Below are 72,089 nucleotides of genomic sequence, written 5' to 3'. Positions count from 1 at the left end.
GAAAACATGTTATGACATTGCATCCTAATATAGATTTTGCACATAATAGAGTAGAGCTGGAGGATTCACTGTCATCCATCAAAAAACATCTCAGAACCTTGAGTTTCAGAATAATTACATTGTTTTGTGGAGAATTTTTGTACATATTGATACATCTTGATTTACTCACATTGAGGTATTTTCTGACATGTTGGACATGGTAAACACTGCACATATTTTGTTCTGATTAGAAGCTGAGAATGGAAACATCCAAGTTAAATCATGTAATTGTTTATGTGAATTTGGTTTTGTAGCCACTAAATTGCCTCATTCTTTTTCATTCTTTTACGACAATTTGGACTTGGTGTGTTTTATGCACATCTTTTGTATATAATGGCTGTATGATGTAAACTTGATGTTAATATTTTAATTGTAATATTTATCGGATTCTCTCATTCCATGGATATTTTACTTACTGGTTAAATTGTACATATTCTTTAAATTTCAAGCCAAAAGAGTTGAAACATGATATATAGCTTGCAACGTTTGGTAAAAAGATTATTTTTGCAGTTATTCAGATTTGATGAAAATTCTGTCTTTCATTGGATATATTTACGTTGTTCATGTTGAAATTATTCTGCAAAATGTCAGAGCCAGAATATGGAAACTTGAATACTTCATAACAATATGGATTTGTATCCTCTGAAATTGGTTGAATGTTGTAGTTCTTAAAATAAATTTGTAGCTTATACATACTGTACATACTCTTTAAATATTTAGAAATTTAAAACTTGAAGATTAATATTTCATGACAAATTATTAACCGTCTAAAATGGCTAAATTTTGTCATTCTTCAAAGATTTTGTACTCTTTATATTTAGTGCATAATCTGCATATATTGGGGCTAGAGATGGACAGCCTAAGGCAAATTGCTTCATGTTTTGTTAGAAAGTGATACTATGAGAAGTTGGACGGATTTGAACATTTTAGGACTTTGTACATGTTGTGTATGTTCTGCACAAATTGGAAATGAAATGGAAACTTTTGGTTTAAATTATTGGAATGTTTCAAGAAAATGTATGGTAACCATTCAAGTTGCATGGTGTTATTTTTAGGTCAGTATATAGGACTTCATATGTATTTTCTGTAAATATTGGTGCCAAAGATTTCTAACTTGAGATATATTATTTTGTAAGAAGTGGAATTGTACTGGTAAAGCTGATTAGATTTTGTGCCATGCATAGTGTGCTTATGTATCATTTTGGACCCCAAAATAGACACTTAATGTACAGAACTATTGTATTATTTCGTTAGGTAATTGTTTTGTGGAGAATATGGTTTTTCTGTATAAACTATGAATGTTTCTGGATTTAGTCATTCCTGTGTATTTTGGACATGTGAAGACATTTTGAACTGTACATACTTGTAACTATCATGCTAGAGAATGTATCAGTTATGTAATGATTGTTGAGCATACTTAGTACCATTCAAAATTTTGCTGAATTTTGTCATTCATAAGATGCTTGATTCTGTAAATATAAAGTTCTGAAATTTAACATCTGAGGTTTAATATTTCATAAAAATAAGAATTTGTACCCAGTGAACTTAGCTGGATTCTGTCATTCCTGGGACATTTTCAACTGCATTCATACATAATCAGTACATGTTTTCAACTCTATGCGTACATGTTTTCAACTCTATGCGTACATGTTTTCAACTCTATGCGTTCCATATTACATTATCAGTACACATTTTGAACTCTGTGCATACCTTACATACACATATAGGACTCTGTGCATGTTATACCTATTCAGTACACATTGGAACTTAATTCAAAAGAATATAGGTTTAAACTCACCAAAGTTCCATCAGTATTAGGATAATTTTACTCTGTACATTTCTGGACAGGAGAATGTAAACTTGATACTTACATCGTGTGTTATAGGATGACAACTTCAGTTTTATTGGGCTTCTTGTGGGTTGGTGGTTCTTTCCGGGGATTTCCCCGGGTTCTTCCTCCACCATGTATAGCCAGTTGTGTGCTGAAAAATGGCGTTAAACCCCACAACAACAACAACAACAACAGCTTTATTGGTTATTTGATTATTTTGGATTAATGTAATTCTATGATCATTGGGGCTAGGTTATATGGCTTTACTTTCTTTGTCTGTTGGAATAAAAGACATATCAGTTTCATCTTCTCTCATCTTTCATTGTGTACCTATTTAAGCCCTAAAGAGTTTGAACATTTATTTGTACAGATATAATTTAGTAGCAGTAGTAGATATTTGTGTTTATATATCTTTGATCTCTTGCCTATCAGAGTTGCAGACCTGATGGTGTCTCACAGATTGATGTGCCTGTGTGTATATACAGCACAATGTTTCTAGAAATTTTTATTTTTTCCAAATAGGCATCGAACCATAGGTTATGTAATTACAATTTTTATATATACAGTATTTAAAAAAATTCAGGCAGGCTAATTTGCTCATAGTATTTCATATATCTTTTTCCAGCAGAAATGTAATGCTTTTTTAATGGCATTTACTGCTGATGATTTCCAATATTTGTGGTGGGAATAGTTTTGTTTCAGTTAGTTGACCAGTGTGCACAGTGTACATATTGAGGTAATCTTAATTAATTAATTATTTAATTTTTTTAATAGGGGACTGTATCATGTTTCATAAGTTTTGCTGTTCATATTGGGATCAATATTGAATCCATTCACCATGAAATTGTGGATTTTTTATTTTTTAATATGAATATTTTTTATTTTAATTCCATAGCATGATGTATTTGGGTTGGATCATACATTTCTTCATCAAGAGTATTGAACAGTTTTCATTTTTCAATTTGTCTGTGTATTATTTTTTTTTGTATGTTGTGTAAAATTTTGTCTATGTAGTATTTGCTGTAGAGAATTTTTCTGCACACTTTTGAAATGTTTGATTGGCACTGATGACCCACATATGGATAAGGTCCAAAATGGCCCGGTGAGAGAGTGGCTTCATGAACAGGAAAGTTCCCCCCAAATCTTTTGCTGTTACGAAATTGAAGAATATTAGCTTAAAATGAATGATAATTGCTAAGTAAAGGTGGTTACTCTATCATAATTAATTATTTTAATGGATTAAATTAATCTTTTAACTACAGAATTATGTTTTCATGTTATAGAGAGAATGAGATGTACTAATAGAGATTGTGGCGTGTTTGTTGTAAAAGGATTTTGTCAGTGAGTAGTATTTTAATATGAAAATGCATATAGGAAACATCTGTTAGAAAGTTAAAAGTAGTATAATATCAATGTAACACCATTGTTGATGCTTATAACATTTAACATAAATGAAATTCATTTAATTTTGTTGCTGTTCAACATAATGGTATATAATGTCACACCTCTGTAGAATGAAATAAATGAGACTGCTTTGAACTAAGTACACTTGAAATAATGTGTGCATACAAACATATTAAAAAAAACTGATAAGCTGACGGTCAGTATTTCAAGATTTAATTTACTATGATAAAGTATTCTAAGTGACACTGAAGTATTATTAAATATGATAAATCATAGTATGATATAGCAAGTGTGCTGTTATATACATCGATGGTAATTTATAATTTTGTAGCCTATTTTTCATATTTAGTGTCATTATTTTAATGTTATACTACATCTGAATGTTTTATAGCATTTCAGATGCAATTATTGTATATAAAGTATATTATTTGAATTAGTATAAATGTGAATTATACACCATAAGGGACTAAGAGGAATACTCTTTTTGATTGGATATTCATGTCATAAAGTCGTGGTTTTTGCATCATAAATTAGTGCTGACAAAAATGGGTTTCCAAACACTCTATGCATTGCAAAGTAAAATGTAATATATTTATTTCTTGCAGAATATTCATCAAATAATTCATGATTTACTTGCAAGGCTGAAGGTCAGAATATATCAAAAATATGCTGAATGCATGCAGGTGTGCATATCATTGCAGTTCAGGCATCTGTGTGACAGAGTTGTAACTGCATGTCATACACTTGACTGAAATTTGTACCAATGCCAGTAGTGGATTATTTTGTATGAACTATACTCGTAACATCAGAAAGACAGATTTATTTTACATACATCTGATACATTGGACCTTTGTAATTACCTGGACTTTTACCCTTGTTATTCAAATTTAGATTGATATAATGTAGTGGTTCAATAAATTTGTAACACAATTTGTGTATTATGTATATCAAAAATAAATTTGAATTACCTGGATATCTTCATATACTGTGAAAATGATGGGGTCTTTTTTTAGTATAAAATGATTATTTTTTGCACCTTAAAATGTTTGACTTTAATAGTTAATATATGACAAATCAGAGAATTGTGCATTTGTTATTTATGACATAATCTTGTATGTTGACCTTGTTCATATTTGCATTATAATTTTGTTCTTACTTTATTAAGCAGGATAGGTGATTGCAGGAACTTTGTTCCTTTTTCCACCAAAAGAAATGACATGAGTTTGGAAGGTAGTGGGGATAAATGATTTTCATTTTCCTGTTAAATATATGTATTATGTGATAGGAGTTTTCCCTACATGAAAGCTTCTTACTGAGACATGACAACAAGTTTTCTCATGAGTTTTCTTATTTTACATTTTTGTCATATTTCATTTTAAACAAATAACTATAAATTACCTGTAATTAAAAGCACTCAGTTTTCTTCTTTATCATGAAAATGACATCAGCACTTTGTTAAGCTCTTTTACTTGACACGTGACTTCAGAAACCCAGCTGGCTAATAAGAATAGTATGTATGCTTATGTTTTAACATCATGTTAGCATAGTACTGGCTATATAGTGCCACCTAAACATTAAATTCTAAAAATATAATGATAAAGAAGAAAACTTTCACATAAATATATACATGGAGTACTGCAAGGTAAAAGAATAAAGGTAATGATATGTTACCAGCACCTACATAATTATACAGTAATGTTTCATTTCAGGCCAATATTATTTCAGATGATGATTATGTTTTCAGCATCATTGGACTTGATTTTTTTTTTGCATCACTGAACATGTGGATTTTTTTGCAGAATAATTGGTCAGAAACAAGTCTTGGTAAAGATTAAATCAGTTTGTTTGTACCAGCATTTTTTTAAAACAACATACTGATGTAAAATAATTATATGAATGTATCTTCAATGCATCACAATCAGCACAAAGCCATTATACATCATGCCTGTTTATAGAATAACTGGTAGAAGTGAATGCCTGCAGTTTGTCTCATTTATCTACCATAGTGATAATTATAAATGATACTTTATTTCAAATATTGTCATGTTTTGGAACATTTTGACATTTTACAGTGATGCATTATTAACATGTTGTATAACTCATTACTGATTTCTAACCGTTAAACAGCTAAAGATGTTTGCAGATTGGTATGTGTGAAATTTAAAACATAGATACCTTTAACAGTGACAATATGCAGATGAATGTCATTATCATAACAAGAGTTTGACTTAATTATAAAAAAGAAATGAAGACAGTTACAGGCTGCATATTAAGCATAATACGAAATTTAAAGGGAATCCATCATGCTTTAAATGGCTAATATCACCTTCATAAGTTCTCTCCCTCCTACCTCTGTTCAGCCTTTATCTTTTAAGAAATCAGTGAGTAAAGGATTTAATAATAAGATGTCAACTAATTTTTTGATACAGATATATCATTATTACATAAAGGTTAAATCTATAATTACTTTCCAATCTGGTTATTGTTAAATCTTTGCTTTTTAAAATATTTAAAACAAAACATTTTTTTAATTATATATGCTATGACAGTGTAGGATTTTGTAAATGAGTTAAGAAATATAATACATGTCCATGTTTATGGCAGACATGTTTGTATATTATTGATTTTTGAAATGCTGATAAATATGTACTGAATGATGTACCTCTGCCGTTTTAGCCATGGTTTTATATGCCATCAATTTACAACATTGCTGTTAAGCAAATTTTCAACAGCCTTATCAATTCTAACATTTCTAATACAAAAATGGTGAAACAAGTGTGATGCATATTTGCTCACTGAACGAAGTCTTATATCTATGTTGGAAAAAATATGTCATGAAGTGAATAAGTGTCTTGCAACAAATTATTGTGCACTGCATTCCAGCTCCACAATGACAGCATCTTTTACAAAATTATTTGAAATTAAAGCAGTGTTTTAGTGATAGATAGTGTTTTTGGAATTTAACATAAGAGGATGCCATTTTTGTGTACCATTATTAAGAACACTATGAAATTACCTTCTTTATATTTAAGTCCGACAAGGTCTTAATAAACAAAAAACGGAAAAAGACAGCAGCTTACGATACCATGGCAGAAAAGTAGAGTACTGAAAAAGTATGTCTTGTTTTATTAGTTTTCAAATTCTAATTTATGATTCATTGTAGTATCAAAATTGTAAATTTAACAACTGCTTGTATTATTTTGAAAATATCTGCTGATTTCATGATCTTCACATTTCTCAAATATAACTACAATGTTTCTGTGTTGTAATGATGTCAGTTGCATGTATTAGAGAAATGGATTCTTGTATAGCACTCTCTACAGCCTTTACCAAGGCAGAAATATGAATGGCATAGTGAATGTATTATGCCTGGATCAGGGAATAACTTAATGTAAAATGTAATTCATAATTTCTATGCATTAAATAACAAAAATGACATTTGTAATGGATGCATGTACTTCAAATTACAAGTCCATCAAGATGATTATGATTTATTCAAAAGACGTGCGTATATAGTTCCCTAAATTCCCTATATTCTTTAACATAGAAAGGCATTGCAATTGACTGATAAGCAACACAGGGCATGGTGGGTATTACCGTATTCATTTCTAGTGATACACATAGGACAAACTTTTACTTTTTCAGTATTTGTCTGACAAGAGATGAAGCACTGTAAAAGATGTTTTAATATGAGCTTGTTACATCTAGTTTCCTAATTTTGTACAAAGAAATTTATAGACCATATAAAATGATGCATACAGCTGCATGATTGCAACATCTAAAATAAATAAATCAAAAAGTAATAACAATGTTTATGTAGTAAGTAATAAATAATACAAAAGCATTTAATTTTTATCTACAGCAGTATACAAATATTCAGTTATACCAACTGTATAGTTTAAATGGTTAATGCTAAAGAAGTTAGGAATGACAAGTATTAAAGCTCTGGTCAGTGAGAGAATTTTGAGATATATGGAAGGAATACAGTATACACAACTTCAAATGTAAATATGTATTGTATTAATTACATACCTTATCAGTGTATTCATTGAAATGTACATGTATTTAGATTTCCAGTGGCAGGAAATACATATTTTGAGAATGTTACATCATAAAATCAAAGCACATGATGTTGGGGCTGTTACACAATTTAACCAACAGTGGCATCAGGCCCAATCTTTTATCAAGTTTTCTCCATCCAGTCATTGAGAGCTTCCAATGAAATCCATATTATCTCAACCACTAATATTCACTGATTAAAAAAAGTGTCTCCATACTCAGAAGTTGCCCAGAGTAAAAATGTTTTAGTTTTGCATGGAATTGTAAAATCAGGGTCATGATTCTTGATTTTTTTTTAAAAATCCCAATTCATCCAAAAGAAATATTTAAAGAAAAAGAAAGACACAAGAAAAAATGTAACTGGAATGAATTGGTTTGCAGAATATCAAAATGTGACAGTACCAGTAGCTTTCAAAACTTTGTTAGGCATGAGAATTTTTTTCTCTAAATCTGCCATTGGAATATATTCTGTATATTTTTAGTTGCATTGCTAATATTGTTTTTATTTTTAAATCAACTTGTAGAAATTAAGAAAAAATGCAAATGTTACTCAAAATCTGGAAAGTTATTATATGGTGATTCTATTTAAATATACAGAAGTGTGGGGTGAATGTAGAATACAGCTTATTTTTAAAGATGCAACCATTATTGAAGAATTATAATTATAAAGGAAAAAAGAGAAGAAAAAATACAAAAACATAATATGTTCATATACCATCCTACTTAAAAAAATAAAAGTCTTTGGTTTCAGTTAGGTACATTTTAAGGGAATAGTGCTCAATTATTTATTGTACAATTAGGAAAAAAGATAATATATCCACTAAGTGTACTTAAAATCTGTAATAGAAGTCAAGTCTGTACTCGAGTAGGTGGACATAGTACCTACCTTTCAAACATTAGAAGAAAAGATGAAACATGGGTTCAACACAATGAACATTTAGAAATGAGATCAAATTATTGAAAAACTATTTTCTTAAAATTTAAACTTCTGGATATGCATCCTATTGCTGTAAAGAATATATTATTTCTTTGGCTTTTTAATTCAAGTTTTTCCAGTAAGATTTCTTTGACCATGGATGCCCTTGGTAAATAATTTCTCAATTTTTCATCAGACTCCAATGCAGGAGTAAATAGATAATTTGCCTATCACAAGAGTTATGGTTCTTATGAATTTTTTTTTTTAATAGGACAAAATATAACATTTCTATAACTCATGTAAATGAAAGTATAATTTTAAATATTCATTGTTTTCTGACATTTACCTCTTTCACAAACATTTTCAATATTCGTCTCATAGCTGTTAATTTTAATTTAAAAATGCACTTTTGATGACGTGTGGGTAAAATTTGCAAGTCAATGAGAGGTTTCATTGTTTTGTAAAGAGAGGTAACTCTGGTGAAGAATTTGCATCCAGATGGTAATTAGCAATTACTCTGTTGGAAGAGGAGCCATTTATTCCTTAATGTTTCAAAACTAAAAAGAAATCAACATTTCCCAAAAAAACTTTTATGACCATTTTGTTAGGGTCTTAGTATAATATGGAGGAGATACACCTTACAAATTTTAGGATATTTTTTGTATTAGATAACATTGAAATGGTAAGAAATTTTCAGTTATTCTTTTCAGACTATGATGACTAATTTGTATGACAAATCCAGTAATTTCATAAAATTTCCTAGGACAGATGATGAGATATTAAGATGATTTCGTGTGAATATTTTTGTTTTGTGTCATAGCTCATGTTCTGCATTAATAGAAGCACATAACAGGAGAAGAAACAAATTTGTCGATGAAATTGTCCACCTACTTTATCAGACAGAAAGGGTTCAGAAATGATTTTTGTTACATTTTTTTATTGGATGATTACAAAGCTTTGTACAAATTGCAGAATTTCGGAATTATCAATATAGTACATGTTATTATTGTCAAATATCCATGAGAAATTTTTGAGTCTCTAAAAACTGAAATTCTGAATATCAAAACTTGCACATTGGCACTGTGTGCTCACTTGTTTTATTTCAAAGGTTTATTCATATTTTGGTGCATGATTTTCTTGTTACACTTGTATATAATCAGAATCCACTAAATAAAATTTTGCTAAATTGCAAAATAAAAGTTGCAAATTACAGATTCTTCATAGTTTTTTTTTTCAGTAACAAGAATTGCCTCCCTCCCTCCTTCCCCCTCTCTCTCTTTCTCAGGAATATAACACGCACACACATCAAAGTCCATGACCACTTTGTTTTATGACACGTGAAGCAAGAATATCTTGCATAGATGCAGTGGGTTCGGATAATGAGTTTTGAAAAATAATTTAGGAAATATTTTAAATTTGATTGGAAGGAAAGGTTTTAGTAAATGTTTTTCAAAAATACATCCAATCATATTAACATTATGAATTACTTTCTGTCTCCTCAGTAACCCAGCCCTCCAGAAAGGTCAATAATGTCTTTCCATCTATATATCATATAGATCAGTGGTCCCCAGTCTGTTTGTGACTACAAGCTTATTTGAGAGTTTATGAGAGTGGTGGGCACCAACCACTACTATTTACAAACTGATATTCCTTTGCATACACATAGTGTTGACATAACTTGCAATATTATAATCTTAATTAACCTCTTTCCATAAAAACATATAATTTTGATTACTGAATTTAGGATCCTAAAACGCATGCACCCAAAAGAGCCTTGCCTGCAGTGTGTTTGGGACCACTGACATAGATAAGGGAAATAACTGTTACCTACATGTTTCTGTAGTAACATGATGATTCCTCTGCTGAAAGGATGAACTTCTCCAATTGTACAACTTGCACAAAGAAGATTATGCATTTGTACATGTGAGAGATCAGTTCCTGTGGGGTCCCACACCTGGCAATTACAAGTTTCTTGGGCTAATAAATTTGAAGTTGTAAGATTATGCCTGGGACTGATGTGCTGTCATGAATGTGGTGTCGTAACTGGGTAACTATATCTGGCCCAACAAGATTCAGTTCTCTCCTTTGTGAGATCATGTCATGCAAATAGAAGTTGGAGAAAGTAAACTGGACCTGCCAGCTAATTGAATCCACTATGTCTCAAACCCAGACATTAGGTTTGAAGACCCGATTTATGGAAATTGCTTGTATTTAATACATTGAAATCTTCATGAGCCATACCTAACTCTGACATAGTTCAGAGTATGCCGATCTTAACCCTATAAAACCAAGCAACCAGCATTTGATGGGTATATTTTGCTTTCTGACCTTCATCAGTAGGAAGAACCTTTGATGGCCTAGGTGAATATTTTTAGCATATGAGATTGTGTACCAGCTCATGCAGCTCCAAATCCTTCAATAGATTAAGATGGAGCATATTGTTATCTGTTGGTTGCTTATCAATGGTAACCTGTTTTAGAAATGTAACCAAAAAGCATCGTTAATATGAAGCATAGGAATGGAACAGCAAGGAGTTAGGGTCCATGAAAAATTGATGTGATGCAGCTCACACACCAAGCAGACTAAAGCTAGTGAGAGATGCCTGAGCATGTACGAGATCATGGAATGGTGTCGCATGATTTTGACAGGATCTTGCTTCTTGTCTTCAAAATAGAAAAGTTAGCTGGTTGGGGAATGGAGCTTGTGAGTGGTGTGATGTTATTAACTGAACATCACTGAAACCATGCCACTTCCCCGTGTATGCATTAAAACAGAGGGGCCATCTATCTGTTGTGATCCTATCCACAACTGAAGTGCCAAACTCCTTTCTGTCTAGAGCATCCCTCACATCCATACACAGATGAGTAATGTTGACCTCAGTTGTTTATCAATCATGAGGTTACTACAGTTTTCTGGCATACTTATATTGTCAGATAAAGCAGATCATTGATCCTATATCTGTCATATCAGAGAGCGCTTATTATAACTATTCTGCAAGCTCTGCTCCTCATATTCTGAAAATTTTTGGTGTTGGAGATTGATACGAAGATCCTTCTCTTGCATTGTACACTTGCTGCTGACTATCACAGATGCAAGTGTGCCTCCCCCAACCCTAACCTCGACAAAGCGGCATCTGTGCAGATTGTGATTTCAGGTTGTGGGGCTTCTAAAGGTATTTTCACAACTATCTGCTCCATGTCTTGCAATATAAGTAGGAACTGTTTGATATTGGTTGAAAGCATAATCTCATGATTGAAGTGACCTAAAATTGGGCGCCACTGTGCCAGAATGGCCATCTCCAGATGACACACGTAAAGGTAGTTAATCTGCTACTGTATTGCACAGGCCGAGGAGTTGAAAGATCCGACTTCTCCACATTGACTGTCCACCCTAACTGCAAACGAGGTAAAGAACGTTACTTATATCATGAACCAAATTCAACGTTACCAAATGCTTTCTACAGTATATTGTTTAGGTACGCCACCGACACTGTGCAGGAGGACATCCTGCACAGTGTCCAACGTTCTGATCAAGGCACAACCCCATGTTAGCCAAAGTGAAGGTATTTGTGTTGTTCCATGTGAATAGATATATTAAAACAAGAGTCAAGCAGGTGAGGACTGAACGACTATTCGTGACATCTGACAAATTGAAGCGTGAACCCTGTCTCCAACTTAAAATACAGGCGGAAATAAATTGGCTGATTCTGCTCAAGTCTATAACAGGTCTCAATTTCCCATTAGCTTTCGAAACAAGAATCAGTTTGAAATAGAAGATCAGGAGTCCGGACTTCTAACTTCCTTTACCACACACAAAAACCGTCTCCTTCTTAACATTGTCTACCTTCATTTAATCACCTAGTGGCTCTCATGAAAGAGGATGACGTAATTAATGTGGGTTTGATGGATGAAATCAGAAGCCCTTCTGAAATGACAGATGACCCAGTCATTTGTGGGAAATGGCTTGAGACAAGTTTAGTGAAACAGAAGTCTTGTGATCACAGAAGGGTCGCAAGCGGACTGCAGAGATAGTAAATCATTAGCTGTCGGTAGAATGCTTTGGGAAGGATAAACTGTGTTCCCCCTCACTTCCTGAAGCATATGGCCAATAAAATATTAGAATTGTTGAGAATTATCCCTGTGATATTTCGGACACCACTCATCCTGTCTCTGGGGTCACACGGAGATAAGGGACCACAGACAGTTGGAGAAACAACTCATATGCTGCCTGCTTTCTTATTTTCTGGATTCTTCCCCCAAACAGGAGTGGGGAACTGATGGGGGATGGAACACAGGATTGCACCATGGTGGTGTTTGAGAGAAGAGCTCAGGAGGGCCTCTTCCTTCCACATTATCGTTACAAGAGGCAATAATGGCGTTCGTTATAGTGTGCTGAGCATCCCTATTTACTACCACCTTCCAGGCATTGTCACTTGCGGCCTTTTTGGATGGGTGAAAGAGCATCATATATGCTAGGATGATTTGGGAGGAAATCGACACAGTTTTGTTTCTGACTAACTTAAGTGTGGTATTAAATACTTGTCGATGCACTTTATAACAAAGTCAAGCAGACATGATGGTGGCAGTAATATCCTTGTCTAGGCTAGGTACGTCTGAATGATAAACATTGAGTATGGGATTGTATCAGTAGAGGGAAAGTTGCAGGTAGCTGACAAAACAAAAAGAAGACCCTAAAATTGCCAGGTTCGTTAATCTTATCCGAGACTAGCTCAGTGATATCTCCAATCCTTTATGATTCAGTTAAGATTCGGAAGGATAGACACGTCTTCATCATCGATGCTTGCGGAGGTTTTGACCTTCTAAGTGGTATCAACTTCCGGAGGAGGCAAGAATCCTTAGTTGGATCAGAGTGATCGGGCTAGTCCAAATCATTCCCTTCATCGACATATAGCAATGATAATGCCAAATCACAATGCGAAGGAAATGTTCTCCCTGTTGGATATGCCATTAGTGCTAGTCATATTCAGCACTGAACGTAGCTCGGCTATGGAGTGCCGGTACAACGTGGTTGGTTGGGCCGTACATGACAGATGGATGGATGGCTCCAAATGTGATGCCAGTCAGCCATATAATGGTATGGATACGGTTGGTATGGCCAGCTGATCTCTGATAGCTGTCTGTTGTCTAGATATGCAAACATTTCGTTGATGGTCTGGACAGCTGAAGCAGTTGATATGACTGCGTACAGAAATCGATATACAACTTTCTGGCAAGGTGGGCCAGCAAGCTATGTCGGAAGGTAAACATGCCTGCTTCAAGAATCCATAGTCAGTGCATGGGCAGGGATAGGGACTTGTACCCACTGGAGTCCAGATTGGATTTAAAATGGTGGTATCGTCCAACTAGCTCTTCAATATACTAGACAATAGTGCTTTCTGTTGTATGCATATCATACGCAAATGCAATAAATCATGATTGGAATCACCCGCTATGCTTTCGACTGGTTCTGAAGTGAACGTCGCTAATGGTGCTATTTTATGCTATCTTTGTGGTGGGATGGAGGTGGCTTCTTGAACTCACCCATAAAACTGGTCAGCAAGCCTGAGTTTGGATGAATGCTTAAAACATGATGTTCAGAATATTTAGAGCATGACCTTGTGTGTCTTTCAAACATCCTCAGTCCATAAAGTACACACACGCGAGTGAATACATGCAGTGGTAATTTGCGAGCACCTCGCGTGAGAAAACTCCATATGCGCCACCGATTATATATACATAATGTCCAAAGCACTGCCTTTCGACGCATATAGCATTGTAAAAGAATTCGCGTCTGTGGCATCATAGAAAAGGCCAAATCATGGTTTAGCTTGAACGCGTCATATCGTTTATTCAGAGAGACACAAAGATGTATGATGTTTCAAATGCAAAGCTGGAGCATCTTGATATTTAATCAATGTATGGATAATAAGGAAAGCTTGGCGAATAATATAACATATTGTACCCCAAAAAGGTTTCAAGTTGTTGACGTTGACTGAGTAGGCCAGCGAAGACAATGAAGATAAGTACAATTAGAGAAATCTCTTCAGTAAATAATATACATTACATCTACATTCACTGAACCTGAGAAAAAAACGGGAAAATGATGTTTAGAGTGTTTGGATATAAATATACAAAGAATGGTTTTCATTCCTATTGATTAAATAAAAAGAAGAGACGCTTGAGATTCAAACGTAAACATCGGTTGAAGTACAAGCACTAGACTTAATCCAAATAAGTATTAAGCCTGACTCACCATTAAACTGACCGTAAGATATGTTATTTTTATCATCCTATTTCTCTATTTATATTGACCGGTGTGTCTCTCGGTCTAGTTACACCTAATATATTGCTCTTATTACGACTCTGTGGTATTAATAAGCAATAAAATAGAGCCAAAACTAAAAGGTTTTGTAAAATTCAAGAATCTTTTTATAGTCCTAGAATACAAGGTGATAATGTAAAACATAACGTACGGTATTGTGAATAAATTCCCAACTAATCCTAGAATTTGTAACACAAATCCTAATGAATAAAGTTATGAATAAACTTTAGTAGTATTCCAAATAAAATTTTCAACGTTGAAGGTGTTGATTTGCCTGTAATGGCATGTAGTCTCTAATGCACTAATGTATAAATGGCCTAAATTGCAATGATGTGCCAACACTCTTTGATGAATTACAATAGTATAATCCTAGAATATATCCTTGTTTGAATTCACTATAACACCAAGTTTCTCTGTCCAAAAATAGAGCACTTTGTATTCCAGAGAAGAACAATTTGAATGAAATAATTTCAGCCCAAATCAAATCGCACACAACTATTAATACAACTGATACTGCTCAGATGTTATTGCACGGATGGCTAATTTTCAAATAAACAAGATATATATATATATATATATATATATATATATATATATATATATATATATATATATATATATATATATAATAAGACATAAAGGGAGAACCCAGATGAGGGCCAAAAGTTCATTATTCTGGAACAATCTAAGCTATAATTAGATGGTGTGTTACTAAAATCATAATAAAGTATGTGACAATCATCACGTAGACCATGTTGTCTAGATATGCAAAAAACACCAGTGTCATTGACTCGGCTTTAGATAAGAATCCTAATGTGTATCCTTTCAGAAAAAAAGAACAATGTTGCTTACAAAATTGTCACTGATTTTGGACAAGGTCAGCAACTAAATAATTTTTTTTGACATTATTCATAGCATTAATTTAAAGAAACTAGCAAATAATGCAAATTAAATATACATAACGCTCAACTTAACTAGATTATGGGTACTTATGTAACAAAAGAACCATATCACAACACATGTCAAACGAATTTTAGACTTATTATTACTTATAGAATTACACTTTAATATTTCAGATTTGATCTGACATTTGTTTTGGGAAGAAGATATAGGGTTCTCCTCCTTTTCGTGTTCTTGCACCTTCAAATCTTCTGTAGGATCCCCTATTCCTATGATGAGGTGGTGCCACAATTCAACTTAGACAGAAAGGATCCGGATGCTTGACCAAGGGTCTCGAATCCAACCCTGTCATCGGCTGATAGCCCACCACTATATATAGACGTGTTCAATATACATTCAGGGCCGACAAAGGGGGGGGGGGCAACCGGAGATATATCTCCAGGGCCCGGGTCCGTAAGGGGTCCCGGGCCAATTAACACTTTTTAATTTGATAAAAGAAAAATTTTGTTTGAACAAGAACTAGGACAGGCCCGGGTGTTTCATACCCCAGGGCCCGTGATCGATCTCTACGGTCCTGTATGCATTCACTGAGAAAAATTCTCAGGAGAAAGATTTTATATTAATGTATTATAAAATCACTCTGTTCGTCATATTCTTGTCCATTGGGCACATTCCCCGAAAAGCATATTTCACCCTTAAGTTTATAATCGGTGCCATACACAAGAAAGGAATTCTACCCATCAAGGTGGTTGAAACACACAATGTTGGTTGGAAAATTTAACCCCGTTTCGAACCATTCACGTAGATTATATCCATACCAACGCCAAAATTTACTGACTCATTTACATAAAAAATGTTTCGAACGCATCAAAAAGACAAAATTCAACACGCTTGTTACAGACACTGTAAGAAAGAAAAGTTCAGGATTTTGATGACATCTATGAAGTAGTTTTAGAGATATCCAAAATTCGTGGCTCGAAGTTGCTATATATTACTATGTACTACCTATATTCGTGTTCAGGTCGTGGGAACAATTCTTATAAATTATCCACATTACGTATCACCAGGGCTAAGCAGATAGCCATTTTAACGGTTGTTAGATCAGTAATTGTGATCGCTGCAAAGCACGTTTGATTGACAATTGCTATAAACCTGACATATTACTCGACTGAACTGCTGACAGAAATAGTCCAAAGTAATGTATTTCAGTTATATAGCCCGATAGATAAACATTACATCTTTTCAAAGCTGTGCGCAGAATACGCCGTCATTTCGCGAGTCAGGAAAACATAAGGGTTGTATCCCCTGTGTCCAAAATTAATATTATTTTGAACAGAATATTCTGGTAATAATTGCCTCTTTTCAAATGGTAAGCATTGCTGTATTTTATTTTCGTCAATCATTCAGATTTGGTATGCGTTTTGCTTCAATACTGGAGACGGAATCCTTATGTACGCGGAAATGCCCGACATTATTGTGTGTGTGTGTGTGTGTGTGTATATATATATATATATATATATATATATATATATATATATATATATATATTACTGCAATGCTTACCATTTGAAAAGAAGCAATTGTCACCAGCATATTCTGTTAATAATATTAATTTTGGACTCACGGGATGCCACCCATGTGTTTTCATGACTCGCGATATGCCGGCCTATTCTGCGCATAGCTTTGAAAAAATATAATGCTTATTCATCGGACTATGAAAATGAAATACATTACTTTGGACTCTTCCTGTCAGTATTTCAGTCGAATAGTTAGGTCAGGTTTTACAAAATTCAACGTAACAATGCCAATAAATGGCAAGAGATATTAAGCAAACAAAGTCCATCTTATAAAAAAAATAGTTAAAGTTCAAATTTAAAAAAAAAGTTAAGCTATTATGTAGAAGAGAAACAACAATGAATTTGGTGATATGCAGGGATGGCAACCTACGGCACGCGTGCCAAAAGGTGGCACGTTAAGAGGTTCTGTATGGTACGCGAAGGGCAGATAAAACTCTCGATTTTAACAGTGTTACTCTCTTACAGGTGGCACGTGCTCAATCAGTTTGTAATTAATCCGGAAAAAGTGACAAACTATGTCAAATAGATTGCCGACCCATGAGGTAATGTGTTTTACAACACCTCGTTTATAGGATTTTAAAAAATACCACAGAACTGTGAGAATCAACTATACGCCGGGACTATCTTGAGAATCCTGTTCTAGCGGCAAGTTGACATAATGCATGGATAAATGGATAGCAGACGAAAAAGTACGTGAGGGACAACTTCTTGCAAAATTAGAAACTTGAATTAAAATACAGTATTGTTCAAAGGTAAACATACCCATCTGTTAAATAATGTATGTATTGGCATGATTTTAAAAGATAAACATAACAAAATCTTTCTGGGTTACAAATTCAAGAAAGTAATGGAGTGGGTCTTCATGTTGACATTTAAAAATTGCATTTTCATATGCATTTAGTGTAGAAATGTAGGATATTTTTGTACACTTTATGAATATCACTTTCCTAAATTAAAGGGTGATCGTCTTTCTTGATACAAACTGGATGTTCGATCAAAAATAGCACGTGATCCAATGTTTACAGAAATGGCGTATCTTTGCGCAGAATTGGCCGACATGGTGGTGTGTATATATATATATATATATATATATATATATATATATATATATATATATATATACATATATATTGCACCAATTTCAAATGGTAAACTAGTCATTATTCCACTTGGTGCGAAACACACACACACACACACACACACACACACACACACATATATATATATATATATATATATATATATATATATATATATATATATGTATGTATGTATGTATGTATGTATGTATGTATTGCACCAGTTTCAAATGGTAAACTAGTCATTATTCCACTTGGTGCGAAACACACACACACACACACACACACACACACACACACACATATATATATATATATATATATATATATATATATATATATATATATATATATATATATATATATGTATGCATGTATGTATGTATGTATGTATATATTGCACCAGTTTCAAATGGTAAACTAGTCATTATTCCACTTGGTGCGACCAGACAACAACAAAAATATAACAATAATACTAACAGTATAATTTTTGTAAGTGAGGCGAAACAAATAAAACTATTTGTAGACAATACACATTATTTACAGATTTGCGCCGTACAAAACACGTCACATCGTTACCGTCACCCCCCGTCCTCGAGGCGTACTTGGGGTAATGGCGCCCGAGGCGCCGATGAAGGCTCATAGGTTTTTTTGGCGCTCTACGAGCTCTGGTGTCCGATCCGCCACCCCACCCACCCCCGTTAGTAAGCTACTGCCGCCACCACCCTACAACAGACTCATCAACAACAACAACAACAAAAATTAGTACAAGAAGGTGCATCAGTTTTCGTAATCTATTTAGCGAGAGAGACGAACAATTATGCCCTATTTTGTGAGGTCATGTGCACTGATTACCGTATCGGCCTACATTGTCTGTTCATGAGCCACGGTGATATAAATCGTATCCTGGAAACTAGCATCAGTTTCATTTTCAGTTTTGTTTTCAAAGGTGACGTAAAGGATTGTTCTATGTCATGCAGGGGTGAGGAGTCCCGATTACAAAGAACTCCGACATGTTTCATTTTGGAATTAGCGATCTATATACTTTATTTGCCATTGTTCACTCTGTTTGTGAATTATTTTAACCAAACAACACAAAAAAACGCAAAATAAAAATCAATTTCTATTATCTCTTGTACCAACTCCCATATAGCACACAATTTAACAACTCCATCCGGTTCAAGAATGTTGATTTCTTAGTAGTGGATGATAGCCTGCATTCAAGTTGCAAAGCAGTTGATATGGGGTAAGTCGTATTATAGAACATTTCAGTTTCTTAGTCGTAATGGAGGCTGAATATGTTTGCGTGTTACTGTAACGTGTTTTGTATTGCAAAATAAGTCTCACTTATAGGCATGGTGGAGTGAAATGTGCCTGGCGGGAGGCGTAACACACCACGTGATATTGACGGGGAGCCAGTGTACACCTTTGTGACAAACACTTAAGTGGAGTTAAAGTTTTAATATGCAGTTGTTTCTCAGAAACAGCCGAGATGGTCGAAATGGAATTTCTGTTTAACAAAGTCCTCTGCTATTAATTATTCTTCTAATTGACCAAGTTATCACATGAACTATTATCTAAAATATGAACTTTTTATTGTGCTCCCGAAATTGCTCTAATTGACAAACATATCCTTTTTACCCAAAGGGTGGTCCTTTCGTGCTGGATCATTTGGATTATTTCGGACTCAGCCCTCATGCATTCATTGGTTGCCGTGCTGCTAGTTTTTGCCGTGCAACGTGTTGTTGTATGGTTTAACGCCATTTTTCAGCACACGATATGCTATACATGGCGGCCAGTATTAATTGTGATGGAAGAACACGGAAAGAACCACCGACCCACGAGAAGCTACAGGCAAGCTTTCTCACATACCCAAATTAGCCGAATCCGAGACTCTAACTCACGCAGTCAGAGGTGAGATGGCAGTGATCCGTAACGGAGAGCGCTTTAGACCACTCGGCCACTCGGGGCCCCGCCGTGCAACGTGTAAAAACGCAGTCGTGGGAATAGTCTTTTGAAAAAATTGGTATAGCGAATATCACCATACGTCATAGGGCATGATCGTGTGTGTGTGTGTGTGTGTGGGGGGGCCTAGTCTGGTCGGCAGAAATATAAGATGAGAATTCTTTATTTCAGACTATATAGTCCATACATATAAAGTAAAATACAGATATAAAGTAAAAATATTGTAAACATAAAGGACCATGTATATCATACATACAAGTATACAGATACATATACAGAATGAACTGTGCCCTGCATTGTTAAGAATGAATATAAATGGCACATTTGAAGAATAATTTGTTCCATCTGCTAATAATTTGAGAATTTAAATGAATGTCATAGTTCCAAAGAGATTTCAGTATACAGTTCTTACTATTAGATATTCTTGTCATCATTGAGAATACATACTTTTTCATTACTTCATCAAAACTGAATACATTATAATTTACAAACATGTTGGAGGCACTGTTCCATCTAGGAAGACCTAATAGAGGACAAGGTCTATTATTATAACCAATAACTAGTTTGCTTTTTGTACATTCACTAAAGTTTGTCCACAGAGGAGCACAATACATAGTGCAGCAATAATATTTGAATAATCTAATTTTGATATTCAATGAACAATTCTTAAATTTATGTTAGAACATGTTAGTTCGAGTACACAAAAATCAGTAATGTCTCATCATTTCTTCATTATCTGACCAATTTGATTTCAAAATATGACCCAAATATGTATAACTGTTGACATACGTAAGAGCGTTGCTGTTAAGATGTACAGGGGGAGGAGATGGTAATTTGAAAGAAGTTGGCTGAAAGACCATGTATAGTGATTTTTTAAAATTATAGACGATATCATTCCTTAATACATATTGTTCACATATCTTTAATAATTTCCTTAAACCTGTGATAGAAGGACTTATCAATGACATATCATCAGCAAAACTAAAATTGTTAAGAAACAACACATTTGGTGGCAAATGTAATCCCACATAATGCTGACCCAGCTTATGTTTTAACTCATCTATATATATATTAAATAACAAAGAGGAAAGAATACCCCCCTGCCTGTATATATATTAAATAACAAAGGGGAAATAATACCCCCCTACCACACCCCATTGGTTACATGGAAAGCACTGGATAGTACACTTCCCCATCGCACATAATACAACTGTTTGCCATACCATTTAACTAAAGTATGAACTATGTCGACAGGTATTTTAATATCAATGAACTTTTTGAAGAGTGTCCAATGATTTACCCTATCAAATGCTTTACTAGCGTCTAAAAAGCATGCAAACACTGGGCTGCCATATTCTGCATATTAGCTGACAGTTTCCTTTAAGACATATAGGCATAAATCTGTTGAATGCTGCTTTTTAAAACCAAACTGATTATCAGAGATTGTGACTTCACATCTATGCAGTATGATGCATTCAGATATTTTTGAAATAATAGTCGTAAGAGCTATAGGTCTGTAGTTATTTTTGTGTGCCAGGTTACCAATTTTGCTTTTTAGTAGTGGTATAATTGTAACTTTTGTGAAATCGTCTGGTACAAAGTGATGCACAAACATACAATTAAATAAAATCATAAATAGCACATGAAGTATAGTATCTGAAAATTTAAAATGTTCCACATATAAAAATTCTGATCCTGGACATTTACCACCTTTTTGTCTTGTTATTGCACTTTGGATCTCAGATAATGTGATTACATCAATACAAGCAGAAGGGGTATTCAGTGCTGAAAGCACATACTTCATATTCGATTCATTTTTAACACTACTGAGTAAGTCTTCAAAGTGATTTTTCCACGTGTTGCATATATTATTCTGACCACAGTTGATCATTGGCTTACTCCACATTTGAGTGAATACCATTGTTTATCAGAAGTTTATATATATATATATATATATATATATATATATATATATATATATAATACTGTTGAACAGTGAAATTTATTGCAGTAATTACTGATCACTGTAAGCCTTTAAAGAAAGATATGCAATTAAAGCACTTTAAAATCAGTACACTCACTCACATTTTAAAAAAAGAGTTTCCATGGTGGAACCACAATAAGTTCTATCATTTGTCGTTGATAATAAATAAAACAATATTAAACAATTCTGTCTCCAGCTATTTATGCATATACTCTTTTTATAAACAAAGAAAATGTAAAGTTCAATGACAAAACCTGGCAACAATTTGCATCACCTTCTCTTTATTCTGCATAATGGGTTTAAGATGATGATGACGAGAAACAGATAATTGTCCATAGCTATTACATGCTATCTTTCAGATACAGCTTTCATGGCAGTCCAATTTGTCTTATGAAAATTAACTTTTATCAAATAGCTCTCTCTTTCTCTCTGTATGCTGTATCTGTGATATACTTTGAGATTTATACATTTTTCTTTCAAAGGAAACAAGACTTGCCGAGTTTCCTTTCGATAAAAATTTATGCGAGTGGCATATCATTGATACAGCATACATACATGTACTATACATATTTTTTTTATATATCACATAATATACACATATTTGCCCTTTGAACAGAAAGCAGAAGGGATTGCAATGAAATCATTTATCATGTTAAATTCATTTTGAAAATGAGGATAATTCATACCTAAGTTTATCATTCTTTTCATACTTACTAATGATTAATGAGTGGAAATGCATCATTAATCTGTAGAAGTAACGACACGCAGTTCCAATGTTTATACATACATATTATTGCACATGGGCAGATCACAATTTGATATACTAATAGTATACCAATGGTATATCAAATTGCTTTATACCAAAACTTTAAAGGCCATGTTATTTTATTCAATTAGCACTGCCAGTTCAATGGCTTAGGGACTAGCGATACTAATTCAGTTCCCATAGTAACCCTATGCAAACACCATGCTATTAAAAATTCAATAACTTTAAATTTTTGAGTGCTCATGATCAAACCTATATTGATCAGTATAGATGAAACCTGGATGACAGCTTCTATGTAGATGCAAGGATATGAGCCACTGCATTTTCTGGACCTACATGTTTTTGAAACGTGCTTTCAATTCCATACCAAAGAGCCAGGTGCTGATATTACCTATGAGTGTTCAAAACTCAAGACTGTTAAAGGACTGAAATTCCATCAATAAAACAATGTCTCTATTTGTATCATTTATAACTAGGATAGCTCTTAAAAGATTCTTTTTCCTAAAAAAATAACATTATTAACCAATCCTGGCCAACCAAACTCATATATACAGTATTTTATGTTCACCCATTTCCAGGCTGGCTCCCATTTTTCCATACAGTTAGTACCGTGTGTCCTTAAGCTGATCATCTTCCTTCGTTGCCATGGTGGTTCTGCCAAATAGAGCTCTGCCAAGCTTAGTTGTGACATCATGGAGAAAATCTGATATTTGCTATATGGCTGTTATAGGAACATCCACTTCGTTTTTTATCTACATTCTTTTCATAAACACAAGTAAATAATTAGTGCTGCTGTCTAAAATCAGCTGCATACTAATAGCTTTAAAGATTTGAGCTTTTTCTAAATACTGGTAGCTGAGTGCCCTAAATGTTGTGTATTCGATTATAGTTACTGATTTTGTAACTGTTGGCTTGAGTTGCTTACTCGTGGTGATGGAAGATTTTATACCCAAGTAACCCAGTATATGTGCATTATATGATTAAAAATGTTTGCTGTTGTCTTTGTATATTTAAAATCAGCACTTGTGTAAATGATATAGTTAGTATGTTATTGGCCAGACATTATTAAACCAAAATATTGTAAATACTGTGCATCATTTTCATGTAAACTGACTTCTGTGGGTTGTATTTTAATCAGAGATTATTTATTTGGGGGAGGAAATAGCTTAAGCATGTATTGACAAGCCATTTTGCATCAGTATTTGAATACTGTCATAAAATAATTTAAATATTTTTCAAAAAATTACTGTATGACTTATTGTTGAATAAAGTGTTACATATTGTTTATGGTCAGTAAAATAACTCCAGTGATCTAGTATTTCTTATTATGTAATGCAGACTCCAATTTTAAATGAAATTTGTTTATGTCTTATGAAATTAGTTGATTGGTATGGTAAAAAAGATGTTATTAATGTGTAAACTGTGGCGATGAAAGAGGATATTTATCATTGGAAAATTGTTCTTGCTGTAACACACATTGCATTGCAAGAGTTTGTTGTTGTTGTTGTTGTTGTGGGGTTTAATGCCTTTTTTCAGCACACGATAGACTTCGTATGGCGGCTAGTATTAATGGTGGAGGAAGAACCATTGCATTTTATATAATGATACTATCTGCTTTCAGTGAGAGCAAGAAAACAATAAATTGTATCTTTGATATCATACACAATGTGCACAAACTTGAATGGGGTTGGAAATAAACAACACGAGAACTAAAGGCCAAACATTTGATATCTCATGCAGTTTTGCATCTAGCTGGGGTGGATGGGGGCTTTATATAACGATACTATCTGCAACTGATGGTAGAGATTTGAGAGCTAAGGTCAAATGCATAGATCATTTCGAAATAGTTACAGCATGAGTGTTGTATGAACTCCAGGTACGAAATAAAAAGGAATATTTACACATCTGGCAGCATTTTGAAATTGAAAAAAACCAGAAGATGCCAAATTAATGTTAACCTTTTGATTTGTAGGGAGTGTAATATGGAGGTGAAGTTCATGGGTTGGACTATCAAATTAACTGCCCTTCTATGCAAATTTCATCTTCTTGTATGCTCAAAATTAGCTATGACATTTTTCTACAATAATTATATATATATATATTAGCTATTTTTGTTAGTAATAAACACAACATACCTGAATACCATTCAGCTATTCAGTCTATTTGCAGTTATGATTTGGAAAAGCTTGGGTAGCACCATTGCATTTTAATAGTGTATGATAAAAATACTGATGATAGATCACATCCAAGTTGACTGCAAAGGGTTGCATCAAATGTGTTATGATCTGTTCATGGTCATGCCATGTACTGGGACAACCCCAGCAGTTTTGTGAACTGGACACCATTTTTGTGCTTGAATCCATGATAAATCTTTATACATCATAATTTGTTTGCAGAATCAACATTTTTTAATTATGGATAGTATCTTGAATAGCAGTTAAAATTTGGCATGTTAGGTCAAGCAAGTCTTTATTAAGGACAATTATAGAAAAGAACAACATTGCTTCTTTAAGACAGGTGCCCTTTATACGTTTGCTAGTTGACAGTATCTGAACTTTTACCTGAATGTTTCGAGTCTTAACAGTGCCCATCCAACCTTTAAATTGAGATAGTGTACACTGTTACAGAACATTGATTATGAATGTATATTATCAATTTAAGTTCCAAATGTAACCCTATAAAATTTGAAAAAGTGTATGGATCAAAATCTACTCTGGTGTGGAAATAGCTTTAGTATGTACAGTTTTGTAGGAACTACCATGTGTTTAGGTTTTTGCATATTTTCTGTTCGTCATTCTCAAATTGTTTGGAGCATTTGACATTACATTTAGTTTTCTAGAAACAAGAGAAGACAAACATTTTTATGTGCGCTTTTAAATGTACATGAAAGCATACTTTAATGAAAGGCATTCAACTTCCTCAGTTAGGCTGTGGTGTTGTCTTAGGTCTTTTATTTGTCAACATGAATGGGATTTCTTCAGTTTCACTTGTTCCCATTGTTCTGTTTCATTGTTATATTTACTTACAAGTGACTGAAGTTCCTACATGGGGATGTTACATAATGATGTTGTGGCCTTTGTTATTTGTTGTCATATAGCGATTTGGTTGATTGTACATCCTCCAGTTAAATGTATTTGCATGGACAAACCAGGTTTCTTTCATTTGATGTCTTTCAAATGTTATTTTTTGTTTGTATTTTGGAATTGTTGATAATAAAAATCTTACTCTGTTCATTATTTGAGATTTTTAACAAATTGTTTAATCTTTTTTTCTTATTTGTTTATATCATGTACAAATTTGCCAGTTATGGTTATCAGTTTTGAAGATATGAAAAGCATATAAAAAATTATGCATTAGATGGAATTGCAAATTATTGACTAGTACATTGTTTTTATTAGCTAGCAGATTTTTAATATTTAAGCAGAAATTGTATGCCTCTGGGGGTACATTAAATTTACTCAGTAGCTTATTGATACACTGCATTTTTTTCTATCTTTGTACTGGGAGGCTGAGTGGTCAAAGCACTCTCCATGTTTACTGATCAGACATCTTACCTTTGTTCATGTGGGTTAAAGTCTCAGGCTCAGTGATTGTGGTATGTGAGAAAGCTTTCCAGTAGCTTCCCCGGGTCGTTAGTTCTTCCCAGGTTCTTCATCAGCACTAAATATATACTGGCTGCCATGTATAGCCTATCATGTGCTGAAAAATGGCATTAAACACATAACAACTGTCTTAGCTGAAAACCGTACATGATTCAACACATGAGTATTTGGGTTTGAAAGACCTTGTGTATAATGATACCGGTTTCACTAATAGGCTCATCTACAAAATAAACAGTTACTTTCATTCACTGTTTTGGTGTAAAAATAACAGTATAGTCTTGTAAATTCTGAAGTAACTGCCACTTGTATACATTTTGATCTCACTTGCTTGTCAAAATTTGTGCACCATTTGACATTACATGTTCAGCAACCTTTGCCATAACCGGTATAGCACATGTATACTTTTTTTTAACCTCCTTTGATAAAAGTTTATGCAGTTTTTTTTGGCAAGGCTTGATATCCCCAACTGAAATCGCAAGCTCTTATCATGAAAGCTAGTATTTGGAACCTTGTGGCAAGCTTGTGCAGCTGCACTGAAAAATAAAACACATGAAAGAAATATTGCAAGCTTGTGCAAGCTTGCGAGGACAAACAACAAGCTTGCATAGACAAACAAGCTTGCTCAAGCTTTTGTAGACAAACAAGCTTGCTCAGGCTTTCATAGACAAACAAGCTTGCACAAACTTATGCAAGGTCCATTGCTGTAAAAGTATTGCATGACGAACGACATTACATACCAGACAAGAATACTGTTAATGAAGATAAAATTGTTGCAGTTAAATTAGAAAGGAGATTATATATAAAATAAATCTGAAATAAATGAAACAGATTTCAACTATTTCTGAAATAAATTTATTTACAAAAATACACATATCTTGAAACAGCCTTCTTTCAAGTATAAAGTTTTAAAATGGTGTTAAGAAAATACGAACTTATTACAAAATTCTTTTGCTAATTCTCTGTATGGGATGGTGACATTAGCACGTCTGCAAATTTACATTAGATACTGCATTTACCAGACACAAAGCTGTAAAACAACTTGGACCATTGTGGGTGTATTCAGGTTTGTATTTGTATGCATGAATGGTAAAATTATAATACTTTTGTAATGCAATGTTCTGTTGTGCAGATTGCAAATGTGGTATCAGCTTTGCTTGAATTACCCATTTATATTAAACAAGAAATTACTCTAGGACACTTTTACTGTAAGATACAATTACAACTAAACCAAAATTGGCTACCTTTTTGCACATGTGATTCTCACATGAGATCTTACTCCTGTTAGTTTTATGTGCATTTTAACATGCACATTAGGTAAAACTTGCATGAGCAATAGAATCAAACCAAATCTGAAAATAGCATGAGCAGGATCATATCCAGTGTATTAAGGGAATATTCCAGAAAGTCTGACTGCTACACAGAAAAGCAAGCTCTTCAGTCTGAGGAATGTCGTACAGCCATTTTCCTGAATATGTGGGAAAATCTTCATATTTTTGTCTGCATTGGCTTCAGAAATGTTTACTTCACATCCATATAGAAATCCAGTTGGGGATTAGGATGCCGTCAGATGGTTACATTCCCCTTCCTTCTGTTAAACCTGTACATTATTAGGTGAACAACGAGAATGTTAGCCATTTGAATACACTGAATCATCTCTTCTAAATATATCCTCTCGGAATAAAATCTTTCATCCTCCCCAGCTTCTTGTTGGGTATCATCCACTGAAATAGACTAAGCAAAATTTACTTATGTAACCTGTTCAAAATATTTGACTATTTACCTGTTTGGCAAAGGCATTTTGTTTCTGTGCAACATTAGAAAAATATTTCACAAGTTACAGAAACTTTTATAAGTGTTATACACAAATTGGCCATCCTTTAAAGAAATCCAGTATTAGTTTTACCATACATTTTGAAAGGGATATGATATCTGCCAAATGATTGGCACTTTGCATCTTGAAACAGAGGAAAGCAATGAAATTACTTAGCTGACGCTTAGAAATAGAACTTAAAAATAGACTCACTACCATCTTTTTTGAACTTATCTCAATTAAAGTTAATTGCATGCGGGTAATGGCCGAATTTGATATGCGAGAAGAAAAAAGTTCCTAAGAGAAATGGAAATGAGATTAATGCTTGCACGTAATAATAATCCATCACCCTATTTTCAGTAACTGACAACACTGCATCGATATCTACAGTTTGACAGGTGCAGCAGTAAATATATGATTTGCAAAGTTGTCGTCTCAATGATTATGTGGAGGAAGATTACAAAGTCACCTTTTGACATTTGATGTATTGTAAGCAATAATGCACAGCAATAATACTATAATACACAGTATAATAGGCTGCCAAACTGCAGCCCAGTAATGGGCAAGATGCAAAAAAAAGTGTTTGATTTTACTCACCAGCATGATAATTATGTAATTTTAAATTATCTCTGGGATTCCATGAGCAGTTGCTACACATGCATTGGCACTCCTTGCAAAGAAATTTCCTGACTTAACAAGCTAAATTGTGATGGTCCAATTTTGAAAATGGAGCCTCTTTTAAACCAAGGCTATCTTTTGTTTTCGGGACTCAGATATATCATATCCAGATTTGGATTAGTAAACCAGTTACAAGACTGAAAACAAGGGAAGTAACTGCCACTGAGGTCTCGATGCCAAATTAGGCCTCTGTCTTAGAAAACCATATTTCGTCTTGCATGATTGTATAAAAAAAAGCAAAATTCATGATCCTTAATTCTGTATAGAATTCTGGCAGAAAGGGATGGGTCTCTCTCCCTTTCTCTCTCAGTAGATAATAATAAGTCTCTCTCCCTTTCTCTCTCAGAAAACAATTATATATATGTTAAGTTTTTATTTAGTAGAAAAAGAACTGTCATTGATTCGTTTCTTCTGTGAATAGATAATAATAATCATCATACTATTTCACACTATTCACAACCACACTTATAGTAATAGCAACAGGGACACATAATATACATGATGATAAGCAAAAGTTTGAGAACAATGGAATTTTACCGATAATGGCTTGGTTCTTCCTTTTTGTTAAAAAAATCACTCATTTTTTGAGTATTGATATTGTATTGAAATGTATAATAACAGGAAATAAAATCATATTCATCGACTTATCTTGTATCTGTAAATAATGAAGTTTATTATTATTATTATTATTAAGTTTTGATATTTACCACATTAAAAATGTATAAATTTGGTAATATTAAATATGACAAAATGTAATTGATGAAAATTAAATAATCTGCATTATTAGATTAAATGTCATCTTTAGCATAAAATTATTTCTTGTACATTTGCTGTCCGAAATTGTTTAAAAGTTATTTGCAGTTAATATGCATATAACATGCAATGAACAAACATTCTCTAAGAATTTGAGTCTGGAAATATGTGGAAGCTTGCACTTTTCATAAGCTTGCAAATTGTGCAAGCTTGCAAGAAGCACAAGCTTGCAGATGCTGGTAAGAAATAATGTTGTGCTTGCGCAAGCTTGCACAAAATAACAGATATTTTTTGCAAGCTTATTTTGATGATACAGGCTTGCCGCAACCATGTGGCAAGCTAACCGCAAGGATTCATTTTGGTTTGGGTTATATGTGCTGGATACTTTGGACATATTCTTAACTTGCAAACAATTAGAAATTTTACTGTAAGATAACCTGGCCTTACAGCCTGTGAAAGACACTACATTCCAGAAATGATAGTGGTAGGGATAAAACATGCCAATTAAAGCTGTTATTTTCTTTTCAGGTCACCAAATAAATTGGATGATGCATAGTAGCACATCATAGAAATGGCGCTTTGAAATTTTAAAGGTATGTATATGCACACAGGTTATTAACACTGAACTGTAAGCAATAGGAAAGATACCATGACTGGTATGCTTGTTAGTTTATGTTGGTCCATTGACATAACTTTAATGAAGAATTTAATACTTTTGTGCTGGCAGGTATATATTAATCTTCATCGTCGGATGATTAGCATAAACAAACAGCTTAAATTATGACAGATATATTGATATAAAGTCAAACCAGTCAGTAGCAACCACCCATAGGAAAAAATCCAACTGGCCTTTATACAAGGGTGACCAGTGTTTCCCTGTTCATCTTTCAAAACTTAGTTTTTGAACAAATGCCATGAGCCAAATACCACTATCATTAGTATTGTTATTATTATTATTATTATTAATATTATTATTATTATTATTATTTTAACATTTACTTATGTGCACTATTCAACAGAATAATGAAATATTTGTATATGTTGTTCACTTCCAAATTTGTTCCACACAAGATTATTATAACCCAGCTCACATTAGTCCATCCAATAAATTAAATCATCTCTGATGCTTAAACAATGAAAATGATTAATCTTAGCTTACATTGTGCAGTAGGAAAAATTACTTTTTGCCAGTTACATATAATTGTGAAGATAGGACTTCCTCTTGCCATGTAGAATTTGGCTTAAGAACAGCTGTTCACACCTTAAACAGTATCAGGATTAAGCAGCTGATCAAAAGAATTAACTTATATGAGAGGCATTTAATAAAAAAGGAATGAAAATAATCTTTTTATTATTAGCACATGAACCTAAAACTTCACATGCCTTTACAGACAAGTTTTGTACATGCTGAATGACCATGACTGATGAAATGGGATGAATTCATTTCTGTTGTCGTAGATGAATAACAAGCTTTAGAACAGTACCTGACAGACTGTCACAATAGAGTTCACTTGCATTTCTGCTGCAACTCAACACAGCTTCTTTTCTCACAATCCAGTTTCAGCCATCTCCCCAATGGTAAAAACCATACCATTTTTGAACTTGACAATTACTGACATCATTGAGTTGTATAGACAGTATGTCTTGAATACACAGAGTACAAGCAAGATAAGAAATGTTTACATATAAAATCACACGTTATGACTTTATCTAAACAATGCCTTCCATTAAAGAAGAATTAAATTTGCATGCATAGAGCACTAAATGTCGATATGCTCTGGTGTCCAGCAGCAGTTTAATTTTGTATGCATAGAGTGATCACTGTTGATACATTCCAATGAGTGCTTAAAGCAAGGAGAAACCATTTGGTCAGAAAAAACATAACTACTGACTGGAAAACAGGTAACTGTTATGTTATTCACGACTTTTAAATAGGAAATTTGCTTTGATGGGAAAATTAGAATGGCTGTTATGACCAGGGGATCACAAGATAAAAGTGGCCATTGGAATAGGTTTGTATGCTCAGGAGCTCATCTTTAATGTTTTCTATTTCTACCACCTGCTTTATCAGTTAGCATGACAAAATTATAACTTTCTGGTGACATCAAGGTGTTGGTCATTGACAGTTTTTTCTATTTCTACCACCTGCTTTATCAGTTAGCATGACAAAATTATAACTTTCTGGTGACATCAAGGTGTTGGTCATTGACAGTGTTTTCTATTTCTACCACCTGCTTTATCAGTTAGCATGACAAAGGTATAACTTTATGGTGACAACAAGGTATTGGTCATTGACAGTGTTTTCTATTTCTACCACCTGCTTTATCAGTTAGCATGACAAAGGTATAACTTTCTCGTGACAACAAGGTGTTGGTCATTTACAGTGTTTCAAAATTTGTTTTTAAGTTTGTCTCATGTTACATAAAACACACATGATAGTAGGTTTAAAAATCTGTATGTACATATTGTTTTCTACAGACCACATGTTCAAAGGGATTTCCAGCATTCTTCAGAGGTTCCTGAAGGAAATTGATGAGAATAATGCATGTAGCTCTCTGTAGTAAAAGTCGCAGCCAACCCTTCAGGTTGTATAATTCACATTTTGATTGGTTCCACAGGTTTCTACGTAATATATGGTATAATTTCTTAATTTGAGAAATGTATTTCTGGATGTGGTCTGTATGCTTATTTTCAAACTTATTTACATATCTGTGATCGCTGTACATACAAAGTTCTATTGTCATCTTTTTCAGGTGTAGTACATTATGGCAGTTGTCTATTGACAGTTACTTGTCTGCACAATAACTTGGAAAGTGTTAGAGAGATTTAGGTGAACCTGTATGCAGATATATAACAGGTGTGTTGCTTGTCGTAGTTCCTTGCTCCAAGCTGAGGGTCACTACAAGGAAATGTATATCTCTATAGCCACTTCTTTTCCAGGGCTTTAACTTTTGAACCAGCAAAGATAAGATATTTTAATTAAAGTTCACTCAGATATGAATCATGACTAGACTTCATGTCACTTACCATGGTCATACTCCATACATAAGTGTGAATATCAATGTCATAGCCAGCAAAAATGTTTCCTTGTCTGGGCTGTAAATTTGGAGCCATAGCAATTTTCATTAAAATTGACCCAAGTACATGTATATATCATTACAAGTTGGTTTTTCCTGGTGCTTACCAAGGTCGTAATACTTCAAGGTCAAGGTCATAGCTATGGAAAGTGTAACTGTTATACTCCACTGATAAAAGTTGTAGGGTATTATAGTCTATTATACCTTTCTAATAAATGGTATCATGTCTAGATAAACAGTGTATTTTATGCAAGAAATTGACTACAAATGCATAAAGAAGTTTATAAATGCATTTAAATGATACTGCTCCAGTGGGTGACGTAGTTAGAGCATCTGCCCCAGATGTGGGAGGACCCAGGTTTGAACCCCAGCTGAGTCGTACCAAAGGCTTATGAAAATGGTACTAGCAGTTGCCTTGCTTTGGCGCTCAGCATTAAGAGGTTAGTGTTAGTATTGGTTAGCCTTTTTTCAGGATAATGTGACTAGGTGGGACATCATGCTACAAGTCTGTGGGATGAGGCCCCAGTGCTAGACATCACTATAAACTGCCACACTGCAGACATTGTAGTGATGTGACTAAAATTGTTACAGCTACATTAAAAATCCCCAGTACGCACAGACTAACATTAAACTGATGAAAAACAATTTAATTAGTCGAAAGCTGAAGGCATATTGCTCCTGCCATAAGCAGAGTCCATGTTTTATTAGGTTGTTAGATCAATATAAACTATGCAATTAGGACAAGTTCTGGATGTTTCATGCACAATTCAAAATGATAGAACTTGATGACTGTATGAATACTTATTTATGTAGAGCCATTTCATTGCATCCTGAATTAGGCTTGGTCATGGTACATATTCCATGATTAATGTCTTGATGATTTAGATCAGTCTCATAACAAGTTTGCACTGTGCACAAATAACCCCATTGAATTCTAAAAAATGCAACTAGTTCCAAACCAGGGTGTAAAATAAAGAATTTATTAAATTTTTATATAGAACTCTGGTTGTTATAGATTATTGCTATCCTTCTGGGTAGGCTGGAGTCTGTCTTGGTTTCCTGATGATAACTTAGCTTCAAGAAAACGGATTTAAATAGTTGGTGTATGTGCTTCCCTTAGCCTCAGGAAGAACCCTATTGATCTTGGGGCTAGTCACACTTCAAGGTCAAGGTCATTGTTGCTTAAATTAGATTTTGACTATATTTTACTTCATATGTGTGTGTGTGTATATATATATATATATATATATATATATATATATATATATATATATATATATATATATATATAGCATGTGTTTCCTGAGAGCCTAAGGAAGAACAGTGTTTGCTTTACTATTAGTGTCAAGGTAGTGGTTGAAAAAAATAGATTTTGTGTATGTATTTATTTCTGGAAGATGTCTTAAGTTTATGTGAAGATTTCAATGCAGCTCTCATTTTGTTTCCCTTAGTCCAAGGAAGAACCCTTTTTGATTTGAGACAAGTAGTTTGGAGAGTTAGGTCAATGTTTCTAAAACTGATTTTGCCTTTGCATTTTGTCTGGAATTTAAATCTTGGTAACTGAGTTAGTGCAGCTTGGTACACAAGTTTCTCTTAGCCCAAGGGGGGCCCCGAATGGCCGAGTGGTCTAAAGCGCTCTCCATTACAGATCACTGCCATCTCACCTCTGCATATCATTGTAGATGATAACTACAATTCTAGTAAACTAATTTAATAAAATTCAATTTGTTCCCCTTAGTTCTGCAGAGAAACCTATTGATTTGGGGGTCAGTGACCTCAAGGTCATATTTGCTGTCACTGAAAGTAGATTTTGACATTACTTTTTTCTTTTTTGAGAGCAAATGAAGCACTACACAACAGATTTTTGTACAAATCATTGTACTATCCACTGCCAAAAAAAGATGCCTATTGATTGTGGTGAGGGGGGATGGAGAGGATGATGTCCTCCAGGGTCAAGATTGCTATTAATAAAATGAGATTTGGCTTTGCATTACATCCCAGACCAAAACTTAAGTTTTATTCAATCATTGTAATCAAAACTTGGCACATGCATTATACTCCTTTTACCTAGGAAAGAATTCAGTAGCTTTGAGAGTCCATAGTTAAAAGTTCAAGGTCATTGTTACTTAAAACCAGTTTAGCCCTGCATTACATTTCTGGACAAGATACCATATACAGATAAATTCTTGTGAAATTTTAGTTTAGAAATAAATCCTCTGTGTTGAAAATGGCTCTCGGAGTACTGTTGAAACCATGTCTGTACAAGTCTTTTGTATTGCGAAAATTATATTAAGGCATCTAACCTTCCCTTGTGATGGTTGTAGTTTTTTATTTAGATTTTATTTTATAACCATCTATTCAAGCGTGAGTTGATAATATGTCATATCCAAGAGTCACACCCTTATAGGTCAAGGTCATTTGGGGAAAATTTAAACCCATCTGCATATACTGTCAGAACTTTTCTTCATAATTCATAACTTTGAAACAGCTCAGTGGATTGAAAGCAGATACGATGTGCACGTTTATGTTATGAAGATTTGCATTAGATTTAGTTTTAACCTTTTCCAGGTGAATAGTCTTGGAATCCGGCTTAAATTTCAGTTGGATCTTGCATTGAAATGTGTTACTGCACACATAACTCTTACAGGACATAATGAATTAAAGCCAAACTTAGTGTGAGCTTTACTAAAATTGCGCATTTAACTTCACCTACAGTCCTTAAAATTATCACTGACATGTGGCCCTTGTATGACAGTAGCCAGACCTACCAACCCTTATGATTTGACCAGACTTGTGGAATAATAAAAAAAGTATGGAAATATGATGGTTGGGGTTAAAGTCCAGATACTGGTTTGTCAGTTTCTGAATCATATTCGGATTACATACTAATTAGAATCAATGGAGTTGGTCAGATACCCAGACTAACTTTACAGTAGTACCTCAGATGCTTTAAACTACATATTTTTTTAATGTGAAACGTCTGCATGATCAAGCTGTTGCTCATATAATTTGCTACAAATGGCATCCAACAAATGATACAATTTCAATTTGAAGGGGACAGTAAGCCTCTTAAAAAGTTCAAATAGTCAGCACAGAAGAATATTCATTAAAAGGAATATCCAGAATTCTTGGAGGAAAAAAGAAGGAAGGGCAGCAGTTTATTCAATGTGTTGATTTGAGTACAACTAATAACATACATGATTGCCATTGCAGTGCGAAATTGAAAAAAAAATTACATCAAGCTGAAAGAAAGCAAGCAGTCACTGAGCTCCATATTAGGGTTTAAAATGTACATTATAAACTTTTTAGTTGAACATAATGTTTACTGTCACTGCATCAGTCTCGAATCACACTTCTCAACTTTTTAAATGAATGTCCATTACTTTACAATATTAGTACATAATAATGTATTACACCATATTGAAAATTGATCTGTCTTGCAGAAAAGTATCAACTGCCTTATTGAAAGCGTCCTGTTTAGCAAACTTTTGCACTAAAGTAGTGCAAGGAAACTTCATTGTAGCTGAATGCTTACATAAGTACATGTATTACATTGTACATGGAAACTTCATTGTAGCTGAATGCTTGCATAAGTACATGTATGACTTGTTTGATAGATGAGCTATTTATATATAGACCTTGGAGAAGGGAGAACATAGAAAATGGTTTACGGCCATATGTACATTTTATTTTATTGTGTTTTTTTTTTTTAAATTTCATTTCAGAGACCAGTATGGCTGATAAAGGAGGGACAGGAGCAAACATTTTTAGTAAGACATGCAAGGCTTTTCTTTCAGTTTGATAGTTTCTCCATCAAATACATTCCCCAATCACATTACATTAAGAATATTAGCCTGCTACCAGTCTTACTAAAAGACGAAAATTCATCTTTACCTATCTATATTAATAGACAAAGGGTAATAACTCTTGCCCATTACCTCCTTTTGATACCACCAGGTGTCATCAGATTTTAGCTTCGCTGCTGTACAGACTACATGTCATACAATTTATCCTCTGACAATCCAGCCCTTTTTGTGTTCCTATGAGCCCATCCAGTGTTCATTTTGGATTTATTATGCGGATTTATCGATATCCTGCAGGTTGTAGGCTTTGTTTTTTTTTAATTTCTTCGAATTATTTAGTGATTTGTCACTTCTCTGGACTTAGTCTTATAAGACCATCATCCCACCATGCTATTGTTGATCTTGTACAAAGTCATTATGAGCTAATGTACCTTTGAATTTATTCGCTTACTCCGTCCATTATGGAGCTCTTATTAGCGGAATTCTGAATTGCTGCTTGATAAGAATGCTTAGTTTATTCATCTTGCATGCTGTTTTGATAGTATTATAGTTTAATTATTAACTAAGCATTATGCATAAGTTTATAACAGGGCTATAGGTTTCCAATACAACACTTTCATTGATCTGTTAGTTACAACAGTGTTTTAGCGACACAGTAATTTCAACAAATTACTAGTTTTTTAATTTCGTTTGTATCTTTTTGTCTAATTTCAGCAGAATGTCAATCTAAATGATCAATATGCAACTTAAGAGCAAGGAAGTCTGGCAGTTTATACTATTAGCTAGTTAGTCACATAGTAATTTGCTAATCTACGCTTTGTTTTCTCGTGTTGTTTCAGGAGGAATATTTACTGTATGCATGACATGCACATTCACAGTGATCGTCTGTTCGGCATTGAAAGGAAGGAGAGATGGAATAAATCAAGAAAGTCAACCTATGGTTCATTGTTGGCAATACAGACTCATTGGATAGTTTTCCCCAGATTTAGGCAGCCCATGAGGCATAAGTCCCCCCACATGTCTGAGCATGGCCTTTGGGCCTGTAAGTCTGGGCGCATAGGTTCATGCCAGTTCTGTTGGATCCAGCTATTAATATTGTCATACCACTACTGACCATCCGGCAGTCACCGGCCATCCTGACATTGCCAGCAGTCCAGCCGACACTGGCAATCCAGCCAACACCAGCAATCCAGCAGACACTGGTAGTCCAGCCATCCCAGCATAGGGACCTTTTCTTTAAAATGGTCCAACCAAATAGTTTGTACAGGGAACTTAGTGATAGATCATCCATCTAGCCAAGCTGTTGGCATCTTATCATTACTATACTGGAGATTTCAGTGAGAAATCTGTCCATTCAACCCGGTCTTTGGTGAGGCTGATACTGGTGATCGCCAGACTGTTTGTATACTGCCAGCATCTGAGCTTACTACATGCCGTTCACACTCCATCCATTAGGTCTAATGCATGTTAAAACCACATCATAGGCAGCTGTCCAGCCGTTCCAACATGGAGTCCAGCCAACTATGATTTAAAGGCATTTTAATGACAGATCCATCCGTCTGTCCATTGTACTGTTCATGACATGCTCTTTCTATGACGGATTTCAGTGAGAAATCTGTCCAGCCAGTCCTTTGGAGTCACCGGTACTGGTGATAGCCTAAAATGTCTTCTATACCACTAGCTTCCAGGCTGACCATTCACCAGGCAAACCAGCCAGCATTGAATTCATATGTTCACTGCTTGTCCACAAGGGAGAGCTGGTGAAGTTTTACTGTGGATGGAACTTAGTCTTCATACCACCTGGTATGTCTTCTCTAGTGCTGTAAGTAGACCCAGTTGGGCCTCGATGCACAGTGCGTGCATTTGAACTCCTTCAAATCCACCATGGAATGGTCTGAAGTTAGCTTTGAAGCCGGCATTGTGGGAAAATTTCTTTGTCAGATGTTGACTACTTTCAGTATACCCCCACCTTTACTCCTGCTTTAAAGAATCTTTAGATCTCGTTGAGGAGGAAGAAATGGGATTTATGGTGACAGACACCTTCAGAACTGATTGCCCTGCACTTGACAAGAATGTAGTTCATATGTACACTCATCTGGGTTTTTTTCGGCCATACAACTCTGCTCCATGCCCATCACAGCTGGGTATGAATGTCGTTGCAGACACCTGGCAGCAGCCATGCTTGGGAAGTGATGGCCAGGATTGCTAGGGTCATTGAACAGGGCTGCTCACAACACCATGGCTAACTCTTTGACGGGTTTGGCTAGTCTGCTCTTGATATGACGTGTTGCTCATGTGTGATCCACATCACTCCAACCTTTTCATACCCTCCCTTTCCGGATGACCCTCTTCAGGTCACTGTTGCTTTGAAGGAAGAATAGAGAAATATCAGAGGCAGGGAGCTCAGGAACTGCCCCTCCATCTCACCGCTCAATCCACATTAGTGCTTGGAACCACTCAGTCCCCTTCATTGTGGGGGGATGTTCAGCAGCCTCAAGACAGGGAATCTTCCTAGTCACATGTGCACTAACATCAGTCTTTAGGTTGAAGTCATACAGTGGTGGTATGTAACAGATTTTGGAACTCACTGGACCTCCCTATTCCCATGGAGGGGTGAGGGGGTGGCTGATCCAGGTCATTTGGAGGTTCTTCAGGTTTAGTTCATGAAAAATCCCCTCTCCCCTCTTTATGAATACACTGTCAGATTGAGAGATGGATGCCTTACTACAACAGAAGATAGCCACTCATCAAACAAAAAAAAAAGGAAAAAAGGGTGCATTAGCTTGCACAATGGCAACAAACCCCAGCATTTGATTCAAGGCTGTTTCCTTTTCAGAATACAAACAGCAGGTTGAGGCCCACCATCAACTGGAGTCGCCTCATGCATTTCAAGGTGGAGATGGTGAGGTGAATCTGCCTTTACATCAGATGGGGTGAGTATGCCATCAGTCTCGATCTCATATGCATACTTTCATGTCCCTATCCACGCCATCTCAAGTTTCTTTGTTTCACTTACTGCCACAGGGTTTATCGATTCACTGTTCTTCCCTTTGGCCTCAGCACTATTCCCTGGGCTTTAACTTGGACTATGGATTGTGTCATCTCTCTGTTCTTGTAATTCAGTTCTATCTGGTGTCTCAGTAGCAACTACAGAAACTTAAATAAGTTCAAAATACAGATGCTGCGATCATCCTTAGAGTATGAAGAACTGAGCACACCATTCCCCTGCTCAGTAACAGTTTACTGGCTACACATTCCATCCAGAATCAAACTTAAAATTGTTTACTATGCTACATTTTATTAACTGGCTCCAGTCCAATATACCTATTTGACCTCACCCATGAGTACCCCCATCTAGAAAATTGTGTTCCTCTTCTGACACTCACATGCTTATTGCTCCCACTATTAAAATAAAGTTATATAGATAATGTTCTTTGTGTGCCAGGGCCCAGCTTCGTGGAATGAATTGCCCATATGTCTCTGACACAAGGACTGTGATCTCAGTGATGAGTGCTCTTAAAAATTGCTTATTTTTTACTGCAAGAACAGACTTAAAGACTTAATAAAGTTTACTTCCTTAATTATTGTCATAATTTTTTTATTTTAAATTCATCTTGTTTGTTTTTGTAATCTTGTAGTTCTATATGCTTTTATGTGTTATCTAATATTGTAAAGCACTTAGAGCTTCTAAAGATTAGGTGCTGTACTAAGTCCTCATTGTTATTATTATTATTATTATTATTATTATATCAATAAACAATCCTGAAGAAAGATATTAATTTTACAGACAAGATATTTGGGGAAAATAATTTTCATTAGTATGTAAATTGCTGTCAGTGATATTTTTGTATGTATCAGTTTTCTTGCCTTTGTAAAACAAGGCAGTTTGTGGGTACTCAAATTGATAGATTTGTGAAATATCTAAAATAAAGAATACAAAAGAATAAAACTGCCAACAGCAAATGGTGGTGCCATGAATGTTGTAAACAATACCACATGTATGAGCACAAATCAGACACCTGTCAGGATCATTCACTTAAACTGTCTTTTCATCCAAGTGCTCAACAATGGAAGGAGTTGACATCGATGCAGGCAACAACATTAAGTCAATCGGGTTTTAAGCACATGTGTGCTTCCTCTTACATAAACTCTCCATAAAATTGCACCATTGGTACTTTTAGATGATCGTGGCATTAACACAGAAGCTTAGAGATGTTTCTCTATCCCACCAGTATAAAAAACTTTGTTAAAAAATGTCTCAGTGAACTTGATACCAAGAAAGCTACAGGACTTGATCAGATTGGTCCACGACTCATTAAATCTTCTGCCTATGCTATTGTAGATAGCATAACATTCATAATTTAAGTATTGCAACTTCATCTGTCCCCAAAATATAGAAAACTGCATAGGTAACTCCTATTCACAAATCTGGTTCTAAGGATACTGCTGATGACTACTGGCCAATCTCAAAACTACCAAACTTGTCAAAATTGATTGAAAAACATGTCCATGACTCATTCATGTCATTTTTAACCAAACACTTGCTGTTACACCCTAATCAATTAGGCTTTAGACAGAACCATTCCTGTGAGACTGCCTTGATCTCCCTAACTGATAAATGGCTTCAAGCACTTGACCAAGGTAGAATAATAGGATCTGTATTTGTAGATTTCAGGAAAGCTTTTGACATGGTGGATCATGAAATCCTTTTGAAGAAACTGAAAATCTACCAGTGTGATGAAAGAACAATTAGATGGTTTACTTCTTACTTAAGTGAGAGAACACAACATGTTTACATAAATAATGTTCTGTCTATACCTGGAACAATTAGACTATCCATTTTATTTATGAATGACCTACCACTTTTAAAAAGATACTCAATATCATCTACAGATCTCTATGCAGATGACACAACATTGTCAGACATCTAAAACACAAAGCATGAACTCAAAATTTCTTTACAGAATGCCCTAAACAAACTGGAAAACTGGTGCACATGCAATGGCATGGTGGTGTATACTTGTAAAACTAAAATATTACTTATCTCAACATGGCAAAAAGGACAAATCTTGATAGTGAGGAACTATGTCTGACATGGAAGGATACAGATTTGCAAATGGTCCGTCATGATAGACTACTTGGTCTTCTGGTAGATAATAACCTATCATGGACTGAACATATCAAACATATCAGTAAAAAAAATGTCAATTCAAGTTTATGTCTTCTCAGTAGGATAAGACATTTTCTCCCTGAAAGGTACAGAAAGCTATTTTATAACAGTTACATACAACCCTATTTAGACTACTTAACACAATATGGGGTAATTCAAATGACAAAAACATAGCAAAATTAGCTGGAACATCTTTGAAAAAGAGCATTCGGGCTAATATCAATCCAGAAAGAAAGCAAGGAAAATTTAGCTGATAGGTTAAAAATATTACCAATTAAAGACCGAATCTGTTTGAGAAAAGCCAGATTAATGTACAGGATATCTCATAATAGTGCTCCTGAATATTTACAATCACTATTCCAGTATAGGCTACCTGGTAATACTCCCCTCCTGCGATCCATGTCTACCAAACAGTATAAAATTCCCAAACCAAATAAGGAGTTATTTTAGAAAAAGTTTCCAATGCTCTGGAACTCTGCTCTGGAATAGTATTCCAGTTGAGATTAGAAATGCCCACTCTGTTTCCTTCTTCCAAACCCAATATATCCAGTGGTTTCAGAGATGCAGCTTAAATAAATTCCTTTGTATGAGGGCCTCAAGGTAGATTAGGTTTAGCTAATTGTGTTACCCTCTTTAAATAAGGTCATTATTATTATTATTATTAAGAGGAGTAAAATTCAGTTTAGATCCCTGATTTTGGATATTGGGATCATTTCACGTGTGAATCAAACATGTGACTAGATGCCCTTTCTCATGGCAGTTAGCAGATAGTGGCAATTATAATTTGATGTGTTCAGAGCATATCAGACTGTGAAGATGATAGCTAAGTTGAAGGACAATTGTAGGAATCGTTCATTTGTTTGAGCCTGCCTCATGTACAGACGAATATCAATCACTAGATTTTACTGTAAATAAAGATTACGAAGTGTTATTAAAATACATTTCCACAACTGCAGGTATGCTAAACAGCTCAGTCAAGCCAAGTCTTGATGAATATCAAGCTAATTTGTGATGAATGAAAATTGCGGCTCTTGCCTAAATGTGTAAAAGAACAGACCTAGCTTTAAGAAAACTGGACTTGTTTTATTCAACAATTTTCTGGATCATTTACCTGATAACATTTTTGTGGACCAGGAGACTTGATTTGATAATGTTGATTTCAATGTTTTGTATCAGAAAATCGTGAAGTCTGTGCTTCACTACTCTGCTATTGTTAGTTAACATGCGTAGCGTTTCATCGGTAATTGTGCTTCAAACAACAGTTTTAATATTTAGTATTGTTGTTCATTTGATTAAATGTCCAGGGATAAAATGAGACATGCTTCAGGAGAATTTAAATTTGTCAACAACAGTTTGAATTTAATGAAGGATCGATTTTAATATTAGTATTAAATTTCAGTAATACTGGCTTGTGGAAACTTAATGTTTTTTCTCATTTCTTTCTGTCTTTACTCATTACACCATGCAGCCACCAGATTTGTACATACGTATGCTGTGAAACAATACATAATGCTTTATAATTCTTTCTTTTTTAAAGGGTTAAAATAAGACAAAACACACGTGAAAGCTAATATTTTATGGCCACATTATACTAAAGATGTAAATTTATCGAAAAGATTTTTTGGGCGATATGAATGTATGAGTATGAAGCAAAAAAGGGGAGTGGGCTTTTGCATCACCTGATGGCAAATTTTTCATTGGGTGTTTAAATTTGTGGTTTGGTGCAACAACAAAATTGGTGGAAATTGGTACCTTATAAAAAATTTGTGAAACCACAATATCCAGACTGGGGGAAACAAAATTGCCAAAGAACACACTACAATAGCTTCTTCTGAGCTGAACTGACGGCTGCCAGGATTAAACTCACATCCTTTTGGTCACAAATACAAAACCTTGAAACCACTGAGCTACTGCTGCTCCTATCAAATGTGGCCACCATTAATAAAACTGAAAAATCTTTAAGTAGCTCTTCCTGAAAAAATCGCTGATAAGAATTTGACAGAAAGCTTTTTGTCCTTTAGGCTCATGTCCTTTCATTTTTCATTATTAATGCTAATTTGCCATAAGGAATGGGCATTGTTCCTAAAAATAGTCCAATAAACAAATTGTCCAAAAACCCTGAATAGAATTTGACAATTTAAGAGAAAGTGTTTTGGAATAAAGCCCTTTCAAATGTATACAGTAGATACAATCTTCCATCAAATATGGCTACTTCCTAAAAAATAAAACAAAACTTTAAAAAAATTATTTTCAGAAACTGCTGTAACAGAATTTGATAACATTGGTCAGGAAAAGGGATTTACAAATTGTATAAAACTGGTCAGGCTGACGAGAATTTAACTTAACCTTGGAAATTTGAACTTGTTTCAAACAATATTGCAACATGATTAAAGCAAGATGAAATAAAATATGGGATATTTTATGAAAATTGCATTATATTTATTTAAACTTTTGTTTTCGTTTTATCATTGTTGGCACCTTGGAACCATATGCTGATAATTAATATTGTCAGGAAATATATCTGTAAATAGTGCATATTGAAAAATATGTAGATTGTAATGAGTTAGAATGCAGATATAGTTAGAAGAGCAAAAGCAGACATATATTTGTATATAAATGGATAGATTGAAAGGTGTTGGATGTTGCTAGATTTTTCAGTAATAGAGAGAGAGAATGAAAGCTAGACTTTTATCATTTTACTTAACAGTTACCATCAAGTCATATTGAAATCAGTGACATGCATGACAAGGCAACTTAAGAGAATGATTTGATAAAAGTTTTTGTCAATTTAATTGTATGCCAAGAAGTAAGTATGTAAGTCCTCTGTAATTATCACATAAACAACAACAGATCTTAAATGCTACTTGTGTGTGCTACATTTTTGTAACATCAATCACACTTGGAACGATATCCTTCAAGTGCATGCTAATTGTTTGAAACAAGTGCCTTTTGTTTACAAACATGTCAGAGAAATCTCATGAGTTGTATCATTGCCAATTAACACCTGTTCACATTAAAATTGGCTACATGCATCAAAACAAGTCAAATATTCACAGATGGCAGTTGAAGTAAGTAGATCATGGATACATACAAATATCCTGATCAAAATGTAGTTGACTAGTTAAAATAGAAATATTTACTTTTTATTTGTCAAAATATGCTTTAAATAGTAAATATTCACATTATTTGTATGTCTGTGGAAGAAAATGCAATACTGACCTTGATATTGACAGTGATGATTTTTGTCCTTCTGTTTTGAAGTGGAATTACACAGTTCTAATGGCCTGAATCTGATTTTCCTCAATATGGTCCATTTTTTTCTATCATCTTTGAAACTGGTTTTAGTATTACAGTTTGTTTGGACCCATTCTACAATATTTTAAAGTTCTGTATAAAGACAATTCTTTGAATAATAATCATTCTGTATGTTATTTAATAGATGGTTGTTGTAAAGGGTACTCTGATTGGTCAAAAGGTTTTATTCATCCAATGAATTTTTGTGTAATGGAAACTGATGGAATTAAGCATGCTTGTCAAACATAGCATTTCCAATTATTGATAGAGACACGACAAATATTTTGGATAAAGGCTTGAAAAGTATGTGGAAGTTGAAATGGGTTGAATGCAAAATCTGTAGTAGTGTAGTTGGTAAATTTGTATATAAAAAACCCTGAATAATAGAGGATTTGCATTTTGTGATCTCTGACAGAAAGATTTGAACTACTAATGCCATCTCTAGCATCTAACGTGTTAAATGATGAGTTGGACTAGTATGATTTGGAAGTTAGAGGATTCCAAATTGATTCTTTTCCAGACTTTGAGAAGGGACAATGTATAAATCCCTGGTGGGGAAGTGATACTGTTGCCTGTACGATACCCTTGTCTATCAAAGATGGTCGTGCCTTTACTGAGTCATTTTCATGACCCACAAGCAGAGCCATGTGCATCCTTGAATGTCATTAATTATATTATTGATTCCAAATCAGGGAGGGTGGACATAGAAATCTACAAATTAGTACAGACCATCATATATGGTCTAAAGGCATAATGAAAAGTGCAATACAGTATTTTCAAAAGATGATTTCTTACATGAGATTGCAGCTGCAACTTATGCGAACTACATGTAGACAACAAGGAGAAGCAATTTTTAAAAAACTAAAAAAAAACTCTTGTTGAAAATAAAAAGAAAATCATTGAGCACCGAGCTTACAAAATCAGTGGCTACAGAAAGGAAATCATGAAGAAATCATTGTCAGTGCAAGATTAGCACATCAGGTGTTATCAGTAATTTGTGTGGACTGGGAGGAAAAAATAGGCAAATTTATTTGAATAGTTTTCATATGGTTAATTTATATAATTGAAAACATTCAACCATGAAAGAAAATGACTTGGGTAGTTGGATTTATAAATTCTGAAGGAGGCATTCTGGCAAGAATACCATGATCTGCCATTAAATTGGGCCTCACAAATGATACATCTTGTCTTCCATGATCTGTCGTCAAATAGGGCTTCACAAATGATACATGTCTTATCTTCCATGATCTTCCATCAAATTGGGCCTCACAAATGATACATGTCTAATCTTCCATGATCTGCCATCAAATAGGGCCTCACAAATGATACATGTCTAATATTCCATGATCTACCATCAAGTTGGGCCTCACAAATGATACATGTCTAATCTTCCATGATCTGCCATCACATTGGGCCTCACAAATGATACATGTCTAATATTCCATGATCTACCATCAAGTTAGGCCTCACAAATGATACAGCTTTCATGATCTGCCATCACATTGGGTTTCACAAATGATACATGTCTAATCTTCCATGATCTGCCATCAAATAGGGCCTCACAAATGATACATGTCTAATATTCCATGATCTACCATCAAGTTGGGCCTCACAAATGATACATGTCTAATCTTCCATGATCTGCCATCAAATAGGGCCTCACAAATGATACATGTCTAATATTCCATGATCTACCATCAAGCTGGGCCTCACAAATGATACATGTCTAATCTTCCATGATCTGCCATCACATTGGGCCTCACAAATGATACATGTCTAATATTCCATGATCTACCATCAAGTTAGGCCTCACAAATGATACATGTCTAATCTTCTATGATCTGCGATCAAGTTGGGCCTCACAAATGATATATGTCTAATCTTCCATATTGTCTTTGTTCCATAATATAGAGAAATCCTTAAACACCAACATAAACTGACCACATTTAACAGAAATCATGCAGACTTGTTTATTAGCCAAGTGCCCCTGCATTTGTCTTTTTGTCCCCTCAGTTGTATCTGCTTCATTTGTTTGTGCACGATCATTTGTATATTCATTAGTTCATTACATCATCAAAATCTTTGACCAAATTTCACCTCTGCTAAAATGGGTATGTGGATTCATCTCAGGAAGATGTGACTAGGTTATAATAAAATTGTGTCCGTGTATTCAAATTTTCATGCTTGTGTGACTTAAGTGATTTATTTTTAACAGCCTTAATATCTTAGAATCTTGTTTCACATACACTTGTGATAGTTGCTACGTGGATGCATGTCAACAAGTCACTTGACCATACCAAAACTTGGTCACTTTGACCTAATTTTATCAATGTATGGTTATTGATAACAAAAAAGATTGTCCTAAACATCGTGCTCCATGGTATTGAAAACTACACCAATTTAAGAACTCTGCTTTTGAGTGTACTTTATCTGAATTCCAAGATCTTGTACCATCTATGTAAAACTAAAGTGAATCTATTATTATTGAGGGCACTATTCATTTATGGACAATTAAAATCACATCTGATTTTTTTGTACTGCTCTTATTTTCTAGAACTGACTGTGAAGGTGGACCTTCTGACTAAAAGTAAGGTGAATGAGAATGGTATCGAAGAATTACAGAAGATCTTTCAGAGAGAGATTTCTCATTTGCGCCAGTACCTTGAAGGCCACTCTAAGCTATTGTCACAATATGTTCATAGTGTGGCAAAGGAAAAGAAGAAATGCCAGTTGGAGTTTGAATTTTGGTTGAGGAGTGCCACGGAATTGGAACAGTTGAACAAGGCAACAAAGGATAATAGTCTTGCAAATGCCCTTTCAGAATTTTCTGACAAGAAAGGACTGCATGTAGATATTGGACTAAGTTCAGAACACCTTTGCTTCAAGTGTAAAATAGAGAAAAAGCACTACTTGGAGGGACTTGGTCACTTTATGGAAGAGTAAGTATTTCATAGTACTAATAGATGATACATGTTTTTTTCTTTCTTTCTAACTTCAAATATTTCCCTGATCAAAAGTTAAACTTTTGAAACCTGTGGATTCAGATTGTTTCCTGAATGCAGGGATGGTATTAAGCCCCGTGTCCATATCTTAAGTGGTCTTTCAGTCCTTATTGAACCTTTATATTGACTACTAAATGCTTAAAATGTGTCCCTAAAGTGCAGGTTTCCAGCTGGAGAGGATGCACATTTTTGTGCTTGTCATTTGTCAGTAATGCATCCAATGAGAAGTTTCTTTTTAGTAGACACCTTCATCACTTGACCTTTTAAGATGATAAGACAGTTTTGTACTGCATTCACTCTTTGACAGTTTGTAAAGAAACTAGAAAACCATTAATCAAAGGAGATGATTGCATTAGCAGTTGGGAATTCATTCTGTGGTGAAAGAGTTTTCTTTCAGCATTCGCTTTAGATTTAGATGAGATATATAGCAAATGAAGATCAATACTGGAAGCAGCAGGAAAATCTTAAATTACTGTTCATGCCTGGAACACAGCAATGTTTTCCAATGATACACTGATTCATTAGACCCTGACTGGCCTGGGCAGTTATTATATCAGTGACCCTTTAATTCACAAGTCTGACACTCCTCCATTTGCAGAGATGCTAGGGTGTACGATTGTGCAAATTCTGTAAGATTTGTATGAATTTGTGCATTTGGAGAGCAGTGATACATGAAAACTCTGGTAAATTAATTTCAAGTCACACATGTGAAAATGTACTCTGTACAGTATATTGGCTGATGATAATGATGATGTTTTAGATTTCTAAAGTTATGAAGTATATCCAATTATTGGAGCTGGGAAATTGTTATTGGAGACACAAGTGAGTGATCTTGAGACTGAAAATTGTGTTAAATATTAGTCTAATGTACATGCTAGATGGACAAAACTGAACGGTATGCCAGTAACCCACCTCATAAGCGGAATTTCAAAATTAAATATAAAATGCCTAATCAAAATATAATTTAAAAGTAGAGTGTAATTTACATTTCTTTTTCTCAATTTAGCCCTGTGTGATTGTGAGCTTCAGAACTAAAGAGTTTTATATGAGTTAAGATAAACTGAATAAATAAAAATAAAAAACTGAAAATAAGAAGTTACATAATTATTTGATCAAAATATCTCAGTCTGAACAAGTGAACTGTGCATTGATGGACTTAAAATCCTAATAAAGCATTATGGAACAGATAAGAAGTCTGACATAGTAGTCAGTAAAGCACCGATTTGAGAAATTGAAACTTTGGCAGAGCTTATGTTAGAGAAAAATCTTATTTTGGAGCAGAAGTAACCAAAAAATAATACCTGTTTTCTCTCGAAAATTGTACACAACAATCATAAAGAACAATTTCCCAACTTATTCAAGCTGGCTAAGCTAGCTACGTATATGCCCAATCAGACAGCAGATTGTGAAAGGATGGTTCTCAGCAAAGAACAATATTCAAAGATAAGGAGCAGATTACTCTCAGAAATAAGCAAGTTCAGCTTAAAATTTGTACAACTAAATGTGACATTTTTTTTAAAGATTTGATTTCAATAGAACTCTGACAGAGTAGCTCAGGAAGTAAGGCGGTGAATATTGAAGTGTTAGGTAATATTGAACTATGGCTGCTTCCTCCTGCCCATCCATTTTACTTCTTGCTCCCATATTTTAGAGACATAGGGGGAGCTAACCTACATTAGATAATATTCTGGCCATCTGAGCTAACATGGCTCCTTACAGTAAGGAGGGTAAGAGTGCTAACTGCTTGGAAAATATTATTTATTGCATATGTGTCGATTATTTAGATTAAGTAAAGTTAAAATTGTTAGCTCTCTTGATCATTAGGCTAAGTTGGTTTATGATATGGCCTTACACTGTCTTTCATGTAGCCATCAATGTCTGCTACTGATTTCAAGTTCTTCAGGCTTTTTGTACTGGACCAATCTTAGCTGAATATGGCAGGGAGGGCCTTTCAAGTTGGTACAATTGGTTCCAATCTACCTTCAGATATTTCTTCAAATGGATTCACTGTTACTAAAAATTGAAAACCATTTCTCAACTTCTTCTCAAAAACTGCTCAACAAAATTTAACCAGATTTGATGAGAAACATCTTGGCAAAGGGCCTTTTATATTCTTGCACAAATAATACTAATCCATCATTAAATATGGCAGCTGGTTTTAAAAGAAAAAGTAGTGAACAACGTTTTCTCAAAAATCTGCTTACTGGTAACAATAGGTTTGTGTGTGATTTAGATTTTTAATGTAGCTTTAACAATTTTTCAGTCATATCGCTATGATGTCTGCAATATGACAGTTCATAGTGATGTCTAGCACTGGGGCATCATTACGCAGACATGTAGTATGATGTGCCACCCAGTCACATTATCCTGACACCAGGCCAACCAGTCCTAACACTAACCTCTTAATGCTGAGTGCCAAGCGAGGCAGCTGTTAGTACCATTTTTGTAAGTCTTTGGTATGACTCAGCCACGGTTCAAACCCGTAACCTCCCGCATCTGAGGCAGATGCTCTAACCACTAGGCCACTGGAATGGTGGTAACAATATGTGACCAAATGTGACAGAAGCATCTTGGCATAAGGTCTTTTAAGCTTGTACAAATGATTGCAGTCTTTCCTTTGATATGGCCACCATTACTAAAAATAAACAAAACATAAAATGGCTCTTCTAAAAAAATTGTTAGCAGAATTTGATCGAATTTTGCAGAGAATGGATGAAGTCATTTCAAGCTTGTACAAAGATAGCTGTCTGCCACAAATACGGACACCATTGCGGAAAAAGACAAGCCTTTACAAAACTTTTTTTTATCTGCAAATCAGAATTTGACAGAAAGCATCTTTGTATGAAGGCCTTTTAAGTATTGTAGATCTTAACTGTCTTGTGTAGCTGTTACTAAAAAGAGAAAAACATTTTAATGTCTTCACAAAATCTGCTCAGCAGAATTTGATAAATTTGGCAGAGAGTATCATGGTTTGAAGGTCAGATGATGCTGATCTTTCATCAGATGTGACTGAAGATAGTAGAAAACTTGTAGTAAAATTTGTTATGCCCCTGTCATATCTATTGTAGTGACATATAGTGTTGCCTTATGTCTGTCTGTCACATTATGTCATGTCATGTCGCATCAGATCACAGTTTGTTTTTCCACTTAATATCCTTTGATAGACTTTGTGTATTTAACCCTTTACCTCATAGGGCATAGTTACAAAGTGCAGCGCGCTATAAATAGAACACCTGTTACCTATTCAACTCCATACGCATAGGCCTGCCTGTTAATTCTTAAGCAATGTAGTGTATGCGTTTAACAGCAATTTAACCATTTTACATTTTTGGTACACATCTATTATGTGTGGAAAAATTTAAGAGTAAAGTCCGATTGTTATAGTTGTGTAATTATTTTTCACGGAAGAATTTTTTATGTGCTTTAAAATCTTGAGAGAACTCGTTCACCGTCATGTCAGTGAGGCCGCGTGACCAACCGTAGCTGCCATTTCTCATACTCGAAATTTACAAGTTTTTCATCTGCGTCTACATAACTAAGTCATCTGAATTGATAATTTATAAAAACTAATTGCTGCCTACATCAATATCAGAGCCTTTACCTAAGTTATGGAATCTTTCATAGTTGTGATTCTAATCGTGAAAACTTCGTAAGTAGTGAATGAAATCTGCGACCGCCATTTTGGAGAGTGGAGATTACAACCAAGTTACTTTAAATAGCAGACATCGACCAGTGCATAAACAGTGACCACATGATCTGACGTAATTGTCATTCGCAGAAATGAATGTAGTATCTAATAGAGGGTTTTCTCCAAAGGTGACGCTACGAAAACTGGCTTAAAATGGCTGATGTTTACAGCAGTCGTTAAAAGGCACTTCCATGCAAATGGAGTAGAGGCATCAGAAGATGCTTGCATGAGGTAAAGGGTTAAGTCAAATATAGTATAAATCTTTACGTTACTTTGATCATGTTTAATTTTCATCATTCAGCAGCAAAATTATATGGATTTATGCATCCTGTAGGATCTTTGCCCTTCAATTTCATTTCCAACAAATAACATTTAATAACCTAATGGATTATAATAAAATTTGGTATGAGACTAAAGATTAAAAAGATCTAGGTCAGGTTTGATATTCATTGTTTTCTGACTAAAGTTTACTTACTTATGGCCCTGTTTGACTTTGCCATTCAGTTTTGTTTGCACCAATTAACATTAATTATTGTTTGGAAATGCTGTTGTTGTTGTTGTTGTAGGGTTTAATGCCATTTTTCAACACACGATAGGCTATGCATGGCGGCCAGTATTAATGGTAGAGGAAGAACCCGGGAAATCCCCGGGAAGAACCACCGACCCACGATAAGCTACCAGCAAGCTTTCTCACATACCCACATTGGCCAAATCCTAGATTCGAACCCACGCAGACAGAGGTGAGATGGCAGTGATCAATAACGGAGAGCGCTTTAGACCACTCGGCGTTTGGAAATGCAAAGATCCCTTATCAAACCCTCCTCCAATTTCCTATTTTAAAAATAGTTATCTTGGGGGAGCTTTATTTTCTACAGGATATATGGCAAATGAACAACAAATTTAGAACCCAATATTAGGAGAAAACTTTTTTAAGACATGCTTTTCTCCCACTCCATTGCAGTTTGAATCATTTTTCCATGGCTAAAGGTTTTGAAATGTTACATTTATATAATACCATCTCGTAAAAGAGTTGGACTGCATTCTCATAGCTAACTGTATGCTCAAGGATATTTAATAAACCAGTTTCTGACTTGAATTAAAGTTTGTTGCACCATAAGTATAACATATTCTAAAGTTTGATATACAATAACAACACAAATCTAGTTTAAAAGGATTTTCCTTACAACTGATTAGATGCAAAATAGTTTTTCTGAAGCATTCATCAAATTTTTCATTTGGATAATGAAAATAAGTTAAACAGTGATTTGAAAAGTATTTTTCATCAGCTAAAATCCTTTTTAATGTAAGGTTGGATTGTATACGGATGATTTAATGCTAAGTTTGATTATCCTTGTAATAAGTAAATTGTCTTGTCCAGTAATGAATGCTAAATTTCATTATTAACATGATAAAATAATCAATACTAAAACAATATTTCATATGCAAATGGCAGCTATAATCAGTGATTGAAGTTCTAATATTGTTATGCCTTTTCTTTCAGTTCAAGTGAGTCTGATGATGAAGATGCGGCAGTAAGTTGCTATTACATCTACTTCGTAAAATCAATACCTTAAATTAATTTCTTGATCTTTAGGAGAAAATAACGTAAATAGTTTCTATTACAATTCATTTTTAGTTTTGCCTGCCTTTGGGACAGTGAATTTGTGTAGTAGTGTGTATGGCAGCAATAGAAATTAATTTTAAAAGTCTTGTATATTTTGTACATTTAGAAAATGTACACGCTGACTTGATGAGAGGCCCACCTGCTTGATCTTCTACATGCTGACTTGATGAGAGGGCCACCTGCTTGATCTTCTCTCAAATGGTGTAAATTTATCCTACTGTTTACACATGAAAAGTAATCCACTGAAGTACGGACAATTAAATTTCAGATAGCAGCAGCTTCTGTGTGAAAACACAAACTACAAAAAAGAAAACACTGAATTTACTCTTAAATGCAAACCATAAGCAGTAATGGCCCTGTTACGAGATAAAATATACATGTACCCAACTATCAACTAGTGAAATTCTGAATGACATGTACTGTAAGGGACTGGCCATTTCATTTTAAAGAGCTAAATCTTTATTTCAGTCTGGCTGTTTTTATTATTTCATTCATCACAAAATAATTTTGTTTCAGGTAAAGAAAAGAATAGCATAGTGTCCTTTTTAATACCACAAATCAGAACAAGACAGTAGTTTTCAAGCATATACCCCTACTTCTTTAGAAATTTAAATGGTTCCTCCCTAATAAAGACTCGGGTTCAGTGGATGTTCAGCAGAAATCGAAGCAGCGACCATTGTAAACACCGTTATAAAATGTTAGCATCAGAAGATGTCAGTTTCAGCATGGGAAAGGTGCGTTTTTAACATGAAGCCACCTGACATGGTGCGTGTTACTTTACACACTCTAATAATGGTCCTGTCATTAACAACAGATTTAAGACATTTAATTATTTCAGTGCAATTTCCTGTTTGTGACTATTCAAGCATTTGGCTATTGGGACAAAAAAATAAAATAATCAAGCTAATTTCTTTCAGTAGTATTTAAATATTTCTGTATTTGGTGTGTTGCTTAATTTGCAGCTGCAATGGATTGAGTGGAAGACATGGGATTGATTCCTCATCTCTCTCATGAGTGCTTGGAACATTTTTCTCATGAGACTTTGATAAGTGGATTGTTTTAAATATAGAAAATGGCTCTTTTACACAAATATCTATATTTTTAAGGGCTTATTGTTCAAATTAAAATGATCCTTTTCTAAGAACCTAATTTCTTATGAAGATATGCATTTGAGGATAGTAAAGTTAACATTTTTATTTTGTATATTCAAATGAGTTACAAGTAAATTTATTTGAATTTTCAATTGTTACACTTGTTTCTAGTGATGCATCCTTTGGTTTACTATATAGACATAGTAATGTGTTTTCTAAGGCTAAATTGTTTTTTTAAAAAATTCTGTTCAGTAGTGGTGATGATTGAACCATGAAAAATTCAGTTTCATTCAGGAAAAAATCCTGGAAAAAGACCCAGGTTTTTTTTTCTTCAAAAGTATGGGAACCCAGCTTTTCTGCAGTGTATTCCTCTTACTTGCATCCCCATAGACTATCACCTAGCACAGTTTTTAGAGGTTTTGTATGGTCTTGTATCATGGAAGATGTGCATGTCCTTTCTGCCTTGAAAGCTATTGGCTTTTCATTTGCAGGAATATCCTTCTCTTTCACGGATCCACATCCTCTTTCCCTGTCAAGTTACCTCACTTAAGGGAAGAGGTACACACACTTCTGCAGAAGAGTGCACTGTACAGGTGGTGAAAAAAGACCAGTCTCTTATTTTTTGCACCCAGATTTTCCTGGTATGCAAGAAAGGTGGAAAGTTTTGGCTTATAACACTGGTCAACAGTGAAATCATTACTGACTTGAAAAGGCCCTAATCTGTAGTATTTTGGTGTGCCGAACACGAATATAACCGTGAAAAATTTGTATTGGCTCTCGTTTTGAAGATATTCATATACCTCATTTTCTATGTTTCACTGTGTAAATTTCTCCAGTAGGACTTCAGCAACATCCGGAATAATGATGTAACATTGCATAATACCATCATGCTCACATCATCCACAGTTGATTGCATCATTTTCTGATGCAATGCAATACTAATGCCATGCGGCTGCTGAAGTAAGTTGACGTCAGCAGTGTACTATACATGTGTAGGCCTATTATACTAATGCCAGGCGGCTGCTGAAGCTGACGTAAGCAGTGTACTATATAAAGCCCAATCAGATAGGTTCAGCATTTAAAATATTTTAGACGTTGTGCGAGACAGTTCAAGCTACTGTTACATAAAACTTATTATTTTATCCATTTACGTACAATAAAGAACAGTAATGCCTCGAAAGTGTGTTAATACCGCGGACAATTTTTGCTATATTTGTGGGGAAGTGACATTTGCCAACCAGAAGAAAAGTATCAATTCTCAAGTGAAGAAGGCATATCATCTTTACTTCGGATGCAAGGTTGGTGACCAAGACAAGCCTTGGGCTCCGCATATATGCTGTGCTACATGTACAACACAGCTTTCACAGTGGTTGAATTGCAAAAGGTCATCAATGCCGTTTGCAGTCCCAATGGTGTGGAGAGAGCCAAGCAACCACCTAAATTACTGTTACTTCTGCTTGGTTCCTCCTCTTTCCGGCGGAATAACGAAGCGAAAGAAGTCGAGAATAGTCTACCCAAACATTCCGTCTGCATTGAGACCAGTTCCACATGGTGAGGGACTTCCTATTCCAGAACCTCCAGCAGAATATTCTCTTGATTCATCTGACGAAGACAAATGTGAGTCGACCTGTTCTTCTCCTGGTCCATCAGCATGCAGTGATCCAGATTTTCACTGTGGTGCATCATCAACCCCACACAGAATAACACAGGAAGAACTAAATGACCTGATTCGTGATTTGGACTTATCAAAGAACAAGGCAGAATTGCTAGGATCAAGACTCCAACAATGGAATCTTCTAGAAGAAGATGTCACAATTACTGCATATCGAAAGCGCCACCAGCAATTGGAGCCTTTCTTCAGAAAGGAAAGTAATCTGATATTCTGTTCCGATATTGAGGGCCTCATGAATGCTTTAAAAATCACTCATGACCCACAAGAATGGAGACTATTTGTGGACTCTTCGAAACTGAGTCTCAAGGCTGTGCTTTTGCACAATGGAAACATTCTTCCATCTATTCCAGTAGCGTATGCTGTCCACATGAAAGAGACATACGATAACTTAAGGCAGCTACTGAATTCCATTGAGTATAACAAGTACAGCTGGCACCTCTGTGGTGATTTGAAGGTAGTTGCCCTTTTAATGGGACTGCAGCAAGGATATACAAAATACATGTGTTTCTTATGCGAGTGGGATAGCCGAGCAAGGGAAATGCACTACATGAGGAAGGAATGGACTCACAGGCAGAATGTAGCCATTGGAGAGAAGAATATCCAACACCCCAGCTCTGGTTGAGGCTCAGAAAATCTTGCTACCACCCCTTCACATCAAACTAGGTTTGATGAAGAACTTCGTGAAAGCCATTGACCGGACTTTGCCAGCATTCCGATACCTGCATGAAAAATTCCCTCGACTCAGCGAAGCAAAGATTAAAGAGGGAGTTTTTGTGGGTCCTCAGATTCGAGAGCTTTTCAAAGATGACCGGTTCAACAACTTGCTGGAAGGTGACGCGAAACAAGCATGGAATGCTTTTCGCCTAGTTTCTACAAACTTCCTCGGAAATGTTAGGGCAGAAAACTATAAGGAACTAGTAGAAGACATGTTGATGAAGTATAAGAAACTTGGCTGCAATATGTCTCTAAAGATTCACTTCCTTCATTCCCATTTGGATTTCTTTCCTAGCAACTGTGGTATTGTTAGTGATGAACACGGCGAACGTTTTCATCAAGATATCGCAACAATGGAACAAAGATACCAGGGAAAATGGTCCACTACAATGCTGGCTGACTACTGCTGGACACTCCTCAGAGATGCTCCCGAACAGCTGTACAAGAGACAGGCGAAGAAATCTAAGATGTAGTCAATGACTTGATTTTTTATAGGTAGGCTATTACAGTTGACCTTTTACTATTGGAATGCATTTCGTTATGTAAACATTAATTTCTTGCAGATTACAAAAAAAACTAGAGCCAATTTTGCAATTTGACTGTCATATTCGTGTTCAGCACATAAAAATTGATAAGAATTGACTAATTTTATTTCAGTAACATGACTTTTGTAAAAATTTGTTGTCCAGTGTAATTGATATTCAACCTTAAACAAGTTTCTTCCAGAGAATCCTTCAAAAACTCAGTGCATGCCCTTGAACTTCACTCCTATCTGGATGCATTCTATTTGGATCAGGGTGATCACTTAGAGCCAGAAGAGGTAGTTCTTCAGAGCTTGTGGTCCCAGAAAGAAGAGCTAGAAGAGGTAGTTCTTCAGAGCTTGTGGTCCCAGAAAGAAGAGCCAGAAGAGGTAGTTCTTCAGAACTTGTGGTCCCAGAAAGAAGAGCCAGAAGAGGTAGTTCTTCAGAGCTTGTGGTCCCAGAAAGAAGAGCCAGAAGAGGTAGTTCTTCAGAGCTTGTGGTCCCAGAAAGAAGAGCCAGAAGAGGTAGTTCTTCAGGGCTTGTGGTCCCAGAAAGAAAAGCTAGAAGAGGTAGTTCTTCAGAGCTTGTGGTCCCAGAAAGAAGAGCCAGAAGAGGTAGTTCTTCAGAGCTTGTGGTCCCAGAAAGAAGAGCCAGAAGAGGTAGTTCTTCGGAGCTTGTGGTCCCAGAAAGAAGAGCCAGAAGAGGTAGTTCTTCAGAGCTTGTGGTCCCAGAAAGAAGAGCCAGAAGAGGTAGTTCTTCAGAGCTTGTGGTCCCAGAAAGAAGAGCCAGAAGAGGTAGTTCTTCAGAGCTTGTGGTCCCAGAAAGAAGAGCCAGAAGAGGTAGTTCTTCAGAGCTTGTGGTCCCAGAAAGAAGAGCCAGAAGAGGTAGTTCTTCAGAGCTTGTGGTCCCAGAAAGAAGAGCCAGAAGAGGTAGTTCTTCAGAGCTTGTGGTTCCAGAAAGAAGAGCCAGAAGAGGTAGTTCTTCAGAGCTTGTGGTCCCAGAAAGAAGAGCCAGAAGAGGTAGTTCTTCAGAGCTTGTGGTCCAGAAAGAAGCTACCATTCACATTATACAGTTTGGAAATGAAATCAGTATTCTTAACCCTGCAGGGGTGCAGAAACCAAATAAGTCATTGTGTGTTGGTTTCTTGTGACAACACATCTGTAGCAGTACCACAAGAGTTGGTAATTGTAAAAAACATAATGTGCTCTGGTTCACAAGTGCCTACTCCTATTCAATGTTCCAAAAAGGGCTATATATTTGTAATATTATGTGTCACACAACTGTGCACATGCTGTACTTTAATTGTGAAAAGTAATTAAAAAAACTGTATGAAATTGATTTGTGTGTTTATTCAGAACTCAATATATTTCATGTAAAGCAGTGTTTTCCTCCAGGTTCTGATGTCAGTTGATTCATTGTATAATTGCTGTTTATCAGCATCCTCCTTACTCACTGAATCAATAGTGTTGACATTCATTAGTATCTAAAGCATGACTTGCTCTATACAGTTTCTCTTTACACTTTTCATGTTGCCAAAGGATGGCCAATTTTGAATCAAATAATTAAAACCCATTATGAACCACCTCTGATCCCTTTATTGCTTATAACACCATAAAAAGTGTCCCAGATTTCGCCTTCATTCTCCAGACTGCAACAATAAGGTAACCAATTAACAGTTTCTTTGATGACATGTTAGCATATTACACTGGTCACAATGACTGCTGGCACAGTTCAGGTCCCCATTAGATTGGTTCTGGCTGGTTTCTGTAATGCATGGGTAGAAGAATTAAAAGTACCATTTTGTTTTTCTTTCAATTTTTTTATTTTGTTTTTCTATCTTTTTCAGTTTTTTATATTAAGAAAAAATCTTGCAATGTTTTAAAATGGAAGATTTCAACTATAAAATGGAATTATGGTAGACCGCCTTAAAAATGGCATTTTTGTCCTTTTGCCAGTAGACGTACATGTATGTTAAACCCAAGTGAGTACTGATTATAGTTAACCCAGAGAATGGTTTACAGTTCCAGTAGAAGTACAGTATGTACATGATCTTCATTAGGCTAAGAAACGTGCAGGGAAATAAATGTTAATAATTTACTAGTCTTTCAAGCAATATGAAAATAAAATGCCATATTTTGTTGGCGTGATCAAAGTTTTCTTGGGTAAATTAAATGTTTCATTTCTGACAATCCTTCTGGGCTTAGAATACAAGAGGGGCCTGATTGGAAATTATAAAGGCCTTGGACGTCTGGCTATCAGATTTTTCAAGCACTGTATAGTAGTATGCCTCAGGAGACAAGGAGGTACAGAAGCTTTTTCTCTTTGCTTGGAGGGTTTGAAACTTCCTTTGTTGGGCAGATTTTGACAAATTTCCAGAAGTTCAAATTGATGCAGGAAACTAATTATTTTCCCTCTGATTTTCTGTGTTTAACAAGGTTAAGATTTTACAGGTCACAAGTTTTTGTGTTTATGTCATAAAACATTTATACATACCATTTTTGTGTGCTAATTTAATTTAAATGCTTTTTAAATCAGAAAATGAAATAAAGTACTTGTAAATAATGACCACCAGTACATAACCTGGCACGGTTCTTTCTCAGAATTTAATATGGAGTTAAGTGTTACAGTATCCTCAAAATTTTAAATAGTTTTTTTATTTAAGAAGAAGCATGTGATTTTATTTACTGTTTTATATATAAATATATGAATGGTTTCCATCAACTTATCAAATAATTCCATTACATTTACCATCAGCCTAATGCATCGGCAAATGTCGGATATGGTGTTCATCAACTTTGCCTGCTTTCTACATCAAACCTCATTGAATGTAAAAGACCACTGTCACTTTAGTACCGACACCAACATTAGGCTGGGGTTCATAATTAAATAACTATTTAAGTTCATACTAAATAAGATTGGAACAAGCATTAATCAATAAATCATAATCAAACAAAAAAAATAACATGACAGACAGGCAAAATCTTTAAAACATTTTTTTACATGTCAGTAATGTCAGAATTATTAGGCATCCAATTAAACAAGGAAAACTGCAAAGATTGACTTCAATTCTTGAAACGTTTACCTAAAAGGAAATTTATATCCATTAAATACATGAGTCATTGTCGTCATTGTGCATTTTCATCTCCAAATGTATTACAGTGAAAAGTATGGGAAGAAGAACCTGTCCCTCACTGTGCACAAAATAATAGTTTAATGAGTATTTAACTAGAGTATTGTGAGCTGCTTATTATACTCCAACCCCATGTTATTAGTCTACTCTGCTCATTACTGAAATTTTATATGCAGAAACAGTTTTTCTTTTTTTAGGCACAATGGCCTTGACCTTCTTTTGACTCCAAAATGTATAGGCTTCTTCCTTATTACAGGTGCAACCAATCCAAAAAGTTTGGCCCAGTTCTGTATAGTAGATTTAATGTCACTGTGCAGAACCATTTTTCTTCTTTCAGCCAGTGACCTTGACCTTTGACATTTAAACTCCAAAATTGATAGGGTTCTTCCTTACCCTAAGTGAAATATCATCCACAAAGTTTGGAAACTGTTTATTGTGGATAACAAGAGTTATTGTGCAGAAATTATTATCTTCTTCCAGTCTGTGACCTTAACCTTTCAGATTATTATACTGAATTTAACATTCTCGCAGGTAGAAGAACAACATTACTCTGATGAAAATCTGGAGGGAACAAATTAGCAACAACAGCACATGTATTCTCAAAGCACAGAAAGCCAAAAATGTTAACAGGTTCAAATACAAACACCTTAAGGCAAAGGAATAACTGTATATGTTTAACTTAATGATATGGGTCAACATTTAGTATAGAAGCATTTGTTATTGGCTGTTTGTTTTAGATGGATAGTGGCATTAATTTTTAATGGTCTCAGTTGATATGTCCTTAATTTGACAGAATAATCAACAGCAGTCAGATGAACCACTTAGTGCATCTAGTGGTACAAAACCAAAACAGAAGAAAGTTTTTGGAGAGTTCCAAACAGAAGAAACGGTTGGGAAGGTATGGATGTGATGTATTGATATTATTTAATCTAAAATAAAGCTTTTACTCATTAATGTTTTTACATCATTTCTTTTCCAGGATGTACTATGATTGTCTGTCCATGTCTGTCAGTTGTACTCGTCTATACACATGTGGCCTTTGTCTTGACTGATCATTTGCTGGCTTAGGTTACCAAGTGCATCATGGGCAAAGCTCAGATAATGTTGGCATGCACCTGCTTTATAAGAAGATAAGACAAAGTTTGTAGTTTTTGTCAAGTTTTATCCAGTCTACTAGCAAGCTTAACTCTTATCTCATTGAGCCTGTTGCTGTGTAGGCAGTTGATATAAATGTACTCAAGTTGCACAGTGCAGTATGCTATAAATACAACATCTGTTACCTTTATGGCATAGGCCTGCCTGTTAAATTTATAGCAGTGTAGTATATGTTAATTTCAACATCAATTTTAACCATTTTACCATTTTGGTACACATTTATTATCCTTTGAAAAAGTTAAGATCTTTATAGTTGTATAATTATTTTTCACAGAAGAATTTTTTAATGCTTTAAAATCATGAGGTAAATCATTCACAGTCAAGCCAGTAAATCAGTACAATGACCAACCATATCTGACATTTCTTAAACTTGAAATTGACTGGTCCTTTTATATGTCAACATTACTAAATTATCTGAATTTGATAAATTATCAAAAATCAGTGTTGCCTATCAACATAAGAGCCTATATTTGACTTACTGAAGCTTTCATAGTTGTACTCAAGAAAGTATTGAAAGAAATCCACAACCTCCATTTTGGACAGTGGAGAATCCGACCTTAGTAACTTAAAATAGCAGATTAAGACTTTGTCTTAAACAGGAACCATGTGATGTGACATAATGGTCAGTTACCTCAGTGCCTGTTGCATCTTACAGTGGATTTTCCTGAAGGTTGCTGTATAAAACCAGCTCAAAATGGCTGATGTTTACAGTAGGTGCTCAAACATGCTTCCATCCAGATGGTGCAGAGGCATGTATAGATGCTTGTATGTGAATCGGGTTGACACGTCCACTAGCGCTTCCATGATAATGTGGTAGAAGTTTCCAACGGTGCTTACATGAGGTAAAGGGCTAGTATTCATGGTACAGTTGTATATACATAGTTACATTGCATTGCAAATTTTGTGGGGCCCCAAGTGGTCTAAAGCACTCTCCGTTACAGATCACTGCAATCTCACCTCTGCCTGCGTGGATTCGAGTCTCAGATTCAGCCAATGTCGGTATGTGAGAAAGCTTGCCAGTAGCTTCTCCTGGGTCAGTGGTTCTTTCCAGGGTTTTCCCGGGTTCTTCCTCCACCATTAATACTGGTCACCATGTATAGCCTATAGGTGTGCTGAAAAATGGCATTAAACCCTACAACAACAGCAACAACAAAAATAGTGCATATTGCTAACAGGTATTTAAGACAAAATAAATATTAACTACCATTAAAATATTGAGATTCAAGCGAAATATTGAATGCTAATTATATTTTAATTACAATTTAATGGGCAAACACTAGAAAACATTTTGTAAGACATATGACAGTATCATTGGCTGCCAACTGAAGTTGGTGGTGCAGGAAAATTAGAGCGTGTGTTATCTTTGCAGGAGATCGTAAGTGCATTATTTTATTGTTAAGCCGAACCTATTGTATGTAAAAACTGCTTCTTAATGTTCAAATTGCCACCAAAACAAAGATGGCAGACATTGTAAAATATGTGTATGACATCAAACATTTCACGTAATAAAAATTGTTTATCAATCATACAGAACATTTTTTGGCAAAACATCATACTGACCATAGTGTCAAAATACCCATCTGTATGTGAATTTGTTAGAATAACTAATATAAGTGTAATTTACAGCATATAAACATTGTCAACAAACTAGGTGAAACTAAATGCTTACCATGCTTTACATGTACACATGTGACAAGAGAAAGGTAATTAGCAATAAATCACAACAAATCACCCCAGACAGTAAATAGTTTGAATTAGGCATGAATAGGCTTGATTAATGAGGTTTTAGGTAAACTGAGTTGAATGTTCTTTAGCCACATTTTTAATGTCATGGTCATCAGAATATAATTGATAGTAAAAGTTTGAATGTTGAGTTTTTAAGGAAATGGTCATTCATGTGAATTTAATAACCAATTAGCTTAGTGTTGCATTTTTTATCTTGACAGGTGTATGACTTGTGCATATACAGGTCATAGTATTGTTTTAGCCATTGAAGTAGCTTTTATTTTTCTCATAGTTGTATTTTTTAATATACTCCTTTTTGTGTATTTATAGAGATTAATCCATGAAATTAATTACCTACAAAAATGCCATGAAATTAATTACCTACAAAAATGCCATGAAATTAATTACCCACAAAAATGTCATAAAGTTAATTACCCACAAAAATGCCATGAAATTAATTACCTACAAAAATGCCATGAAATTAATTGCCCACAAAAATGCCACAAAATTAATGACCTACAAAAATGCCATGAAATTAATTACTTACAAAGTGTCATGAAATTAATTACCTACAAAATGCCATGAAATTAATTACCCACAAAAATGCCATGAAAATAATTACCCACAAAAAAACCATTAAATGAATTACCTACAAAATACCATGAAATTAATTATCTACAAAAATGCCATGAAATTAATTACCTACAAAATGCCATGAAATTAATTACCCACAAAAATCTACAAAATGCCATGAAATTAATTACCCACAAAAATGCCATGAAATTAATTGCCCACAAAAATGTCATGAAATTAATTGCCTACAAAAATGCCATAAAATTAATTACCTACAATGCCATGAAATTAATTACCCACAAAAATGCCATGAAATTCATTACCCATAAAAATGCCATGAAATTAATTGCCCAAAAAATGTCATGAAATTAAAAACCTACAAAAATACCATGAAATTAATTACCTACAATGCCATGAAATTAATTACCTACAAAAATGCCATGAACATTATTACCCACAAAAATGCCATGAAATTAATTACCCACAAAAATGCCTTGAAATTAATTGCCCCCAAAAATGCCATGAAATTAATTACCTACAAAAATGCCATGAAATTAATTACCTACAAAAATGCCAACTCTGACTAGGCAAAGTCATGAATATAAATGCTTCCGCAGTAATCAATGCTGTCATTTTGTTTATCAGTAGGGTGCCTATTATTTAACTGTACTATTTTAGTCTGTTAAGGCAATATTATATTACTTTAAAAAAAACAATGCTAAGCAGTCTCATGATATATTGAGACTTAGTGCAAAATGTTCACTGAATAATTATGTCATAATATGCAGACCTGTGGCAACATGTATAATCAATATTTTACACAAAAAAATATCTATCTTAATCATACTCAATCTACCAGCACATGTAGCGCTGCATCTTGGTTCCATAACGGGTCATTATGGAACACATTTATTGCACTCTCACAAATTGAGTTTTATTACATGGCTAGTGTAAGTAACAGTGACTTTTTGATGTCTTTTGAAAGCTATATTTCATTTTTTTGCTTATTTTACAATATTTATTGAGTGTCATTTGTTAAATTGAAAGAGATAAATGGAACAATTGAAGGCGGGATTGATTATAATGTTATTTTGTAGATGCCAAGCCAAGAGACATTGGAGGTGAAGAGAAAAGCTTCCTTCTTTCAACCAAGTGATCCAGCAGTACAATCATCTAAATCTGCAAACAATGAAGATGCTTAATCCAAGGTATCACCCAGATGATAAAATGATTAAAACAGATTTGGCAGAAAGCATCCAATCATCAAACTTTTGTCCAGACAATAATGCTTTGAATTTAGGTGCCCTCAGATATAATTTTCATCCATATTAACAACATGTGTAAATTATTTGCTGAACTGATGTACCACAGATGCATGGATTGTTATGTAATGTATGTACTTTAGTCAGTAATATTTTTTTATATCTAATAATTTTATGGATGAACTAGGTTTACGCTTGCATTATGTGAGACACAACAGGTGCATGCCAATACCAGAAACATTTCTGTATGATTTAAACAAAAAGTAAATAATACAGGATACAAAGATAAGAGCAACTAATGTCATTTAATGAAGTAAGCTAGACTATACATTATTCTTAATTCATTTTATCTTTGTAGTCAACGATGAATGTGGCAAGGCTTTGTATATAGGTATATGCATGAATTGAAGGATGCATGCATGCAAAAATTTTGCTATAGTTGTCCACCATTTACAATAATTCAAGCTTTGTGGATGGCTTGCAATTAGGATAAGCAAGAATCTGATAGATTTTGAACTCAAAAGCTTAAAGGTCATGGTCAAATTGCCCACTATAAAGAAAATTATTATTACTAATACAAGAAGTAAATTTCATAAAGGATGCCAAATTGCTGACAGGATAGATTCTGTGCAGATTAGATTGTTAGCATCCAAATTGTTGTACAGTAATGGGTTAATTAAGAAAGAACTGAATAAGTTACTATTTAAGTCGACTTCTAAATTAAAATGAAAAGAAATGAGTAATACTTTGAAATTGACACAATGGCAGAAATAATGTTTGAAGTAAGAGAAACAAAACTTGTGTATACTGCATTAAGTGTGAAAATAATGGCTAAAAATGTGTTTATTTTGAGTAATATATTTGCTGCTTCTATTGCATTGCTTTCCATTTCCAGGATACCAAGTTACAGACTAGGCTAATATGCGCCCCCCACCCCCTTTGGAAAAACATGATCCCAGTCTGATTTCTTAGTACTAAGCAACATGTGGAATATGCTCTTTTTCCTTGGACTGTCATGCAAGTTTCTGTCTTCAGGACACTCCAATGAATTTAACCATTATTATTAATGTGTTTTCAGTCATGGTAGTGCTCATTAGCTCTACTGGTCATAGAACAGAAGAACTTAAGGGATGGTGTTTCTTCATCTTCCATCCATTGAATCTTCTGAACAACTTGGAGATTTACATGAAACTTTACATTCATTGGTTGGTCCTTAATTACAATGGTGCTGCTTGGATGTTTTGAAAATCTTGTTGCTGCTCATCCAGAATGAATGGTGAAATCAACATGGAGTTTCCACTGAAAGACATCTTATATTGTTTTAAGTTGGTTCTCAATGAAACTGTTGGTGATCTAACACCCAATATGGCCACCAAGGGAGTCATCTTAATTGTTTTGCTCCTAAATGGAAAGTCATATTGATACAAGGTTTTCACCAGAAGATGTTTTATAAATAATGTTCTGTCTGAACCAGGAACAGTTAGATGTGGAGTACCACAAGGCTCAATTCTAGGTCCATTACTATTCATTTTATTTATTAATGACCTACCACTTTTACTAAGAGACTCAATATCATCTACAGATCTCTATGCAGGTGACACAGTGATGTCAGACATCCAAAACACAAAGCATGAACTCAAAATTTCTTTACAGAATGCCCTAAACAAACTGGAAAACTGGTGCACATGCAATGGCATGGTGGTAAATACTGGTAAAACTAAAATATTACTTATCTCAACACGGCAAAAAAGGACAAATCTTGAGAGTGAGGAACTATGTCTGACATGGAAGGATAAAAATTTGCAAATGGTCTGTCATGATAGACTACTTGGTGTTCTGGTAGATAATAACCTATCATGGACTGAACATATCAAACATATCAGTAAAAAAAGTCAATTCAAGTTTATGGCTTCTCACTAGGATAAGACATTTTATAACAATTACATACAACTCTATTTAGACTACTGTAATACAGTATGGGGCAATTCACATGATAAAAATATATCAAAACTGGCACATCTTCCAAAAATAGCATTAGGGCTAATATCAATCCAGAAAGAAAGCAAGGAAAATTTAGCTGGTTGGTTAAAAATATTACCTATTAAAGACCGAATCTGTTTGAGAAATGCCAAATTAATGTACAGGATATCCCATAATAGTGCTCCTGAATATTTACAATTACTTAGGGGGCCCCGAGTGGCCGAGTGGTCTAACGAGCTCTCCATTACGGATCACTGCCATCTCACCTCTGTCTGCATGTGTTCGAGTCTCGGATTCAGCCAATGTGGGTATGTGAGAAAGCTTGCCAGTAACTTCTCATAGGTCGGTGGTTCTTTCCAGTGTTTTCTCGGGTTCTTCCTCCACCATTAATACTGGCCGCCATGTATAGCCTATCGTGTGCTGAAAAATGGTGTTAAACCCTACAACAACAACAACAACAATTACTATTACAGTATAGGCTACCTGGTAATACTCACCACCTGCGATCCATGTCTACCAGACAGTATCAAATTCCCAAACCAAATAAGGAGTTATTTAAAAAGAGTTTCTGATACTCTGGAACTCTGCTCTGGAATAGTATTCCAGTTGAGATTAGAAATGCCCACTCTATTTCATTCTTCCAAACCCAATATATCCAGTGGCTTCAGAGATGCAGCTAAAATAAATAAATTCCTTTGTATGAGGGCCTTAAGGTAGATTAGTTCTTAGCTAATTGTGTTACCCTCTTTAAATAAGGTCATTATTATTATTATTATTATTATTATGTTGGTCCTAAATAAAAATATTGATGGACTGATGTGAAATAGGGGCTGCCACAGTGGCTATCTTGAAAATATTGCTGTCACTACTCCTGAATTAATGTTCATATCAAGATAGGATTTACTCTGAAAGTCTTCTAATGAAGTTGAATTTTTTGCTAAATGAAACTGGTGCTGATCTGATGTCTGGTATGGCCACCATTGCAGTCAACTTGAAAATCTTATCGCTACTCATTCTGAACAGACAGTCATATTGGCATTAGGTTTTCACCTGAATACTTACTGTGACGTATGGTTGGTCCTAAATGAAAATGGTGCTGATCTGATGTTCAATGTAGCTGCCTTCCTGATGACAGGGAGGAGCAGCAATGTATTTCTGCTAGATATGTGGTAGTTTCATCTGTCAGATAGTTGCAAGAGTGGTTGTTGGGCACTGGGCACCAGGTACCACATACCTGTCAATTACTGGTCACTAGGCTATGATTGTCAGTCACTTGTCACAGCAACAGTCTTCTGGCAGCTGGATGCTGGAATTTGATCATTGGTCTAGGAACAGGGATTGGGTAAATACCCCATGTTCAGCTCAGTTACTATCCATTCTACATTGGATATAAAATCTGGCTTGCTCATCCATACAGGGAAGGGGATTGGATTAGCATCCCCTCCCCAATGTTTCTGTTTAATCCCTGTGTGATTTGGGGACTTCCAAATACCCGTTAGTGAGTTGTCTCCCCCATATCACATTATGGATGTTTCAGCCATAGTTTTAGGTAGGGGTGACACATTAAGCTGTGGACTTGTTCAGTCTTCTCCTCCAACATTCTGACAAGTAGTTGATGCACAGTGTTCTCAGAACTACTTTTCATAAGTAATTTCCCTATTTTAGTCAGTGGTGAATCTTCTCTGTCTAATGCCCAATCTAGAGAAATTGGATCTCATGTTGGAGGCACAATCATGGCAACCAGCCATTAGTACCAGATATAATGGTCAAAAGATTTAGGAATTCTCTAATATTGGTTGGAAAGTCTCAAAGCTGACATTCCTAGATTATTCCACTTCATATGTCCAAGGAATCCATTCCTCACTTAAAATGAAAGACCTGTTAAGTTTTCAGCACCCTTAGCACTTAAAATAGTGAGATCATTGTGTTTCTTTTTCCCAATAAATGCAATCAAACAATTAGTCTTCTTGTAGGCTATATGTTTTGTAAGTAAAAAGACAAGTCTTTATTCTTTCTTTCAGGCAAAACAACAGGCATCATCAAGCACAGGTAATATTGTATCAAGTTCACAAAAACAGCCACAGACAAGTGCAACTCAGATTGCATCTGAACATGGAGGCAGTAAAGCTAAAAACTCTGGTGCAACAGAAACTCGGGCAAGCAGATCCATTGATGTTGACACCTTTGTTCAAGTATGTAGTATTGTTGCAGTGAGTGATTTTTTACTCATCTGGCCATAAAGCCAGTCAAGCTTATGATATGACAAAGTTAATGCCTGAAGGAATGTGGAGGCATTCCCTCCTGTCTGCTGGTTTGGTGTAGTCACCCCTGGTCCCAGACTAGTTTTGGTATCCCTGATGGCAAAATAGCAAGAGGACATAAGATTAGTTGCACCAAATTGATGAGATTTTGAGCCTTCATGAAACAAGATCTTGTCACTTTATGCGAACCTTGAACTATCTTACCTGACCTTTACCCACACACTCAGCAGGGCAGATGGGTATGAAACAGCCTTTTAGAAGTTCAGAAAATAGTCAGATTTTGTGGGTAAAACATCAGCAAATAAAGTACTGAATTCTAATGTAAGTTGCACTATTGACATGCAAAATAGAAAAATCCAATATCTTTAAAAGCACTTATACAAACCTCAAATACATTTCAAATCAAGAGGTCATTGTATCAAATGTAACGTGTGTCTACTCACCTGATACAGATGTTGCAGAAAAAATTTGCAGGTGATATCAGAAGGGAATTTCAAGTGAAAAAAAAGGAACACTCCTGGGACATTTGCTAAAAGAAGAATAAACCCAGTTTCAGAACAGTCTGTTTTCAATATTGGATAGTAGGAATTATTTCATCTGTCACAAATTTTTGTGTAGCAACATCAAACTTATGAAGAGGATAATAATTTTTGGATACATGAATAACACAAACTGCTACTTGGATAGGGATCAACACCTATCTTTAAATGGGAGTCCAAGCATTATATTGTGAGCTAATGCTATGACACAGTATTTGTTAATTATCATGCGTCTTGTTTGAAACCTAGATACTGTAGTTCCTAACAGATTTTGATTAAACTTGGTATGTACACCTACATCATCTACTTTGTGTAGAAGTTTGTGTTATCAAGACTTTGAGTAAATTTGATCACGGGCTCAGATATGCCCAGAGGTTCTTGACTGCATCAATGTTACCAACTTTGAGGCTGTATTTCTGATTAAGAGTGATATCTGTATAAATGCGTTGTTTTCCAGGCTGAAAGTATCCATTAGCAATATTTATGATAGACATTACATTCAAGATATAACATTTAAAATAAGAACAAAGTGAATTTTATTATCCTTCCAGTGTAGCATGGTTTATCACCAAAACTTCAGTTGCTTGTAAAATGCCACATTGACCTATTTATATACTCAAACAAATAGGAAGATGTTATCTCATGCACATATATGCAGTAGACTTCTATACTGATGAATTTCTTATGAATCCCTTGTGGAGTCCACACTTATATTGCCCATGGGAATGGTCATAAGATAAAATAGATGATGATGGAAAAATATCTTGATGTATCCTTCAACAGATAGAAGGTATGTATCATTTAATAGACAAATGGAATGTATCATAAAACAGACAGATGGGATGGTTTGAAAAGATGATGATGAAATATTTCTGCACAGGCCGACTAAGCCCAGGCCTTGGGTGGCTAATAGTACAAGTTAGCAAAACTTATGTACATTTTTTTTATGCAAAAGAAACATGCAGAAATAAAATAAATATATGTAGTGAACATAAAACTCATAAGTAGTCATCAAAATTAAGTTTAAAAATTTGTGATCCTTCTTTTCCTGCTGGCTCTCACCTTTTTGCTGTTGTATGGGGCAGGAACTTCTGAATGGGATTTGGGGCATAAAAACCTGAATATGTTGCTGATGATGTAATGGATGTCCTGGAGAAGTTAACTGATACTTGTGTTTGGAAAAAACCCAGTTCTGATTCCCAAGGATTCAACACCTTTTTTGGCAATTATAGACATACTTTCAGTAACTTTACAATGTTTGCTTACTTGCAAAACCCTGTTTAAATATGCAGTTTGTATGTATTCTTTGGTGACAAAATGTTTTATTTGTATTCACACTGACTTCTTAACAAAATAATCAAGTCCAGATGTAACATGTTACTAAGGAAACTGATAACAAGACTATTCGCTTGACATTTGCAAACAGTTCAGTCATGTGGACTGAGAGAATGTCTGTACCAAATGAAGTTGTATCCGAATCAACTAAAAATGATACAAGTTTTTACCAAAAATATTTAATTGATTATGTTTTTTCATCACTTTCACCAATAAAATTGGTAACATTAAATTAGTCCCATGACCAAACCATACCACAAATATATTTGTTTGAGGTTTTGGCAAAGAATACAGCAGTATGTTTGCTTAGTAGAGTCTCTTTAGAAACAATATGGCAGTGGTAAAGTTAAATATGTGTCTAGTTCCTGAGAAAGTTTCCCAATGACATTTATATTCAGTGTGGAAGTACTACACAGAGGCTGGAAAAATACAGACCTCCATCTTACAATAAGTACACAAAACATTTGTGTTTGATATCTATCATTTATTGCATCCTGTTTTAGACAAAATATGCAAAATGTTTTAACAAGTGCTCTTTATATTTAATTAATTATGCTATTCTTTGAATTAGTGGGTTTTCCTAGAAAATGTTTTGCATTATTCACTGGAGAGGTTTTTCAATTTTATTTGTTCACTAAAGAACATTCTTCAGTATTCAATAGAAATTAATAACAGTGACTAAAGAATTTCATTTGTTATCTGTTACTTGGTGCAGTACTGACCTCTCATGCAAGAGAACAATGTTCACTATAAACTTAATTTTTTACAATTTATTGACCAAGTAATTGC

At 34.7% G+C, this 72,089-nt stretch overlaps 1 protein-coding gene across 1 annotated transcript; it reads left to right on the top strand.

Annotated features, from left to right (window-relative positions):
* Positions 1-36,483: 36,483 nt before the first annotated feature.
* LOC149788041 (uncharacterized) lies at positions 36,484-69,481 on the top strand. The gene is made up of 6 exons (XM_089975712.1): positions 36,484-36,531; positions 47,583-47,967; positions 53,220-53,250; positions 61,264-61,368; positions 65,021-65,131; positions 69,187-69,481. Exons 1-5 carry the CDS (start codon positions 36,495-36,497, stop codon positions 65,123-65,125), a joined length of 663 nt encoding a protein of 220 aa, XP_089831838.1. The 5' UTR covers positions 36,484-36,494; the 3' UTR covers positions 65,126-65,131; positions 69,187-69,481.
* The last annotated feature ends 2,608 nt before the right edge of the window (positions 69,482-72,089 follow it).

Source organism: Sinohyriopsis cumingii, chromosome 11, assembly GCF_028554795.1.
Source record: "Sinohyriopsis cumingii isolate HCF-2022 chromosome 11, ASM2855479v2, whole genome shotgun sequence".
Classification (NCBI taxonomy): Eukaryota; Metazoa; Mollusca; class Bivalvia; order Unionida; family Unionidae; genus Sinohyriopsis; species Sinohyriopsis cumingii.
Note: the sequence above shows the minus strand (reverse complement) of the source record. Positions and strands in the feature narration are given on the sequence as shown.

Excerpts from the sequence above, each read along its gene's own strand:
- LOC149788041 (XM_089975712.1), top strand. The coding sequence starts at position 36,495 with ATGGCTGATAAAGGAGGGACAGGAGCAAACATTTTTA. Across the intron at positions 36,532-47,582 it reads GACAGGAGCAAACATTTTTA|AACTGACTGTGAAGGTGGAC; the intron begins GTAAGACATGCA and ends CTTATTTTCTAG. Across the intron at positions 61,369-65,020 it reads CAGAAGAAACGGTTGGGAAG|ATGCCAAGCCAAGAGACATT; the intron begins GTATGGATGTGA and ends GTTATTTTGTAG.